The sequence below is a fragment of the Homalodisca vitripennis genome, chromosome 4 (assembly GCF_021130785.1).
Source record: "Homalodisca vitripennis isolate AUS2020 chromosome 4, UT_GWSS_2.1, whole genome shotgun sequence".
In the NCBI taxonomy this organism is placed as follows: domain Eukaryota; kingdom Metazoa; phylum Arthropoda; class Insecta; order Hemiptera; family Cicadellidae; genus Homalodisca; species Homalodisca vitripennis.
This window is the reverse complement of record NC_060210.1, coordinates 107,067,907-107,139,995: the sequence shown is the minus strand read 5'-3', so window position 1 is coordinate 107,139,995 and position 72,089 is coordinate 107,067,907. Positions and strand designations below refer to the sequence as shown.

At 33.4% G+C, this 72,089-nt stretch overlaps 1 long non-coding RNA gene across 2 annotated transcripts; it reads left to right on the top strand.

Annotated features, from left to right (window-relative positions):
* The first annotated feature begins 29,331 nt into the window (after window positions 1–29,331).
* LOC124359918 lies at window positions 29,332–71,573 on the top strand. Of its 2 annotated transcripts, none has more exons than XR_006922195.1 (4): window positions 29,332–29,506; window positions 29,686–29,752; window positions 55,025–55,203; window positions 71,501–71,573. It is a non-coding gene; the product is annotated as an uncharacterized LOC124359918 (long non-coding RNA). The 2 variants fall into 2 exon arrangements; XR_006922196.1 differs by lacking the exon at window positions 71,501–71,573 and adding an exon at window positions 55,395–55,445.
* Window positions 71,574–72,089: the final 516 nt, after the last annotated feature.

Below are 72,089 nucleotides of genomic sequence, written 5' to 3'. Positions count from 1 at the left end.
GATTTTTCCTGAGAGGAATATGACTATGATGACTTGTAAAGTAGCAATAAAACTTTCAGTGTTTCCAGTTGCAAAGAAATGCTATGATGTACACTAAGAGGTGTAGATCTCTATAACAAGAATCTAAATCACGATCTTGTTTGGATTATTCGTCGTATCTAAGTATTTATACAGAGTCGATCATCCATGACTGCATGTAGGGAATATATATTTTATAATTCTGGCGCTTTCTTGTTGCTTCTGATGTGTACCGTAAAAAATGCTCTTTACCATGTCTGTTTTCCCCATGTTCATAATTTGTTATCAAGGTAAGTAATGTTTACGGAGTTACTTTCTAGAGCTCCGACCAAATATATGTTGTAGCTAAAAATACTAACTATACAGAGATACTTGTAATGTTTATGGAGATACCCTCTAGAGCTCCGTAATGTTTATGGAGGTACCTTCTAGAGTTCCGACCAAATATACGTTGTAGCTAAATATACTAACTATACAGAGATAATTGTAATGTTTATGGAGATACCTTCTAGAGCTCCTTAATGTTTATGGAGATACCTTCTAGAGTTCCGACCAAATAAATGTAGCTAAATGTACTAACTATACAGAGATAATTGTAATGTTTATGGAGATACCTTCTAGAGCTCCGTAATGTTTATGGAGGTACCTTCTAGAGTTCCGACCAAATATACGTTGTAGCTAAATATACTAACTATACAGAGATAATTGTAATGTTTATGGAGATACTTTCTAGAGCTCCTTAATGTTTATGGAGATACCTTCTAGAGTTCCGACCAAATAAATGTAGCTAAATGTACTAACTATACAGAGATAATTGTAATGTTTATGGAGATACCTTCTAGAGCTCCGTAATGTTTATGGAGGTACCTTCTAGAGTTCCGACCAAATATACGTTGTAGCTAAATATACTAACTATACAGAGATAATTGTAATGTTTATGGACATACCTTCTAGAGCTCCGTAATGTTTATGGAGATACCTTCTAGAGTTCCGACCAAATATACGTTGTAGCTAAATATACTAACTATACAGAGATAATTGTAATGTTTATGGAGATACCTTCTAGAGCTCCTTAATGTTTATGGAAATACCTTCTAGAGTTCCGACCAAATAAATGTAGCTAAATGTACTAACTATACAGAGATACTTATTGAAACTCTGGTCGAATATGTAGTGTAGCTTTGTATATTTTTTCATGATTAGTTCTTAAATTTACAGTTTTTAAATGTTCCAATCCATGGTGCAGACGGAGATTTTCTCTCGAAATGATGGTGCATGCAACCCATTGGGATTTGGCTGAACGTTATCGAAACTGTTAAGTTGGTCTTATGGGTAACGTAAAACGTATCCTACCGGTAACGAGAAATTGAATTGTAAATAAACGTCCCTTACTTTGGCCGAATAAGTGAAACGTTTATTAAAGCAGCGTTATTCCTAACCAAGTTAAACTTAGCAATGAAGTGATTGTTCTCAACAAACTAATTGTTACATCACATCGTTGTTTCTCCCCACATTGAGTTTTCATGTATGTTTTGGAAATGCTTATTTGTTTTTAAAAATGAATATTTGAAATAAAACCACATCTTCATAATTTAAATGTTTATTATCAGCAAATCATACATTCCTAAAATGAGGTTTAATCAGATAATGTATCTTAAATTTAATATACATGTATTATATAATTCTCTATCCCGGGTTCACCATTAAAAGAGATAAAAGTCAAAGTAACTTAGATATTAGTAATGGAACTGAAAACAATTAATTATCGGGAACCAATCCAGGCTTAAGTAGCGACGCGGCTCGGTCAATCTCGTTTATCATTGTCACTCTAACATGTTCTGACAAGTTGGCAATCCTGCCACTACTGACGATCACCTTCGATATAATATTAAGGTCAGTTAATAATCGATCAACTTATCTGATTTACTGCTTATATGTTTAAGAGCTCTTTTTCCATTTAATCTACAAGCGAAAAAATAACTAAACAAAGGAATTATTTTTGCCGTACAATATTTTTTTTATAAACTTATGTATGTGACTAATATGAATTCCAAAACTACACAAATACTAGAGTATTTTTTAAAGAGTAACCGATATTCTAAGCCTTATTTTGACCCTCCTCATGGGCCATTTAATGTACAACAATCTTATCAACAGAATAAGGTGGAGCGTAGGTACAGTAGAAGGGCGATTTTACCGATGAAAAGTGCTACAGTCACAGACAGGACTTGGACCTGTGCTATATTTGACACATATCCAAATTGCGAGGTGTTAGATCGGCTCTCCCTGTCGACGAATAGACTTACTGCTTGTAAGATCGGACGCCCAGTAATGATTCAACCAGAAATTAGTTACACATTTTAGTTGATTTATATCTGAGATAACCTTTAGTTACACTGGAGCTTATTTTTTACACTGGAGGTAAGCACGTAGGGAACTTCTCTACATATGAAAATCAATTGCTATATTTGTTTTTTTTTTGTATTTTGTATCCATTCGCAGTCCACATGACAACTGGACATTAATTATACTCGATATTTATATTATCGATATTTACAAATTATTAAAAAAATGAAAATGGTTTCGAACATAAGTGGTAACTTCGAGGACTTGTAAACATGCACTACATTAATTGCTCTTGGTTTTGTAACATTTTTTTTTTTTGTGAACCTTAAATTTTATATAACAGAGAGTAAGAGTTAGATTTTATTAACTTTGGCAGACAGGCCTGATCAACCTGGAAAATCCATATCAGCTGGCTATTAAACAGCTGCTGCAGCTCCAGCTGGCCAAACAACAATTGACTCCTACTTCCTGTTGGACTTTGTTACTGACTGTCAGGCTTCACGAGGCTTAACCTCTCTCTCTCATGGCGATAGTTTGAAGATTGTTCAGTTGGAAATTGAGTCTCCACGAGGTTATCTATATTGTCTTTACCTACATTGCTCCCTTCCTGGCCCATTACTGGATTGTTGCCAAGGTGAGGTATTTTTAATATTCTTTTAAGTCAAATAATGTGTGCTACCAAGAAATTATAAAATACTTTTGATTACAGATACTTGGAATTAATTTTTCTTTTCTCAACCAACCAGAGTAAATATATTAGTGAAATTAAGAAGCAGAAATTACTTGAGCCTTTATTAATTTGTAAGTTTGTACTCATAAATATAAATCCTTTCAGATTGTAAATATTATCATAGTGTTTTAATGGTTCATATTTTCTTAGATCCAAACATATGTTGTTGCAATGGTTAGAACTTTTATTTTAAATAATGCATTTGAAATAACAACAAAATGTACTTTAGGTAATAAAAATAGTGTTGTGTGGCCTATAAAGTTAAAAATTATCTGTTACTCTGTTTTATTATTTTTGCTGTTGTTTGTAAATTCAGGATAATAAATGTTGGTAATTTATGCTACGTGCTTTGTCAAAATGTAAGTAAGAAAAGGCATTTGTAGAATAGGAAACAAATAAGAAAAGATGTTTTCAAGTGAATTCTATTTAAAAGCTTATTTTAGTTAATAATTTATTTTTGGAATTTAATTAACTATATCTCATTATATTGACTACTGTAGATTGAGTAATTGACTAATAGTTAATTTTTGGGGTTATTTACCATTTACAAACCGATTATATATCTCTCAAAATACTTCATGTTAAGATTATTTCACGGAATATTTAGGTTTCATTGTTATTATTGTTAACATAAAATTTTACGTGCTATTCTGAAGCAACTATTATACATCTTTTAGTGTCAAATATTTTTTGTAAGATTCTATTGTCTGAATTGTGCTCAGGGATTTGTTCGGGAGCGGTTTGTGTGCCCTCACATAGGTCTGCGTACCACTACCTACCCAGTGCCCGTGCCATACCTGCTACTGTGCCTTCCTCCCTGACCGTGAGCCCTTACGGAGGCGTATGGTTGTGATCTACGTAGTTGAATAATTACTTATAAATATCTTTCTTTATTGGATACATATTGATGTTTAATGTGCTTTGTGTAAATATGTGTCTAGTTTATCTAAGTATTGTTTGATTGATATATCTATGGGTAAAATACCAGAAGTACTAGTGGCCGGCCAAGGTAATGTTGTTTAGTGTATAATTACTGGTGTTTAGGGTATATTGTATTGATAAAATCTAAGGGTTACCTGTACCCTCAGACTGTTGAGATCCAAATACAGAATGAAATGGTAATCAAACCTTTTTCCATGATATGAAATGTAAAATTACATAATTTTAATAAATATTTTCATTTGATAAATGTTTCTTGTGCAATAAAAAAAAACAGGCTCTTAGAATTTTTCTAAACTTAATGATTACATTGAATGAGTTTTAGCTTTCTTACATGTATTTCCTTTTCTTAAATTTTACCTTGTATTTAACTCACTCTTACTTTGGTTGGTTATAAGGTCATTAATTTTACAACATCATTCAGTAACGGGTCTTTTCCTTGTTCTGACTCCGTTCTCCTACACACTACTACTGGAAACAAGGTGGCGCCCTCGGATAGTACCGTTAACAGTTAACTCTACTACGCCGTTAACTTGTGAAAACCTCACCTACCCTTCCCACCCCCCTAGACTGAGCAAACTGGGACGCTACATTTGGCGCTGTCAACGTGGGACCTGGCTTGTGTGGGGACTATATATATTTGTATATTTATTTTTTTTGTTCTGATGGTGATTTATATTGAAATTATGGTTGGTTAACCTGTTGTATATTGCAACACTTTTGTTGGAACTCGTAATTATTAGTGGTTTTGTTTACTGACTGTTATCACCTCTATTATCTTTTCTTAAATTGTGTGATTGTTCGTTTTTTCACTTTGGAATTTGGTTTCTGCTGTCACCATGAATGCATATTATTTACGTCGTCATGAAAATGAATATGAGTTGAAACTTAGAGGTTTTAGCTACTACAGGAAATGCAAATGAATTGAGATCCAGGCTCTCTCAAGCTTTCCTTGATAATGTTGAGATTAAGGAAGACGTTATCAGTAATCTAAATGCTGAAACCGAACTTGAAGAATGTGAGGGAAAAATTCAATGACCTGTCAAAGCTAGTTGAAGATTATGAAGGAAATACAAAAGACAATGAATATCGAAGACTTTCTGCCCGCCTTTGGCATCTTTACTTGCGAGTGGAGCGTATACCTGTGGATCTGGACTGGGATAAAGACACAGCGGAGGAAAAAGACGACTTATTACAGAGATCAAAAACACATGCTAGATACCTTCCTTTCCCTCTCATCTAAGGTAACGGAAGAAGCTGGACGGTGCTGAAGAAAAGAAGGCGAGTGAAGATACGTCAGTGAATACTGCGAAAGAAGGTGGCACTTCCCAAAGTACCAATACAGAAACTCCACCCTCTCAAGGAAATGTAAAATCGGAAGAATATCGCACAAGAAAAAGCACCTTCCCCCTCTTGGACATGCTGGACAAGGAAAATCTACTATGGTTGGAAATAGGAAACTGAAACCTGATGAGTCATGTATAAAGGCAGAAACTGCAAAAGCCTATACCAGTCTTTCAAATGGGGTTTTACAGTTTAGTAATGGTCCTGGCCAGAGCATTGGTGCATTTTTGCAGCGGGTTGAGGAACTTCGTCATGCTCGCGGAGTTTCTGAAGCTCAACTTTTTTAGGTCAGCAGTTGATTTATTTACCGGCAATGCTTTAATTTGGTATCGGTCGACCGTGGGCAGAGTCAATTCCTGGGAGCAATTGTGTACGGAGATGAAACTTGTTTTTCAGACGCCGGATTATAACGATATGTTGCTGCAGGAGATTATGAAACAGAACTCAAGGCGATCAAGAGCATATTGATCTTTTCATTGCTTCTATGGAGGGTCTTTATGGTCGTTTGTCAAATCCAATTCCGGAACCCATCAGGCTTCGTCAGATTCTTAAGAATCTAAATCATTATTTGCAGGACAAACTCTGTATGTTTGTGATCTCTTCTATCGATGAACTCCGACAAATGGGACGTAAGGCTGAGCTGGGAAGATTGAGAACTACAAATAGTAGGCCTCCTCCTAGGGGCCAGGCACCGTCTTATAACCTGATCTAGCTTACTCTCGCACTGATAATCGCAAGAATTCCTCAAATCATCAGTTCATGCACTTAATAAACCTACGAGTTTTGCCCCAAGGAAGTCCAAATGTTGGAATTGTGGTGAGGAAGGCCACATGTACAGTAATTGTCCCTAAAGAGAGGCAACTTTTCTGCTATGGCTGTGGGCATGCTGGTTATCGCAAAACAACCTGTCCTAAGTGTAGTTTAAAAAAACGGGGGTACGAAGGGAGCCTCCTCGGGCATCTTAGGAGTACCTCCCTTATCTTATTTACCGTCAAACAATAATTTGTCCAATTGTGATTTGGCTTCATTGCCTAAAGGTATAAATTTTCTGATTGAAACTTCCGCTAATGATCCGCGACCTTATCTACCAATTCGAATTTTTGGATTTAGTTGCAAAGCATTGTTAGATTCTGGAGCTTCAAATATACAGTGATCGGAAGAGACCTGATGTGGATTTTTGATAAGTTCCCGGCAAAAATTCGGCCAATTGTCCAACCAATTTGTAGAAAACTGCTGACACCAGAAACATAAGATTATTGGAAGAGCCAACATTCTATTACTCTCGCTCATAAAACAAAAACATTTATCTGTCATTGTTGTACCTTCTCTATCTCAAACAATTATTTTGGGGATAGATTTTTGGAATGCTATGCATATTGTTATGGAGCCTATGAGAAGTCCTGGGAATTTTTCTGAGAACCCACCAACACGAGGCCAGATATGTGCAATTGGTCTACAAGACTCTACCGTATTGACTACGTCACAAAGGGAAGAACTTAAACTAATCTTTTGGAGAAGTACTTTTGCAATCAAGAAGAGAAATTAGGAAGAACCATTTAGTGCAGCATAAAATTGACACTGGAGATGCTTTCTCCCATCAAGCAACGCTACTATCCCCATGTCTCCCGCTAGATTGCAGCTTGTGTATGCCGAACTTGATAAAAATGATTTGAACAGGGCGTTGTAGAACCTTCAAGAAGTGATTTGGTCCTCCCCAATCATACTTGTGGACAAACCTGATGGTGGCCAAAGGTTTTTGCGTCGATTTCCGGAAAGTCAACTCTGTCACTTGCAGAGATGCTTACCCCTTACCTCATGTCACTTCGATTTGGATCGCTTAAGGGATGCCCAATACTTGTCTGCGTTGGATATCAAAAGCGCTTACTGGCAGATTCCCCTTGAAGCTTCAAGTGTAAAGAGAAAACTGCCTTTACAATCCAAGGAAGAGGTCTTTTCCACTTTAATGTTCTCCCATTTGGACTCCACAAAGCACCAGCCACCTGGCAACGATTGGTTGATAATATATTAGGGATGGACTTGGAACCTTTTTGTCTTTATCTACCTTGATGACGTAATAATAGTCACACAGACCTTTGAGAAACATCTTGAAATTCTGGAAGAAGTCTTCAAGCGGCTAGCAGCAGCTAATCTAACCTTAAATCAAGACAAGTGCGGATTTTGCCAACCTGAACTTCGATATTTGGGCTATATTTGTCGATGCTAATGGCCTGAGAGTTGACCCTGAAAAGGTGAAAGCCATTTTGGAAATTCCTACCCCTCGCTCAGTGAAGGAAGTCCGTGCATTCTGCGGTACTGCAAGTTGGTATCGGAGGTTTATCCCAAATTTTGCCTCTCGTCTTTATCCTCTTACTTCAATGCTGAGGAAACATAACAACTTTAAGGTGGACCATTGAAGCTCAGAATGCTTTTGAAGATATAAAGGGTAACCTTGTAAAATCTGCAATCCTTTCTTGCCCAGACTTTGGGAAGGAATTTACCATTTCTTGTGACGCTTCGGCTGTTGGTGTTGGAGCGGTACTCTCCCAGATGTCAGAGGAAGGAGAAAAATGTGATTGCCTATGCAAGTCGGACATTGAGCAAAAACTGAGCAAAAGTTTTCTGCTACAGAGCGGGAGTGTTTGGCCGTCATTTGGTCAATTGAAAAGTTCCGCCCTTATATAGAAGGAGTTCACTTTGTTGTTGTAACTGACCATCACAGTTTGTTATGGCTTCATAATTTAAAAGATCCTCAAGGAAGATTGGCACGGTGGGCATTACGTCTTCAACCTTTTAACTTCACTTTGCTGGCATCGCAAAGGTTAAAGAACACGTCGTTCCGGATCTTTTATCTAGGAACCCATTTAGAATCTGTACCTGCAGAATTTATCGTTTGATTCCCTCACTAACTGTTTTCCGATTGGGGACAAGTGGTATCTGAAGATGATCGACTCAGTAAAAGAAAAGCCTGACCTTTACTCTTCATGGAAAGTTGTCGATAATCAGCTCTGGAAGTGTGTCCCTTCATCTACTTCGGTTGGTGATGAGCAAGAAGATTGGAAGCTAGTTGTACCCAAGGATCAGCGTGGGAAACTCTTCAAACAATTTCATGACGCTCCTACATCTGGACACTTGGGCACGTATAAAACCTACCACAGACTCTTACAGCAGAAGTACTATTGGCCCTAAGATTGAGAAAGGACACCGCAACATATGTCTCTCGCTGTAGGGTGTTGTCAGCAAGCTAAGTCGGCTACCTAGCCAGCAGGACTTATGGGGTCTCAGAGAGTAGTGGACCGACGTGGCAGACAATATGTCTGGATCTGATGGGACCTTTTGTAAGATCATCAAGAGGTTACAAGTACCTGATGGTAGTGGTGGATTACTTCAGCAGCCTGTTTCCATTAAGAGCAGCAACTGCAAGACTTGTTGCTAAACATTTGGAGGAAGATGTATTCTTGGTATATGGGGTTCCTAACATTGTCATTTGCGACAATGGATCTGAATTCATTGGTTCAACCATTTCGAGATTTGCTCAAGGAATATAAAGTGAAGACTATCTACACTCCTAGTCATCATCCTCAAGCAAACCCAACGGAGCGGTGAACCGAACTATAGGGAACATGTTGAGATCTTATGTTGGGGATAATCACCGCAATTGGGATATTAAGTTACCTCAGATTGGGTGTGCCCTACGAACGGCAGTACATGAGACCACTGGTCATTCTCCAGCCTTTCTTGTATTCGGACATGAGATAAACTTATCGGGTGAGGGATCTGGGAATCTTGGTGAAGAAGATTTGCTCAAGCTTTCCGATGCAGGTGATCACCTCCAGAAACTGACGTGCTTGAATGAAGTTTTTAAGGAGATCAAAGAAAGGATGAAGAGGGCACATGAGATTAATGCTCAACGATACAACCTGCGGAGGAGAGAGCAGCAGTTTAAAGAAGGTCAACTTGTATGGAAGAGGAACTTCACCCAAGCGGATGCAGTCAACTACAAGTCAATCCAAAACTCTTTCCAAAATTTTGTTGGGCCTTACCGAATTAAGAAGAAAATATCTCCAGTGACCTATCAGTTCCAATCAGGAAGATGGGCAATTCATGGGCACCTGGCATACCTCGGACTTAAAACCTTATCTTCAGTAACGGATGAAAATTTGGGAAATTGTCTCATGAGAGAGGGGGTGGTGGTGTAACATTTTTTTTTTTTTTGTGAACCTTAAATTTTATAACAGAGAGTAAGAGTTAGATTTTATTAACTTTGGCAGACAGGCCTGATCACCTGGAAAATCCATATCAGCTGGCTATTAAACAGCTGCAGCTCCAGCTGGCCAAACAACAATTGACTCCTACTTCCTGTTGGACTTTGTTACTGACTGTCAGGCTTCACGAGGCTTAACCTCTCTCTCTCATGGCGATAGTTTGAAGATTGTTCAGTTGGAAATTGAGTCTCCACGAGGTTATCTATATTGTCTTTACCTACATTGCTCCCTTCCTGGCCCATTACTGGATTGTTGCCAAGGTGAGGTATTTTAATATTCTTTTAAGTCAAATAATGTGTGCTACCAAGAAATTATAAATACTTTTGATTACAGATACTTGGAATTAATTTTTCTTTTTCTCAACCAACCAGAGTAAATATATTAGTGAAATTAAGAAGCAGAAATTACTTGAGCCTTTATTAATTTGTAAGTTGTACTCATAAATATAAAATCCTTTCAGATTGTAAATATTATCATAGTGTTTTAATGGTTCATATTTTCTTAGATCCAAACATATGTTGTTGCAATGGTTTAGAACTTTTATTTTAAATAATGCATTTGATATAACAACAAAATGTACTTTAGGTAATAAATAGTGTTGTGTGGCCTATAAGTTAAAAATTATCTGTTACTCTGTTTTATTTTTGCTGTTGTTTGTAAATTCAGGATAATAAATGTTGGTAATTTATGCTTACGTGCTTTGTCAAAATGTAAGTAAGAAAAGGCATTTGTAGAATAGGAAACAAATAAGAAAAGATGTTTTCAAGTGAATTCTATTTAAAGCTTATATTTTAGTTAATAATTTATTTTTGGAATTTAATTAACTATATCTCATTATATTGACTACTGTAGATTGAGTAATTGACTAATAGTTAATTTTTGGGGTTATTTACATTACAAACCGATTATATATCTCTCAAAATACTTCATGTTAAGATTATTTCACGGAATATTTAGGTTTCATTGTTATTATTGTTAACATAAAATTTTACGTGCTATTCTGAAGCAACTATTATACATTCTTTTAGTGTCAAATATTTTTGTAGATTCTATTGTCTGAATTGTGCTCAGGGATTTGTTCGGGAGCGGTTTGTGTGCCTCCACATAGGTCTGCGTACCACTACCTACCCAGTGCCGTGCCATACCTGCTACTGTGCCTTCCTCCCTGACCGTGAGCCCTTACGGAGGCGTATGGTTGTGATCTACGTAGTGAATAATTACTTATAAATATCTTTCTTTATTGGATACATATTGATGTTTAATGTGCTTTGTGTAAATATGTGTCTAGTTTATCTAAGTATTGTTTGATTGATATCTATGGGTAAAATACCAGAAGTACTAGTGGCACGGCCAAGGTAATGTTGTTTAGTGTATAATTACTGGTGTTTAGGGTATATTGTTATTGATAAATCTAAGGGTTACCTGTACCCTCAGACTGTTGAGATCCAAATACAGAAATGGTTAATCAAACCTTTTTCCATGATATGAAATGTAAAATTACATAATTTTAATAAATATTTCATTTGATAAATGTTTCTTGTGCAATAAAAAAAACAGGCTCTTAGAATTTTTCTAAAACTTAATGATTACATTGAATGAGTTTAGCTTTCTTACATGTATTTCCCTTTTCTTAAATTTACCTTGTATTTAACTCACTCTTACTTTGGTTGGTTATAAGGTTCATTAATTTTACAACATCATTCAGTAACGGGTCTTTTCCTTGTTCTGACTCCGTTCTCCTACCACACTACTACTGGAAACAAGGTGGCGCCCTCGGATTAGTACCGTTAACAGTTAACTCTACTACGCCGTTAACTTGTGAAAACCTCACCTACCCTTCCCACCCTAGACTGAGCAAACTGGGACCGCTACAGTTTCCAAAAAGCTATTAATTTATTCATTTATAAACAGTGGCATAGTTTATTTAGCATGAAAAGTTATTCCATTTGTCTTAAATTTTTAAATGATTATACTGCCGAAGAGATAAGTAAGTACCTGATAAGAGTACAGACTGATCTAGTGAAAGAGGGCCGACCTTGTACAGTCATAGCACCAAATACAACAACCTTTAACACACCCAACTCATTTTTCCTGATACCTACTACTATTTTCGAGGTAATTGGAATTGTAAAAAACTTAAAAATAAAAAGTCCGCTGGTATTGATGGCTTTAATGTAGAATTGATTAGAAATGTCATCGATTTGATTGCTCCTGCATTGGTATACATAATCAATTTGAGCTTCCAAAATGGAGTTTTTCCTGAAAACCTCAAACAGAGCATTGTAGTACCAATTCTTAAAAAAACAAATTCAATAAAATTAGACAATTTAAGACCGATAAGCCTTCTTTCAGTTTTCTCTAAAATTATTGAAAAGATTGTAATAATTCGTCTAGTCTCTTTTCTCAATAATAGAAGATTTTTCAGTACATACCAGTTTGGGTTTACAAAGGGGAAATCAACAGAGGACGCTCTCATTGACGTAACTAACTTGATATACGGTAGCTTAAACAATAGTAAATTAACAACTGGTATTTTTGTTGACTTTAAAAAGGCTTTTGACCTGGTAAATCACAAAATACTCCTAAATAAACTTGAGTCAGCCGGTATCAGGGGTTCCGCCTTAAGCTGGTTCAACAGCTACTTAATTGGGAGAAAGCAACAAGTGAGAATAGGTAACCACCTTAGTACTCCCTCAATAATTGGGACAGGAGTGCCCCAGGGTTCCGTTATCTCTGCGACTTTATTCTTAATTTATATAAATGATTTATTACAAACTAATTTTAAAGGAAAAGTATTTGCATTTGCTGATGATTTGGCGTTATTTTACTCTCATTCTGATATAGATTGCTTGGGAGATATTATGGCTCATGATATCGCAAAATTGGTGTGAAGCTAACAGAATGATAGTTAATGTTGACAAAACAAAGTATATTAATTTTAAGCCTTTCAGATTACAACATTCCGTTCACTTTAAAATTTCATGATTATAATTATTGTAGTTATATTGATTGCAACTGTCAACATATAGAAAAGGTCAATAACATTAAATATTTGGGTATAGTCTTTGATAGTAGGTTAACATGGGAAAACCATATAAGCGACCTTCATAAGAAATTACGCATGTCAATAAGAAAGTTCTTTTTTTTTTGAAAAACTGTTGTGATAAAGAACTATTAAGAACATTATATTATGCACTAATCCATTCACGGATGCAGTACGGAATAAATTGTTGGGGTGGGACGTTTAAATATCTAATTGAAAAATTAAGAGTTACTCAAAACTACTTCCTCAGAATAATTTTAAGTAAACAAAAAACTGACAGTTCATTTCCACGTTACGTTGATTTAAAAATATTACCGATTCAACATCTGTTTGTATATAAGGTGTTAAGAACCTTCTTTATTAGAAGCGGGAATAATGGAAACCAAAATTTGTTTTACTCTACCCGTAATGTACAACATGGTACAATAAGAATTCCTAAAGTGAAAAAAGAAATGTTTAGGCATTCCTTCCAATACCTTGCACCTAAATATTTTAATCAAATACCAATTTCTTTTAGGACTTGTAATTCATTTAAAGCAAATTGTGCTAAACTGTTTAACTGGCTTTTATTGCAGGAAGATGTTAATTTTTTAAATTATGTCCTCAGATAGAATGTAGTTCAGTTAGTTTAGCATGAAATTGAATTAGTATATTTACATATTATTATATTTATATATTTCTTATTTAATTATTTATTGTTACATGTGTTAAATGATATATTGTTGATTTGGTACGGTTATTGTTAAAATGTAATTGTTATTGTTAAGCTTTTATTATTGTTATTGATGTGTTATTATTAGTTTAATTGTTGTTATTCTGTGTTGAGTTATTGATATAATGAATACCGACATGTATGTGTGTATGTATATGTATATGTGTGTATATATATATATATGTATATATATATATATATATATATGTGTATATATGTGCATGTGTGTATATATATGTATATATTGTATATTATCTACAGTAAGATGAGTTAGTGCACTCAGTTACAAGAAGGAAGGAAAAGTTATATATTTGTTATTTCATTATTTATTTGTTACATGTGTTGAGTGATATATTGTTGTTTTGGTACGGTTATTGTTAAAATGTTATTGTTATTGCTAATATGTTATTGTTATTGTTAAGATTTTATTATTATTATTGATGTGTTACTAGTAGTTTAATTACTGTTATTATGTATTGAGTTATTAACGCCATGAATAACGACATATATATTGTATATGTTCTACAGTAAAATAAGTTAGTGCACTCAGTAACAAGAAGGAAGGAAAAGTTAGAATTGGATTAGCTTACCCAGATAACGTTTAGTTACACACAACACAATACTTGTATCACTTGTATTAATTACCACACAATCACAACTATTAATTTTCACAACACAGCCACTTGTGACAGTTTAAACAAAATATAGGAAAACACAATATGGATAGGATAGTAAATTGTAAATGGATAGTTTAGTATTTATTTTTGATGAATTATGTCACTGAGTATCCAGAGTGACGCCGGCTAATGCATGACTGAATCAGGCACAATTTGGACAAACCTCTGTCTGAGAGCGAAACTGAACTTTGCTCTCTGAGCAGGTTAGACAACCAATGAAAATAAAATCACTGTTGGCCGGCGTTATTCAACAATATTTGGATATTCATAGAAACCTGTCAGCTCTGGTTCACGTCAGTAGTATTAAAAAAATAAATAAAATAAAAAGAAAACACTACAATTGGAGGCTTGATTTTAAATAACTACATAAGTTGCTGGACTCTAGATTAAATGTATTAATATTATTATTAGATTATGTCACTGGCCACACTACTGGTAATAGTGGTCAGTAAATTCCGAAAAAGTTATTGTGAATTATACTTTGTAAATTATTGATGGAATAAATTATTATTATTATTATATTATTATTACTTACCTTGTCCTTATTCTATTTTATTAAGTTTAAAGAAGTATAATAAAACTATGAGTATATATTAAATTAACATAAACAAATGTCATTCTAGGATCCTAGAATCTATTCTAAGTATATATGTGGTTGATTAAAAATTACCTGAGTATAACTACAACAAATACTTTCAAGATATAATTTCACTTTATCTAAACGTAGGCTAAAATGTTTTTCTGCAAGGAAAAATGAAAACCGTTGAAAATTATTCAATCTAAAAGATATTAAATAAAATTATTAAACATGTGGTATAAAAAGATGAGACTGGAAAAATATAATGTAAATAAAGTATTGAAATATCATAAAAAATACTAAATTTGAAGAGACAGAACTGATCTGCAAGATTAAATATAACATTAAAACTAATTTTTACATGTTTTAGATTGTAACTAGAAGTTAGCTGTGGCTTCAGATGAAATTTTGTAGGCTTTGCACCTGTATACAATCACCTTTTTACTGTCTAAATATACTCGGCTACAATTAAAATTAAAAAATAAGATAATCTGAAAACCCAAAACGCTCTTGTAAAGCGTTTATACTGTAAAGTTCAATACGTCACCGTGAATATTTACGAATCTACATTATTCTCTTGCCATGTAGATGCAACATGTCTGTGATAGATTACAGCACCCCTAACATAAACCAAGATATGCCAAACATTCAACCTAAATAAGGGAAGGAAGTATTACATGGTACAAGGGCAACGACCTGCGCAAGGACGCCCTAGTACTATGTAATGCCCTAACCTAGGTGCGCATAAGTGTCATTGCAGCCATTGCTGTTACTAGAGCCGTAGTGAATGCATGGCAGATGTTTTAAGCAGAAGCAGTCTCAATCCCTCTCATGGTTGTACAAATTGTTTAAGTAATATTTAATAGACCCCATAAACATTTCCTTAGAATATACTTTCCGGAAGATTTTTTGGAATTTTTACTTATAAAGTGTTACGAGAGTTAAATGCTAACGATAAAGAAAGAATAAGCTTCTTTTATAAAAAGCCACATAGCCGACTTATAACACCCTTAGACTTTTTTTATGTGTTCACTTGATATCAGTAGTTTGCAAACCACATCCCACTGGTATCCAAAACTTGAAAAACAGGATCACTGCTGAGTGCAGACGCTTAACCAGAAAAACCTTTTAGAAAGTTTAGGTAAGAATTTAAAAATAGGTTATTTTTTGTTCGAACAACAATGGCTACCAATTTGAACATTTTATGTGAAGTTTACAAAGGATTTACAACAGTATTCAGTGAGTAATTTTGTTGTTACTAGCATTAGTATAGTAGTTTGTAGACTAATAATGGTTGTATAAGAAATTACATTATTGGCTGCTGATACCAAACGGCTTGGCCGATTTCAGTTTTTACCAAAATACAGCATTTTTGTGAGCTTCAATTTGAGGTGTCACAAGGTATTAAATGCCATTTAAAAATCTTTGGATTTGTGTACGGGGGGCATGGGGATGAGCACCCCTATTTTGAAAATTTCTTTGTTCCCCCAATTAGTTTTATACACTCCCGTTACAGAATTTATACTTTTATACGAGTTTGAAGTTTTCAAACGAAACCCTGTATACAAATTAGCTTTTGAATCAGTACCAAAGAATCTCGTACTTTGTAAAGCAATCCCAACTTGGCAGGCTGACACGTCGCTTGGCTTGGCAACTACATTTTACTAATATCCATATACTGTATTGGATACAAATTCTAATCATATACAATACAAATATATGTATATAATAATAATAACACTTTTTTATTTTCGTACAATGTAAATTTTGAATTCTGGTAATTCATCTTCAGGTACTCGAATTGTACATTGTACGAAAATAAAACAGTTTAAAAAGTGTTAAAAAGGTTTCTAGTTGTTAAAAGTGCTTCTAGGTGTCAAACGAGGCAACTCAAATAGGGATTCCCTCCCCTTAATAAGGGGGTTCTTTGATAAGGTTCAAGCAATTAATTGGTAAATATCGATGTTTATTATTATGTACATATTTATCAAACCCTTTTCAAGGCTACATTTCTAATACAAATATGTACTATTTCGTGATATGATTTCATTAATGAAATTCCGGCACCTACAGCTGGCTTGTCACTGGCCCACAACATTTATTTGTTGAAATCAACTTTCTTTAATGGAAATATACTCTCATATTGCTGTAAAAATTATGCAAAGTGAGTGCCAAAAGGTACCTATATATTTACTTAAATATAATTCTCAAACGATCAGGTCAGTGATATGGACATGATGCAGTATCATACAAAATACGTTACCTTTGTGACCAGAAAGGATATTTTGTTTAAAACATTAAAGACTATTACTATCTTAATGCTTAAATTATTAAAATCGTTACAATCTTAATGCTTAAATCATTAAAATATAAATAGAAAATAAATAGCATTCTTGACTATATGCTATTTTGCGTTACTGTTCTTCTTCTAGAGGTATTTACATTTCCCCCCATTTTTTAAAATAACTGTAATCGAAAAATACTAAAAATAAAAGAATCAAGTAAAAACTAATATTTTTACTAATTTCAAATATACAAATATTCAAATATTTTTATTTGATACTTCAAATAAATATTTAAATTTGTTAAAATAATTTGCAATAATTATTAAAATGTTAACTGACTAGTTTTACAGTAGAAGAATTCACAAATTAAAAAAGAGTACCTTAGGGGCTTTTATACTGGATAAAGAGGATATATTCCAATCCTCGAAACGTTATTTTTTAGTGTTGTAGTGTTATGTCGATTTTCCGAAAACCTGAATGAGACAACAGTGTATGGGATGGACGCTTTGTAAGCACAGTTAATGTGTTTGTTGATAACTTATGCAAATCTTATTTCCCAAAACGCTGGTGCCAACTGACATGACAATGCAAAATGGATATTTTATCATAAAATAATAGCATTATGGGAATTATAATACAATTAGTTTGAATGGAATATAAATTATATAAATAAATTGGATTTAATTTACATTATTATCAATCCTTGAGATTATTAATCCATATGTTCCTAAGTTTACCCTTTCTTTTGCAGTAAGGTGATCCTTTACTCTTTCTTCCAGGGAAAATTAATTATTTCACATTACTGAAGCGTTTTACGTTATCAAGAACTGCGATGCACATGTGTTCCAACAGTATGATAAACGTACACATAGTTAAGATTACGTTTGGTAAATTTGAACAATTTATCAGTCAAACATACATCCTTGGAATATACGAAACACTTATCCACCTAAACTATTTGTTTACATATAAACGAGCTGTATGGGTAGCACGTTATTGAGGTGGTGAACCTAATCCCAAATCTCATTGCATTAACATAGAGTGATTAAAAATGTACGAAGCACATTATTACGAATGACAGGTATTCAACAAGAAAATAGTGTGAAGCTAAGACTACTTTGCCTATTTTTTATTTTAATAGGTTATTAATCTATTTTTATTTTATTATGTGCATGTTTTAGAGTTAGTGAAGTTGACACAGAACATGGTGGTTCTGATTCATGACTTACGCGTGTCACATGATTTAGTCAGGATCACACTCTGTTACGATTTGTCAATTTTAACCTAGTTTGTATTTATATGTTAGGTTAGTTATTTGCCTGAAAAAGTGATCAGATTGCAGATCTCGAAACTTAGTATTACTGATGTTTTGTATCACTGGACGATGGCAAATGTCCGAAAAAACCCGGTTTCCTTCACAATCCTTCCATTGTCAAAAACAAAGTTCAAATAAAGGAAAGAAATAATACTTGTTTCTAAACCAAATATTTCTTGATTCACTCACTCAAAATATATTGTTTGACACAAATAATATTTACATTGCGGCCAGAGAATTGGTTAACGAGAATGAAAGTCGCTACTTTCAGAGTCTGTATATGATTAGCTAACATTGATAAACCTTTTAATTTATAGTGAGACAAATGTGTCACTTTAAATTTTGCTGTCTACGCCTTTAGTTTCTCTCCAGTCTTGATCAAGAAACTCCTAAAAGGCAGTACGTTGCGTAATAGTACTTCACACTCTTAAACATAAGCGTAAAATGGTCGGAGTGGTAAAAAAATAATCGTATTATATTAGAGTGTCTACTTTTTAGATATTAGTACGACCCTCTTTGTCGCAGTGTATTTTATTGGCATTTAAATTAAATCTGGTACATTTTAGATTGTAAAATTTAAGCAACAAAAATGACATACATTGCAGTTGGTGTACTAGTAACATTAGTATTGGTTAGAGTTTTAAGTTATTAAAATATCTTGCAGATTGTGGAAACCAAGTCAAAGGAGCCAAATGATTAAATCTTTTCAAGGGAGCGTCCCTGTAAACTTTTTTTCTTCTGCTAAACCGACAGCAAATATTCACTGATTACAGAATTAATTTAAACGTGTGGGAAACATTTGAACTGAGTGTCGCTCTTTCTCTTCATCGCTATTCTACGCCCCAGCTATGAAAAAGTTGTCAGATGTACTGATGGCCACTTTTGTTTTTATTCCATGAAACAATTAGACTGCCCCCTCACCTATCTATAGGTGTCTCTGATGTCGAAACGATGTAAAGGTACGTGTGAGCTTCTTCGTTGCCGACTTTGGATCTCTTCAGGTGAACATGACTAACATATTCCAATAGTCAAATCTGAGACAGCGACATATATCAGACGTTGCAATAAAGGTGTGTGATCTGATACTAAACTCAACTTTCAAATTGTTTCTAAAGTATATTATTATATGGATTTAATCCCTCCATGGAAATTATATATATATATATATATATATATATATATATATATATATATATATATATATATAGTGCCAATGTTTTAAAAACACTTTGTTTTAATTGTAAAGTAATTTACTACAAATAATATATATATATATATATATATATATATATATATATATGGCTGCTGGATATTTTTAAACATTGATAGGAAAAACCACTGTGTAAATGGTAGTGAAAAAATGCAAATGTGTCATCTGGAAAGGTATCTCAAGAATGATATCTTTAGTCTTGAAATGTGCCATGAAACTTCATTTCTATGACTATAACGAGTTTGTTTTATGATTTAATAATAATTAATAGAAAAACATCAATTGATTTTTTATCGTTGGTTTACACTCAAGTTTATGGATATCTTAGGCAAGTTTGAGTGTACACTATTAGTTAGCGTTACCAAGATGTTTCTCATATGAAAAGTGTTTGTAAATCTTTAAAATATCCACTTCAAAATGATGCATTTGAAGTAAATGTACCACAAAATATGAGAAAACATTTTAATTTTATTGAGGACAGAATATGATGTTTTGTCGAAGATCAGGGAAGAACAGAGCATGACGCTGGTCTGGTTTCGGGACGAAAATTAGAGGCTAAATTGAGAGTAGATTCGGATCCTTTGCTGTTGGATAAGAACCTTGTTCTTGTTTAATCCAGACTGAAATAAATCTGTTGCTATGGCTAAAATAGTAGAAAATGTAAATGACATAGGTAAACAACAATCAGCTATATAGAATAAGTTACCATGAATACGAAGTGACACACAAAGAAAGCTTTCATAATAAAGCACTAATTTATAGTTCATATTCGAATTATACACGAGAAAAAAATACTATTTGTAAAGTTACGGACGAAAACATAGTTGCTGAACAGACATCTAATGTAAATATCGGTGTTTGTCTCCGGCAAGAATCACGAAAAGTCTGCTTCTCATTGGTTCTCTAAATGCTATCTACTCGACGTTCGTTGTCGAATTTGATGGCACTTTGACGGACATTTCATAGAATTGGCCCGAAACGGGTGAGTATAAGCCATATCCTAAGATAACATTTTCTAGATAAAACTTAATTTTGTGACATTTTCTGTCCCTGCCCTTGTTATGTTAGAGGAGTCATAAAACGAAATTTTATGGATCTTTAAAATTATTATTATCTAAAAAACTATAAAATACATAAAAAACTGTCAAACACAGAGTATAATAATGAGAAAATTAGTCATCTTATTATAAATGCATTAGCTAATGATAATTATACACGTTAACACATAGCATTTTAAAACAGATTTGTAGATACGTCTTTCAGAGTAAGATAATATAAAATTAAATATTAATATAAATTAATGGTTTAGTATGATGGATCCGTTAAATAGTAATTGTATTCTATTGAACAACACGTTAGATCAGAGAAGATTTCCATAAGGAGCTATCACTGAAAAGGGAAATAAATCATTATTGCTTATTATTTGCTCTGCAGTTCTACTTCAATCACGTTTCTTCATACTGCCTAGACGCTTTTCGATATTTTTCTTATTAATCTTGACATTGATTAAAATGGTTGCTTTGCATTTATTACAGGTACATAAACGTACATTTTTGTACATTTGTACGTACATTCTGTACATTTTTATTGTTTAAAATGTACAGAACTAAACAAGAACCGTTCAACCGACAGCACCAACTTAAAACGTGTATAAATCTTGTAAAATTCTTAAAAAACTTCGTAACACTTATGATATAAATTTGAATTTGCACTCTATACTCATAAGCAATTGACTATCGTTCTTTTAGTGGTTTTATAATTCTTAGGATACGTTGTTCGTATAATTCGCACCCACGTAGAGAGATCATCGCATGTGAATAAGTCGGTCCCTTGGTAGGGGGTCGCCCTTCTACCGCATAAAGTGGAACCTGTATGTCTGTTGTGTGCTGACATCTATTGTAGACAGTATGCATCTATACGGCAGTATAATAATATTTGATACTAGATTATCATTGTGATTTACGGAACTGCACGTTTGTAACAGCGTTCTGATCACTATTTGGTTATCTACAAAAGTTATCAGTGTGCATTTACATGGTAATAAGTATTTGCGTTATTCGAGCGGACTTAAAGATAAACGACAACTTTTGAGAATCTCTGCGGCTATTTAAGAATTAAAATAAAGATGCTAAGCTATATTTTACCAAGAAGGTGTCTTATTTGGGAGGTCCTTTTGCACTGATACAAACTCTTTCATGCTTTGCCTTGAGAGGTTTTATACACGTCGATTTTGTGTATTTAAATATGAATTTAATTTTAAATAAAAAGCAATATGTTTTTTATTGTTTAAAATGTACAGAACTAAACAAGAACCGTTCAACCGACAGCTCCAACTTAAAACGTGTATAAATCTTGTAAAATTCTTAAAAAACTTCGTAACACTTATGATATAAATTTGAATTTGCACTCTATACTCATAAGCAATTGACTATCGTTCTTTTAGTGGTTTTATAATTCTTAGGATACGTTGTTCTCGTTGCCCAAATACAGGCTCATTCCCTTCCTGGAATTACTCAGAAAATGGATTTATAATACTGCACTTTACAACTGTCTCTTGTAGCACAACTACCCCTCAAATAATCCACTAGCTTTATACAATATGTAAGTTTTATAAAAAGTAAGTTTTTATTGTAATTGTAGATAGATATTAGTTTAATGTACGCTTTTTCATTTACATAGCTATTAACAAAACAATATTTAATTATTTCATTAAATGTGACGCTATTACAGACCCGACAGGACTTATTGAAATCGTGTCCATACCATGTTAGAGCATGTTGTGTAACATTCGTAAGAAACACATAGGAAATACAAAAACTGAAATACAGAAAACAACTCTATTTTCTTGTTTCGCTTCAGATTCAGGCGGTATACATTTGATATTAGTCGTCACTATGATTTAACTTCCAGCTCAGACCCCTCTTAACTGCTATTTGAATAACAGTTTTTTCTTATGGCGATAAGTTATTCAAAGTAAAAATGTATTGTGCCTTCACGCCATCTCCAAGCTGCCGTTTGGTCACTGACATCTTTGATCGTCACCTGCCTGTAAAGATCGAATAAGATCGAAAAACGGAATACTAGTGAAAGAGTAGTCTTATCTTTTTCATTATGAGTGGGGCCAGAGACTTATGGAATGGAAAATATAGTTCCAAACCATTAATATCCTGTTAAATTCCTAGTCAGCGACATAACAGTACAGCCTTTTGGCGCTCAACCCTCAACGTGCTCCCGTAACACAACGATAACACTTCAGTGTTTGCCTATGTGCATGGTAATACATGGCGCGCTAGAAAAAATATGTTTGTGGATCTTTATTCTCCTAAAGCGACTTTTTCAAGGTATTTCATTCGTATTTGATCTCAAGCGATGTGGCTGCTACCAAAAGCAGAGCCTTCAGTCAAGGAAATTGACTTTGATACAGGTTCAAGAGCGAACTGTCTTAAACAATGTTTTGCATCGTTTCAATAACAGATTTGCCTAGCTTACAATATAGCTCTTCTGGTATCTAGTTCATATCCAGAAGCTATCCAATGTAGAACTAGATGATAAGGCTCGCCATGTGCAAAATTACTATTGTGCTACTAACTTCTAATCTTCGTGCACAATATTGTGGCAACTGTGCTGAGCAGTGATGTTTCATATTTGGATCTTTATCCCTCGGTATAAATTTTCAGGTGCACATTATCGGCAATGTGTTTTTAAGCTTAACGCAATTTTATACATTTTACCATGCATGTTCGTGCCTTGCATGTTCACGAATAGAGAAATATGAAACGGCTCTAAGCTGGAATTATCCCAAAATATTTATTGTGTTTCTAGTAATATTCTAACACTTTCGATAGAGGATTTTTAGGTGCCGTTGTTGCCATAGGTGCCAATTAGATGCCATTATGCCATTGTGATCTTTAATAGTTTTATTACAAATATGACCACGACGCCGACGCGATGGTCCATTTATTACGATACGATTTCCAAATTATTATAAAGTACTTTAAAACGAGATAATATTAGAAACACTCACCATAGCATAGGGTTACTTTGGGATTTTTGTAAACGAAATTTCTAACTTCTTACTAAATCCTAAAGAGTTGTAATAGTCTACATGGACATTCTTTATATTTTAACGATTATTTTCAGGTTATGGCTAAGATACACAACCCACACACACAGGAGCAACAATCACCTATATCTATATGGAATAAGTTACTTTGAATACGAAGTGACATTAACAAAAGTTGCTCTCAATGCAGTAATTTATAGTACATACTGTATTTGAATTATACACGAGGAAAAAGTAGGATTTTCCACGTTACAGCTGAAATAATGTAACGTTATAGTTGATATAATGTAAATATCGGTGTTTAGCGTCAGGTAAGTATCACGAGAAGTCCAATAATATGGTCGTCGTGTGTCCATCTACTTCTCATTGGTGCTCTAAATCCTGTCTCTCGACGATTATCATAGAATATTATGAGACATTTGACAGACATTTCATACAAGTGACCTGAAACGGGTAAGTATAAGTGAAATATTCAGTTAAACTGTTATAGATCCTACATCTTTATTTTGCTATCCGTTACTTTATTCTTTCCGTGTCCCTGGTAATTAATGTTAATTAAAAAAACGAATTATTGTTTATTTAATTCATATGTTTATTGAACATATGAATCATCTCATTCTTTCTTTTTCTAATTATATTCATAACATTACATAACAGTTATATAAACGATTTTACGTTTGCTAATCATTCCTTTGCTATAGTACAATTGATAATAACCCTGTGTGTTATTTATTATCATGATAGCAACACTACTTGATATGTATCTTTCCTTTTGTACTCAGGTTAGCAGTCGTTTGTCTATCATTTGACATTGTTTTCATCTTGGATTTGTATTCTGTTTGTCACTGTTTTGCTGTGAGAGATTTGTGAGTGTAGTCTATGAGAATTTAGAATGATTATTTATTGAATATTGTAAGAGATAGTATTTTATAACAGGTATCAGTGGGAAAGTAGGTACTAGGTAGATTAAAAGAAACTTTGGTGGACGCGTTTTGACAGGTAGGTATTGAAAATCAATATGAATACCTTTCCTTGATCGGGGCAACTAGGCAAGCCTAACAGGCTTCGTAAGTACGTTAGACCGGAAGTAAATTTAAACAGTCGGAATGGACACTTTCGTTGATAGAAAGCCTTAGAGACGTAAGGCTTCTCAGTCCTTCCATATACATTTTATTTATTTAGACAACAAGGCAAATTAAATTTATTGATATAATGTAAGGATAACTAGATATATCTTAAAAGTAGACGATCTTTGTTCGAGGTTGGTATATACTTAACTTGCTCGTGGCTAACCCAAATATGGCACTGAAAATATTTTAGATTGGAGTTAATATAACGGCCGGAAGTTGATACTTCCTGACTGAAGTCAGTCTCTGAGACCTTTTTATTTATAAGTGTATATTTTCGTGAACAGCAACTCAACTATGGTGTGAAAAATGTAATAGATTTGAAGCAATGACGCATAGTTTTATATTTAAATACATACGAACATCTGAAATAAGAACCAGTAAAAATCTCGTATTCTCATATTCTCTAAATTATAAGATTAAAACTTTAAATCGATATTTTGAAGAACATATTCGGGCATTAACTAAGCGGACTAGCGTGAAATCAAATTTTGCTGAACATTTAATTACATTAAATCATTCTTACAAAAGACTTAAAAATAACTTTAATAAAAACTAAAGGAATGTTGCAATGCCTAATGAACTATAAAGAAAATCTTAAAAAATGTAATGAACATTATGAAAGCTAGCAATACAAATCCTAGTTTAGAAGAATATTCAAGTTAAAAGAAGAGTCTACATAAAAGTGTGTTGTTATACTGTATTGCCAACTAAATGACATGTCCTAAGATGTATTCCTATTTTTTAATTTCTTAATTTTAAGTTTTTACTTGAAGTAAACTTAATATTGCTAAACTACTATTTAAAATTATAACTTATCAAGCCTAATTTGTTTTATTATATATATTTATAGAATGCTTATTGAGTGTCTTACATTAAATTCCTATATATGTTATTGATGAATAACGAAAGAACATGTCAAACCGCTAACCATTTAGTAATTTACAATTAATTGCTAGTCGTATTACTCGATTCTTGTGCCTGAATATTTTCTTTAAATCTTTGTTTAAAATTATGACCATAAGTTAAGGACATAGGTTTTACATTTACCACTAAGATTAAAACCAATTATTGACAACATTGTATTGAAAATAATGAAGAGAATAATTTAAGGGATCTCCATAGAAAGGAAACAACTAAATACCAACATGTTCTGAAGGAAACTACGATAAATTATAATTTTGTTACATGGCTCAGGCTTATCATATTATGTTGAAGACAAAAATGCTTTTGAATTATATTCAAGATCATTTTGAATATATTTTTCAAGTTTTGTTTTATTTTCCAGTTTTATCTCTATAGATAATTAAGTGTTGACTTATTTAAAGTTAGATTTTATGAAGAATTTAACGGCAGCTGTAATTTGTTATAGAAGATGTGATGTGTTAAAATTTAAAGATTTCTTACGTATATGTCCAAATATATTAGTTGATTTCATATTTCCAGTTTAACAAGTAGCAGAGTATTTAAACTCTTGTCCGATAGCGTAGCTTGGAGATATAAATCAGTTTTAGTGATCTAAAGTGATTTTATCTAACAATGGATCGTTTCTATGAAAACAGATTTCACAATTTAAAATTGTCGACATGACATAGTAAATTGGTATAACATGGACGTATTTGAACTGTTGACTACTGACTACTGGTGAAAAGTCACAATATTTGGTGCAAATTAACTTAATTATTGACCTGGAGTTTTCACTAATTCATCGATAAGGAACTCAGAAAAAGGTTCAGCCTGATACCTCTCCGGACTGGTAATCAAAATATTGTATTCGTAGCTTTGGTCATAACTCTTACAATATAAATTATTAAGTGCTAAATATGATCAATGTGTGTTGTAAGGTTTATTCAAACTTTCTTTGTCTGAATAAATCAAATTCGCGTTAGTCTACAATATCTACATATAATAAACAATTAATTTAACAAAAATATTACCAGTCGATATTAAATATTATTTCACCACAATAAAGGGAACCACAATGCATAGTTAGTTACTAAATATTCTCCAGCAGCAACTTAAAGCGTATTTTAATGAAGCGTGATTGAAGAGCATTAACGTGAATTAGTTTATAAGACTTATAAATAACCTGTTTCCATATTACCAATCGTTGTTTAGTGAGATAAAATTTTGCAAGTGAAACGGTCAAATGAAATAAATATTTTCCCAAAGACATCTATAATTAAATTAAGGAACGTCACAATAATTATAGACATCAATTTCTTGCTCCCACGTCAACATCTAAACCATCTCTGGCACAACTACCACTACGGTAATACCATAAATATCCCTACTCTTATCTTCTCAATGCGTATTCTCATAGTCTTAGGTATAAAGTCATGTGATCCATTGGTGCAATCATCCAGTTAGTGTAATTGGTCTAGTTGATTACTACATTTTTAGATATTTTGATATATGAGTATAGTTGAACATTTCTCAGTCTCTGCGCTAGCTAGTATTTTTTACACGCTAATTATTCCCTTTTTGTATTTTAAATTCGTATTTTAATTATTATTTATTACTCTTTTGGAGCAGGAAGTGCTATAAGATACATGCAACTGATACAGATTCAAATTAAGGTAACACGACTAAAAATTCTAAAATTGAGACAAATAAATGCAATAAATACCTCTCATCCGTCGTGTAATCAAATCTTTATCGTCCTCTTATTTTAAGTGACTTAATTCCCTTAATATCCATGGGTCTTACTCCCAACTCCCAAAGAAGGAAGTAGCCCGTGTCATACAGAGAATTTAAGCAAAGACAACTTGTAATATTAATGGAATATCAGTGTAGTTGCACAAATATTACTGCAGGGAAATATTGACACCACTTAAAAAATACATTTTTTACTGAAAATAGGAATTTCCCCGGCTCTATTGAAATTGTTTAAAAAGACAATTAACGGCACTAATTAAATATGGTTAACCGGAAATTATCTTTCTATTTTATTTCTACTGGTTTTTCAGTAAAATGCTATAAAGGTTATATCTACGGAAGACTTTGAGGGCTACTTAAAAAACCTTACATGCTTTAAGCCATATTACAGTAGATTTAAGGGAAATCCTATTGATGTGGTTAATAACCATGTGGAATTTATCATTGATGGATTGTAAAGGTGTAAACCTTAATCATAATAGAAACATATTTCTATTACTTTAGAAGGCATTTGACTGCGTTGAACAATAAACATTGTTGCACAAGTAGGAACGTGTGGCGTTCAGTGTCCAATTGTGGCTTGCTTATTACCTCGAGGATAAAGAATAATGTAGGTCACAAACGTTCTTTAAAGCAAAAATTAAAATTACATTTGGGGTCTTTCAAGGATCAATTCTTGGGTTTTTACGATTCGTGGTATACGTGAACTGTTACTTCGTTTCAAAAGTACTACAGGCATTGGAAAACAAATATTTTAATTGTATAAGTTCTTGATTTCAGTATTTACCGATACTTTTGAATCTAACCGTTCAAAATCCAATATTACCACTGATTGATTCAGGAGGAATTTGAAGTTAAACAGCTGTTTTAGTTTATGCTGTTTCTTTTGGACACTCTAGGCATGTACCTTGATCGAGGGTTGAGCAGAAACAGTCATGTTGACGGTATTTCCTAGAGTTGCAGCAGACATGTATAACTTACATACAATTTTTTCTGCGAAGTTGCCTTGAAAATATAATATTACGGCTCTATCTATCCCCGATTAGGATACGGAATAAGATTCTGGAGAACCTTCATACAAAGATGCTTTCAGGGATTCTAAAATGCTGATATTGCGCTTCCATTTTAGTTTAAACGTCACTAAAATTATGGCAAAACTGGTACATGCTATCATAGGCATACTTGGCCTCTTTATTTACATCTGTTCACTTAATAACACAACATCCGTGTCACACTTCTCTACCTTTATTCACGTGCTCCTTCTTTCTGTATGGCTTAAATGTGTTCTGTAACCCCTCCCTCTAGTCTCTTCTTCTTTTGTGTTAATAGGCCTTCCAATAAGCTTATTCTCATATTGTGACAATTATGCTCTCCGTCACGTGACTGATTTTCTGCTACTCTTGATACTACACTTCTGCTACTCTTGATACTACACTAAAAGTTCTTGTACGATATAGTTTATTTGTATACATTTTATGCATTCGTTATCAGACAAAAATAACAGTTTGAAATGTTGAACAAGATAACGTGTGCGCGTTGCAATATAGTTAAAATCTACATTGACAAAGATTAGAAGCTTAAAAATGGTCCCCCGCAATTTGACTAGAGCCTTTGAAGGTTTTATCAAACTAATATCTTATTTCTTAAGACAAGATTTGAACCTGTGCTATCTCAAATTCAAATCCAAAGTCCGACGTCTTAGACCACTCGAATATTAACACTCCTACTTTGATATAAATAGCATATTAACTTAATTACTCAATATTATCTGTATGAGTAAATAATTTATTTATTATGTTCTGATTAATAACTTTGTATTATGTTTCAGCCTGTAATATTACTTATACTCAATGGAAGGAGACCAGTACCGTAAGTATTTGGGACGGTCAGGTGTAAATTTAATGCCATTCTGAAACTACATTTATGGTCAAATTTCTAAACTGTAATAACACTCTGTTTTAATTAATTACAGGATTCGTGTCATTTTTGTGATTCGAGAGTTTTGTTCTGATTATTTTCAGGTGGCCTCGGTCCTGCGTTGACTCGACGTCCTCTCTGTGACACAATCACGTAACACGTCTCCACGTGTGTTGCAAAACACGCAAAGTATGAATGTTGGTTGAATGAGAGTGTGAAAGGGCGCGTGCGTGTAGAACTACACATAACTCCAACATATATTTCTGCACTACACAACATTAAGGTATACTAGATTTATCTGCTTATTATTAGACTTAAAGTTTACGTATTTGTTTCCTGAATCTACTTAATTTTTATAATATCTATTTTTATTAAGGTATATTTCTGTAATTATATTAGTTTTGGAACTGTTCGGTTTAACATGATATATTATTATATGCTTGTATTTTCTGATTTTTACAGGGTGATGCGGGCTATGCGGCAGGAGGTCGCCCCACCTACACTAATACACACACTACACATACACTAGGTAATGTATTGTTCTATTTAAAAATACTATAATCAGTTTGGCTACAATTGTTGTTTCAGAATGGCACACTAATATTAATCAGTTTAGTGTACGTTTATACGAGAATAGTTCATAACGTTATTATAATTAAAATTACTCATAACTGTAGAAATGAATTAGTTAAGTATAGTGTAATATAAGTGTGATTCTTAACCACAAATGGATAGCTTAATACTTCTTACTTCACTTATAATAAAACCCGTTTGGTTTATTGTCATTCCGTATTAACTTAGTACATAAGAAAGTAATGTAAAACTGCAGTGATTCAGTTTGAATATTTTTCAATTCATATGTTAAAATCGTTGTTTGAGTATAATTATTTGTATTTGTACAGTTTCAAACATGTTGTTATCTACAGTTTAACATGTGCACCACCTGAGTCTTCAGTAGCACATTTTATCTCATTTTAAATTTATATTGCAATTATTTGTATTTGTACAGTTTCAAACATGTTGTTATCTACAGGTTTAACATGTGCACCACCTGAGTCTTCAGTAGCACATTTTATCTCATTTTAAATTTATATTGCAATTATTTGTATTTGTACAGTTTCAAACATGTTGTTATCTACATTTAACATGTGCACCACCTGAGTCTTCAGTAGCACATTTTATCTCATTTTAAATTTATATTGCAATTATTTGTATTTGTACAGTTTCAAACATGTTGTTATCTACAGGTTTAACATGTGCACCACCTGAGTCTTCAGTAGCACATTTTTATCTCATTTTAAATTTATATTGCAATTATTTGTATTTGTACAGTTTCAAACATGTTGTTATCTACAGGTTTAACATGTGCACCACCTGAGTCTTCAGTAGCACATTTTATCTCATTTTAAATTTATATTGCAATTATTTGTATTTGTACAGTTTCAAACATGTTGTTATCTACAGGTTTAACATGTGCACCACCTGAGTCTTCAGTAGCACATTTTATCTCATTTTAAATTTATATTGCAATTATTTGATTCAAGGGCTTTATAAATATTATTAGCACTAATTAACATCGCTGAAATTTACAAACATAAAATTACTTTCTAGGACCACTTTGCTTTTGTTACTTGATATATTTAAAAAATTCTAATATACACTTATGTAATAAAAACAAATTAAACCCATATATTGTAATTTTTGCCAAATTTCAACCCAGTCGTAATGTCTAAACTTGTATTTACACAATGTCACTCACGAGCTTAGGTTTTAGACCATGTATATAGTTTATTCTTCCAAAATTTGAACGGTCACTGAGTCGAAACCTGACGAGATCACAAAACATAAAAGGGTATGTATAGAAAAAAAAAGATTCAATTACAATATATGCATACATGAGATTTCTCGCTATTTGAAAACACTTACGTAACAATGTTTTAAAACGGTTTAATCAGGATCTAATTACAAATACGATAGTGATTTAGCTCACGTTATATTGCTTATGCCCATTTATATTCAATCAGGAAGGCGATTTTAATAAATAATGCTTCTATGAAATATATATTTAACTGGAAATTGTAATAAAAAAGAATAATATTTAAACTAATGGACATGTTTTCCCTTTGTATAACAGTACTTTCTGAATACTGAGCTTATGATTGCGAGATTTTTAACGAAATAAGAGGACAAGATAAATAAGTAATGTTTAGTCACGATATCATATTTCTTAAGTATCCTTTACAATGGTTGTAAAGTCCCAAAACATCCTTCACTGGTAAGTATGTCCATATGGAATACTCTCTCAGGCTACATTAAAGAAATAGAATTCCAACCTCGGTACATATCAGCTTTATAAATGGCCTATCCATGCTAGGTGTTAGGGTTGGAGAAACGGTTTAAGGTCAATGACGACTGTGTTTAATAATATGGTGTGGGGTTGGTAAAGTCTCAAAACATCCTTCACTGGTAAGTATGTCCATATGGATTACTCCTCTCAGGCTACATTAAAGAAATAGAATTCCAACCTCGGTACATATCAGCTTTATAAAGGCTTGCTAGGTTGGAGAAACGGTTTAAGGTCAAATGACACTGTGGTTGAATATATGGGTGTGCTATAGGGTTGTAAAGTCTCAAAACATCCTTCACTGGTAAGTATGTCCATATGGAATACTCTCTCAGGATACATTAAAGAAATAGAATTCCAACTCGGTACATATCAGCTTTATAAAGCTTGCTAGGGTTGGAGAAACTGTTAAGGTCAATGACACTGTGTTGAATATATGGTGTGGGGTTGTAAAGTCTCAAAACATCCTTCACTGGTAAGTATGTCCATATGGAATACTCTCTCAGGCTACATTAAAGAAATAGAATTCCAACCTCGGTACAATATCAGCTTTATAAAGGCTTCTTGCTAGGGTTGGAGAAGCGGTTAAGGTCAATGATACTGTGTTGAATATAATGGTGTGGGGTTGTAAAGTCTCAAACATCCTTCACTGGTAAGTATAGTCCATATGGGAATACTCTCTCAGGCTACACATTAAAGAAATAGAATTCCAACCGACGGACATATCAGCTTTTATAAAGGCTTGCTTGGGTTGGAGAGAAGCGGTTTAAGGTCAATGATACTGTGTTTGAATATATGGTGTGGGGTTGTAAAGTCAGATAAAACAATCCTTATACTGGTAAGTATGTCCATATGGAATACTCTCTCAGGCAACATTAAAGAAATAGAATTTCCAACCTCGGTACATATCAGCTTTATAAAGGCTTGCTAGGGTTGGAGAAACGGTTAAGGTCAATGACACTTTTTCTGTGTTGAATATATGGTGTGGGTTTTGTAAGGAGTCTCTAAAACATCCTTCACTGGTAAGTATGTCCATATGGAATACTCTCTCAGGCTACATTAAAGAAATAGATTCCAACTCGGGTACATATCAGCTTTATAAAGGCTTGCTAGGGTTGGAGAAACGGTTAAGGTCAATGACACTGTGTTGAATATATGGTGTGGGGTTGTAAAGTCTCAAACATCCTTCACTGGTAAGTATGTCCATATGGAATACTCTCTCAGGCTACATTAATGAAATAGAATTCCAACCTCGTACATATCAGCTTTATAAAGGCTTGCTAGGGTTGGAGAAGCGGTTCAAGGTCAATGATACTGTGTTGAATATATGGTGTGGGGTTGTAAAGTCTCAAAACATCACTTCACTGGTAAGTGTATGTCCATATGGAATACACTCTCAGGTCTACATTAAAGAAATAGAATTCCAACCTCGGTACATATCAGCTTTATAAAGGCTTGCTAGGGTTGGAGAAACGGATAAGGTCAAATGACGCTGGTGTTGAATATATGGTGTGGGGTTGTAAAGTCTCAAGACATCCTTCACTGGTAAGTATGTCCATATGGAATACTCTCTCCAGGCTACATTAAAGATATAGTAATTTCAACCTCGGTACATATCAGCTTTATATAAAGGCTTGCTAGGTTTGAGAAGCGGTTAAGGTCAATGATACTAGTGTTGAATATAAGTATGGTGTGGGGTTGTAAAGTCTCAAAACATCCCTTCACTGGTAAGTATGTCCCATATGGAATACTCTCCTCTCAGGCAACATTATAAATAAATAGAATTCCAACCTCGGTAAATAATCAAGCTTTATAAAGGCTTGCTAGGGTTGGAGAAACGAGTTAAGGTCAATGACACTGTGTTTTTTTTTAATTTTTTTCGAATATATGGTGTGGGGTTGTTAAAGTCTCAAAACATCCTTCACTGGTAAGTTATGTCCATATGGAATACTTCTCCGTCAGTCTACATTTAAAGAAATAGAATTCCAACACTCGGTACATAACAGCTTTAAGCTTTTAAAGGCCCCCTTTTTTTATTTTTCTTAGGGTTGGAGAAACGTTAAGGTTCAATGATATCTGTGTTGAATATATGGTGTGGGGGGTTGTAAATTCTCAAAACATCCTTCACTGGTAAGTATGTTCATATGGAATACTCTCTCAGCTACATTAAAGAAATAGAATTTCAACCTCAGGTACATATCAGCTTTAATAAAGGCTTGCTAGGGGTTGGAGAAACGGTTAAGGTCAATGACGCTGTGTTGAATATATGGTGTGGGGTTGTAAAGTGTCTCAAAACATCCTTCACTGGTAAGTATTCCATATGGAATACTCTCTCAGGCTACATTAAAGAAATTGAATTTCAACCTCGGGTACATATCAGCTTTATAAAGGCTGCTAGGGTTGTAGAAGCGGTTAAGGTCAATGACGCTGTGTTGAATATATGGTGTGGGGTTGTAAAGTCTCAAAACATCCTTCACTGGTAAAGTATGTCCATGTGGATATACTCTCTCAGGCTACATTAAAGAAATAGAATTCCAACCTCGGTACATATCAGCTTTATAAAGGCTTGCTAGGGTTGGAGAAGCGGTTTAAGTTCAATGATACTGTGTTGAATATATGGTGTGGGGTTGTAAAGTCTCAAAACATCCTTCACTTGTAAGTATGTCCATATGGAATACTCTTCTCAGAGGCTACATTAAAGAAATACGCATTATCAACCTCGGTACATATCAGCTTTATAAAGGCTTGCTAGGGTTGGAGAAGCGTTAAGGTCCAATGATACTGTGTTGAATATAAGTATGGTGTGGGGTTTGTGTTTGTTGTAAAGTCCTCAAAACATCCTTCACTGGTTAAGTATGTCCATATGGAATACTCTCTCAGCAACATTAAATAAATAGAATTCCAACCTCGGTACATATCACTTTATAAAGGCTTGCTAGGGTTGGAGAAACGGTTAAGGGTCAAATGACACTGTGGTTGAAGATATATGGTGTGGGGTTGTAAAGTCTCAAAACATCCATCACTGGTAAGTATGTCCATATGGAATACTCTCTCAGGCTACATTAAAGAATAGAATTCCAACCTCGGGTACATATCAGCTTTATAAAGGCTTCTTAGGGTTGGAGAAAACGGTTAAGGTCAATGATACTGTGTTGAATATATGGTGTGGGGTTGTAAAGTCACAAACATCCTTCACTGGTAAGTATGTCCCATATGGAATACTCTCTCAGGCTACATTAAAGAATGTATAGAATTTTTCAATACTCGGTACATATCAGCTTTATAAAGGCTTGCTAGGGTTGGAGAAAAGAAACGGTTTTAAGGTCCAATGAAACGCTGTGTTTGAATATATGGTGTGGGGTTGTAAAAGTCTCACAAAACATCATTTCGCACTGGTAAGTATGTCCATATGGAATACTCTCTCAGGCTACATTAAAGAAATAGAATTTCAACCTCGGTACATATCAGCTTTATAAAGGCTTGCTAGGGTTGGAGAAGCGGTTAAGGTCAATGACGCTGTGTTGAATATAATTATGGTGTGGGGTTGTCTGTATTTATATATAACATAGTAAAATAAGTTTTTTAAGCACTATTATTATGCAGCGCCAGATAGAAAGTAGCCTAAACTACATAAACATTTTCTTTTAATATAAAAACTATTTCAAATGTTTGACTTTTCGCGTTGTTAAAAATTTACTAATGTTTCATGATTTTTCAAATTAGAAAATGAAGTAAAGAAAATTACGTTACTCCATATTTCATGATATGGTATGTTATAAACATCATAGAAGAAATAATTAGTGTGCTAGGCCTTAAGGAGACTGACAGCAGAATGTACTGTCAAAGCACAGACATTTTGTAACACCCTGTACATACAAAAACATATTATTGAGTTTTTGGCGCCAAAACGCTCACGGTGAGGTATTACCAAAACGTTAACGCTAAAATTTAAAATGAGGTATATGACCTTTGTTCCCGCTTGAACACTTTATAAAAATGACCCTTATCCTCCAAAAGTGCCATTTTGGGCAGTGTTACCGATTTGAAAATAGTTCTGAATTCTTTAGGTTCAGAAATGGGGATACCCGTTTAAACGATCTATGCAGCTGATTTTTTGGCTGCTATAAATACTCCACAGGTGGTCCGAAACACCGTGTGTATAAAAAAAAAAATAAATTCATGGAGTGAAATTAAATATATATATATCATCAATTCACTAACTAGTGGTTGTGAGCAACACAATTTAATACATTAATTTTTAAAACCAAACTAATATATTTGTTTCGGAATAAGATTATTTAGACCTTATATTTAAAATGTATGTAAATTATGTTGTCTAATACCGTGAATCTGTTAATTTGCAATCTTATTCTATTGTACAGTAGAATAATTATCATGTTTAACCTGGAGAGTTAGTTGTTGGTAAAGCCAAGGTATTCCTAAACCGTGAAGCTAGCAATCACTAAAAAAAGAAAATGTGTTATATTTGGTTGCGAGCCTCTACACTCTGGGCAGAGTGATTCTCCCTGGCCCCAGACAAACTTAATTGTTTAGTTCAAATTCAGCGTTACTGTAACAGTTTCAGGTCTACCACATTTCCTCTGATTGTCTGGACGACCTTAACTACCGAAACTCCAAAATCCTTAAAATTAAGTATAAGACGCTTGTACACATCTTAATCCGTACTTTCCCCTACCGGCTACTTAAATTGAAATAATCTGATCGTGATAAAAACGGTTGCCGTGTACTCATCGCAATTACTAGTTGAAAGACAATCTACTCAGTAGTTGCATACGTTTTCATGAATACAAAGTGACATTTACAAAAAAAAAAAAACACTTTCATAATAATTCGTAATTTATATCATTTGTTTGAAATTATAAGCGAGAGAATAGTACGATTTGCAAAGTTACGATTGAACACTCGGATGATAAACAGACAGTAATTTGGTGTTTACACTCCCGTAATGGCAACGAGTAGGTCTTTATAAGGTTTAGTCTTGCGTTTATTTGCTTCTTCTTGGTTGCTGACCTCTCAACGTTCTTCGTCTCATTTGATGAGAACTTTCGAGGAAATTTCATGAAAGTGACATGAAACGGGTAAGTATAAGTCATCCTAACGTAAATCATTATAGGTAAAGCTCAATTTCATTACAGAATGATCGCTTTTTTATCTCCAGTAAGTACAAGTAGCGAGTAATTGTGTCATATTCGTAAAAATATTAAATCAATATAAAGCTGGGGGTTATTCATGTCTTTACTTTTCCTGACCAATAGAAACAACGTTAATATGAATACTGATCAAAACTGCATGAACACTAGCTAAAAGACTCCACCGATCCTCGAATATTTCGTTGATCAAGTTCCACTCAATTATGTGGTTCGCCGGCACGACAGCTAACTCTGAAAGCTCTGCTCTTTTTAAAAGTGTAATATTTATACAATTTAAGTTAAACCCATAGTTCTTTAATTTATCTTTGAATTATAGTTTCTAAAATTCAATCAAATTTAAAACATTGCAATTTGAACATTGCATTGGAATTGCAATTTTTAAACTTTATCCGCATAAATTCGAGTTTAGTACAATAGTTCTGTTATTTATTTACAAAATCTAAACAATCCTTTATTAACTCATTAATTAACATTTTAGCATTAAGTAAATATAGTTAAGTATGTTATGAAGTTTTCAGTTCCTTAAATAATTTTTCACTGGAATGGAATTAATATAAGTTTACACAAAGTTTAACCATAGGATTCGTTGAACTATTACGAACTCTATTAATTTAAAAAAATTTAATAATTAATAATTTGTGAAACTGGACAAAATAATAAGTTAAATAAGTATATAATTTTTTCCAATATCGATTCATGTCCAGGCTCGGGTGTGTCCTTGGGCTTGAGTTATTGTATTAGTAATATCCAGCTATTGTAGTATCGATATGTTATCAAATATAGTATATTATATTAAGTATTTTAGTAAGTATTTTAAGTGATGCAGAAACAACAGTGTTATTTGGGATGATATGTAAAAAATAAAATCGATTGAAGCACTTAATTTATTTACAAAAATTAGGGCTTCACAAAGCGTTTGTGTAGGAGTATCATGATATTGCTGGTCTGGAGGGGCGGCTGTGTACGTGGAAGACAGAACCAGAACATGTTCAGATCGCCCCACAGCTGTGTAAGAGCCTCGGTCGTTCAATAAAAGCCGAGATATGATTTCACATGAACGTATGCGAAAAGAAACACAGTAATACGGAAATCTTAATCATACATTTTATATTGGTTGTGGCAAATACAAAAGGAATTGTCTTTTGTTATGAATTTGTTGACAAAGTTTAGTCATGTTAACTGTAATTGTTTGTCTTATTATTTTGTGTATATATTTTTTTCTTCCTCTTATTAGTTTTTTGTTTCAATGAATATAATTTATATATTTATTCATATATATTAAAATAACGTGAATTTATTTCCAAACTGATTAATTGAATCTTTTTCCTCTTTTAAACATACCACAGAAAGTTTATATTAATATTATACGAAGAATAATTGGCAAATTTCTTTTTATTCAACTAACGTTAATCAGAATAAATAAAAATACTGTCTATAAAATATCTACAGGTTTTATTTCACCATATCAGTTTTGAATAATATTACCTTTAGTTAAAAATCACAATTCCATCACAAACTTATTTGTGCAATTCATTGAACATTGTATGAACATTAAACTTATGTACATATACAATACTGTAAGTTAAAAAAATACAAAACATATAATATACCCTAAGTACATTCTTTAGATCTGACATGTTTTCAGCAGATAGTTATGGTAATTAACAATACACCAGTGGCAATAAAATATGTAATTTAGCAAGAATTGTAAACTTCAAGTCTTGTTTGGACCATCTGCTCAGTGTGGCTCCGCTGGGGCTGATTTCGTGGCTGGGTGATTAAAATATTTTAGACATCATTCGGTGAAACGTTGTGTTACCTCTTTCTTATAAATTTCCCAATGTTATTTTCCTACAAAGTTTGTATTTTCCAATTTACTAAACTCATTAAAATATGAGTGTTTAATTATTCAGTTAAATTCCATATATTCCATCAAAATATAAAACAAATTAAAGTGCTGTGAAATAATTTTTAAAAACAAGTTAATTCCACAAACTGTTTTTATGCAATAAACCTTTGTTAGTTCACATAAAGTGAGTTATACAATTTGGTATTTCAAAGACATCTTTTACACGGTAAGTCTGACGAGAAGCTTTCACCGGAGGCTTTATATTGGGCTTTAATTATATAAGTATAATTGTAGGGTCCATTTTGTATTATATAGGAATTTTATAAAAAGGTTTACTTAATGCAAAACCACTTTAACATAACTATAATTGACGTACAGGATTACTTGAATATCGTTTTTCTAAATTACAATAATAAGTTGGTTACCATTTGTATAGGCATCAATAGGGAAGAATTTTTATAGGAGATCGGCTCACGTTCAAGAAAAAATGGCTCGCTGAAAAATGGAACTACGTTTATTTAGATAGATTTAGTTTAAAAATGGTTAGCTACCTCAGAATTTTCTCTTACAGAAAAATTGTTACTTTTAGTAAACGTACCTGTAGTACTTAATAAACTTCATTTATCTTCTTACATGCACTACTTGTATTTTCCGAAGTAACTTTTCTTGTTGATTAAACCAACAAAACCACAACACAAAAATTGTACAAAACAGATGACGGATAACAAAAAAGAAAACAACATTCAAGCAAGATGGTGTAATTTTTCATCTGTTAACTATAACAAAAGGTCTATTGCCTGTGCCATTGAAATCATTCCATTATTTATAAACTTTATGCAAAAGATAAATTTAAACTTAATAATTGGAATTCTTATATGACGGCTGTACTTTAATGAGTTATGTAGTTAATCATATTAATAAAATCGGTAATAGTAAATAGTTTTTCGTTTTTTTTTCAACACGTAATTTCTGTACATGGCAGATATGTACAAGGTGTCCAAAAAGTCCCGGATCGGTTAAATATTTTTCAAAATATTTAAAATAGAGCTACAAAACCTTACACAAAGTTACTGGACATAAAAATCTATTTTATCACATATTCAGTGATCCGCTACTTCCTCAGGGGGGCGAGTTAAAATCAACTTAAAAAGTTAAAATCAAAAAGCTCATCAGTGTATTTTTAACATAAACCTAAGTTGCAAACTCAAGCCATCTTTGAACGGCTGTCATTTTTGACTCGGTTATCCGTTTGAGGTCGGGTTTGCGGCTCTGTACTCTACTAATAAAGACCTTTTATTTGATATGCATATCAATCTATGCTTACATTTAAGATTTTCTTCTGACTCCTAGCGGGCCGCCCCCCTGAGGAAGTAGCGGATCACTGAATATGTGATAAAATAGATTTTTATGTTCAGTAATTTTGTGTAAGGTTTTGTAGCTCTATTTTAAATATTTTGAAAAATATTTAACCGACCCGGGACTTTTTGGACACCTTGTATATGACAATCGAATGGATATTCAATTTTACCATGTGTGGTAAAATGTTTAGGATTAATCCAAAGTCTTCATATATTTTATGAAGGTGAGAAAATTACAAAGTGTAAAGCTTAGTTTTTATATTGTGTAATATTCCGCAATATATTCATGATAGATTGTTACGTATAGTTAGTATATGATACTTAACATGTTTTAATTATGAGGCAATTGCAGTAAAACACTAATCTTATACAATGGACACGATTACGTCAACTTGAAACGTGATCTGGAAAAAATAAGGTACAGCAGTGACAAAGTATAGAGTCCAGTTTATATTAAAATGGAAATGAGGTTTCCTTAGAAATTGGAATGCAAAGTCAGACATTTAGCACAGGGTGTCTGAGACTTAATGTCTCAACTACCATTGTTATTCTAACGCCTAAGATACTGGAGTCAGGAATTATACTATGTAACTCAGGACAAGTTCGAAATATATTATTAATATTAGTTTGATTGGAATGCAAGTATAAATCATCACGAAAAGATATTTAAGACTATCGATGTAAACACAAAATGTTACAAAATGTCTTTGGATAGTCAGTTTTTAAAATTATAGTAAAGGTTTTTTTTACATTTTAGAATACGTACTTAGAGGGGTAATGGTGCATTAGTTCAAAAGAACAGTCCATCGAAATATCATGTAGCATAGTTCTTGTCGGTTACTTCAAAGGGTTTCTTTGGAGTCAAATTCTGACTTTCTTATGTTTTAGGACATTTTATAAGGTAGATTAGTACTTACCTAATCGCTGAAATCTAAAAACTATGGTTTTTATTTAGACATTTTACTTACTATAAATTAATGTAACCCAAGACGCCCCAGGGCAATTGCTGGACGACCTTCCCTATGCCTTCACTCATCTAGACTTGCCGTCCATCCTCAAATTCTACTGCCCATGTACATTTTCTTTATTGTTCATCTACTTGTTATTGACTTAAACCCATTAACTGCACTTCAGCAAAGGTACCATTGTCCCCCAGCACTAACGTGTATGCTAAAATACACTAATGCTTATGCTCTCCAGTAGTCATTGAGACATATTGTTTCAGAAGCTGCTCTGAGGGGACCACCGCGTCTTACTCGTGTCAGTTCAGTAGATTCACTATACATGTAAACAAATTGTAAATAATAAAAGAACAGTTGATTACATTTGATCAGGGCATTTGGTTGGTTAATTTTACACAACGTTAGAGACCAAGATGGCATTTTTCGCTACTTTAAAGACCAGTAGGGCATAGCCCGGAGGGATTTTCGAAATAAGAATAGACCTATATTCATCCCAGAGACCATAAGAATGTGCATGTAAAATTTTAGTACAGTCATTGGAGTAGTTTACGCGTGAAAGAAAAACAAACAAACAAAGGCATTTTCGTATTTATAACATTATTAGGGTTTACAAAAGTCATAGATTAATACACCCCAGTATATACAATTCTTATTTACTGGATTAAAATCTAAAGTTTATATTGTTTCAATAAACATTGAATCGCAAAAAGTTTATATTGATTACATTATGATATGTATAATCAGAATGAATGTGCCATGACTGATGATTGTTCAAATTGATTGGAATCAACAATTCAAGACATGACTCTGTAGTTGGAACATCCTACTACATAAGAAAGACATTTTCAGCTCCGCTCTTCTGCAAAGAGTCTAAACAACTTCAGATTATTAAAGCTAAGATCATCGTACTTTCAAGTCCAGATCAATACAATGGCTCTGTGTTTAGAAAATGGCGGAAGAGTTTCAGGCCGGACACTTAAGGATAGTTCATTATTTCAGCACGATAGATAAATTTAAAACGTCTCTATTCTAGGTATAAGATAGACTTTTACAGAAGTTCGGTCATTATTAATGCTATAATCGGTTTAACTGAATATTAACCTTCAATTGGACTCAATGTGATGATTTATCTCTTTATGTCTTTCTGATTATATGTCTGTATGTCTGAATTTGTATGTTTCATAGGCAAAACTGAGTTCAATGATGATGCATATCCATACCTTGGAATTTTCTTAGGTGTCGTTGAAGCCTGGCACTCAGTAGGCTGACAGTATCTCTGGGTGTGACGGGGTATGAAATATTTCTGCATGTCCGCAGAACAACTGGGGAAAATCGAGCTATAGATTTGAAATATTGCATGCAACTTCAGCGACGCCTTTTACGCGACACGTGGAGGTGGTCTCCTAAAACATCCTTTTAAAGATAATGGAAGCCCAATTCCCAATCCATCCGATAAGGGAACTTAGACAGGTTCCTCTGTTCATAAAGAAAATCTTTCACAATCTATTGAACTGCTGCTGGCGCCAATCATCGATAGTACTCTAATGGAAACAAGCGTATCAAGCCCTGTGAACACGATCAACTAGGTGCGTACAATTTATTTCGAGCCGTAATGGAACGTCAAACATTTAACCCTCAACAGCAAGGGCATGAGAGGTCTCAGAATCCCATAAGATACGACGTTACTGTCTCGCTAGGTATAGCAGGGAAATTCCATGGGTGACTGGTGACTATAAGGCACGCAGCAATACTCCGAACCGGTGGTGGGTGGACTTTTAAGACTAAATACAGTTTTTGTTTCTTTTTTTTTTAGTCTCATTTAAGCTTCAGCGTCAGCTATGCCGGCTTCGAAGTGCACTGGTTTTTTTTATTAAAGTATAAAGTACATGATTGGACCTCCCCGGGATTTAAACCCGTGATCTCTCGATTAGAGAGCCGAGACTATAATCCATTAGTCTACGGAGGAAGACTGTAAATACCGTTATCAAATCTTTGTTGAGTGTGGCAGCGATGAATAACAACAGCTTGTATATAAACGTTTTCTGCCTTAAAAGTGTTTTCATTCAATACTATTACTACAGTATTATTGATACTTAGTAAAACTGTATCTGTTTAGAAGAACGAAACAGAATGAAACCCGAGCTAAGCAAAAAAAAACCAAATGTATTCAGAACTAACTGCCTTTTCGCCAAAATTAATTGGGTTTTATTTTGGGCCAAGGGGAATTTGTGTCTTTATTTCCAAATCTCTAGGAACTTTCTGTGATGTTCTACATACGAATAAACGGACGTACTATTTGACTGTTATTTGATCTTTTGAAAAAATTTTAAAAATGAATAAACTTCTTACTAGGATCACGAAGAATCTACGTACAAATCTTAAGGACTTGTCTGTCAAAAGTTGTAAATACGGACATACGGACGGACAGGGAGACCGACGGACGCACTTTGACCGTATTAGCCCAAAATCAATTGAGTTCTTTCTTGGGAAAAGGTCAAAATATGTACCAAGTTTAAAGTTGCTAGAACCTTCTTATAAAGAGGTATCGCATAGACGAGCAGACTGACAGACGTACAACACGATTGCAATAAGGACCTTCTTAATAACGTGTATATGTTTGGAGAAAACTACTCCATGGTTATAAATATTTGCAGTTACATCAAGAATATAAATATTGCAGCATAAAATTCTATGTTCACGCAGTGCCTTCTGAATTATAACATTACAATAAAATTTATTACCTTAGGTTTCCAATTTGTGTTATACGGCGTTGATATACTCTGGGAAAAAGCAAAATATTGTGGGCGAGAGAAACTTAATTAAACGCAAATTTAATAAATTTAAGAAATACTTTTTTAAGACATAATGCGCCAAATTAGAAACAATGTTGTTTGTTGCCGGAACCTGCTCCCGACTTTCCCACACGAGGCCAATTATATTCGTAATTACTTCTATACATTTTGTTACTGCTTTTACGTGATGCGTATGTTGTTATTTTTTCACTTCAGTACAACTATTAACAAGTTTTTATTGATGCTATTTTGAAATCTTCACCAAATGTAGTTACCAAAATGAGTAAACTCAGAATAGACATTGGCGATAGCAAAATAAACCAAGTACTAGTGTTTTCAGAACTCAAAGAAACACCTAACATTTTGGCCAGTTTAATATTAGACGGTATGTTACATAACAATACTTTTCGTCGTCTCCACGATAACCGATTACGTACGAGATTTTAACATTGTCAACATTTTATTGCAGTGGCTCAGCGTAACAAATTTTTGATTGATTGCTATTAAAGAGGGGATACATTTTGGCCAGTTTAATATTAGACGGTATGTTACATAACAATACTTTTCGTCGTCTCCACGATAACCGATTACGTACGAGATTTTAACATTGTCAACATTTTATTGCAGTGGCTCAGCGTAACAAATTTTTGATTGATTGCTATTAAAGAGGGGATACATTTTGGCCAGTTTAATATTAGACGGTATGTTACATAACAATACTTTTCGTCGTCTCCACGATAACCGATTACGTACGAGATTTTAACATTGTCAACATTTTATTGCAGTGGCTCAGCGTAACAAATTTTTGATTGATTGCTATTAAAGAGGGGATACATTTTGGCCAGTTTAATATTAGACGGTATGTTACATAACAATACTTTTCGTCGTCTCCACGATAACCGATTTCGTACGAGATTTTAACATTGTCAACATGTTATTGCAGTGGCTCAGGGTAACAAATTTTTGATTGATTGCTATTAAAGAGGGGATACATTTTGGCCAGTTTAATATTAGACGGTATGTTACATAACAATACTTTTCGTCGTCTCCACGATAACCGATTACGTACGAGATTTTAACATTGTCAACATTTTATTGCAGTGGCTCAGCGTAACAAATTTTTGATTGATTGCTATTAAAGAGGGGATACATTTTGGCCAGTTTAATATTAGACGGTATGTTACATAACAATACTTTTCGTCGTCTCCATGATAACCGATTACGTACGAGATTTTAACATTGTCAACATTTATTGCAGTGGCTCAGCGTAACAAATTTTTGATTGATTGCTATTAAAGAGGGGATACATTTTGGGCAAGTTTAATATTAGACGGTATGTTACATAACAATACTTTTCGTCGTCTCCACGATAACCGATTACGTACGAGATTTTAACATTGTCAACATTTTATTGCAGTGGCTCAGCGTAACAAATTTTTGATTGATTGCTATTAAAGAGGGGATACATTTTGGGCAAGTTTAATCCCACGTTGACTGCAATCTGGATTTCTGAACGCTTCAAATCCGGGACTCACAACAAGGGAACTACAGATTCAGATTAAACTCTTTACAATGGTAAGTCAAAATCTTATACATATTGTCTCGGTCTCAGCTTTTGTCATGTTCAGTAGAAATGCTGTATAATAGAAGGCTGTAAAGTAGTGAGTGTATTGTTCTGTGTATTACAAATGACTCTGTACATCCATATAAAACAAACACTGTAGATATTAAACAAAACGAAAACAATTTAAATATTTTATGTATTGGAGTATTACAAATCTGGTATTATAAAACAGGTAAAATAAAAGCTATTTACAATATTAAGGATCCAAAATTGATTAGTTTTTATTGTTTTAGTCAATACATCAAATGAAACTAAATATTTACCAGCAGTAATTTGCACACTAGTTTGATGATGCATTCAGTAGGAATGTTCGTAGGCCAGTTTCCCGAAAGAAGTGCTGACATACTAATACTTTATTGAATCTCTAACAAGCAAACAAAACCATGATTGCAGCCCTGGCCCTGACATGTGACTCGGAATGGTGACTCACAACTGTTAATGGCCAGGTAAAATAATAAAATTAATATTAATTGTGATTTTATCTACAGAAATAAGAGAGTTTTCAGTTATATTTGTTTAATTTTTCAGCATTCCAACACACCTCTATATGGTCTTTTCATATCAATGTTAATTCTTGACCTACATACTATTTTTATATGTACCTTGTTTGTACAAATGTGTCATTCGAATTACCTGCATTACTATCTAACCTCCTCATCCCTTCCTATTTCCAAAGTATAACTAGAATGCACGTGTTATTTTCAGGTAATACTGTTATCAGCCTAGCATTAGGACATTTCCAATTTTCGTTAACGTCTGTTTGTTTAATAACTCTACATCACCAACCTCTGCTCATTCTTCCTTTTGGTGTATCCTTCAAATAAACTCTAGTAAAACTTATTCCTACATTCCTATTTTAGTTGCTACCATCCGTAAATTTCCAAATGATGTATTAAAACTTTGTCATTTACTTTCCTTTAACTTACGTTCTTCATAATAGAAACATATATATTAAAGAATAGTCATCCTTTGTAGTTATGTGACGTAGAGATATCATAGTTATTATCCTTAATACCATTATCGTCATTAGCACTTTCTACAATCATATCATTAATCTATTAATCTTTTGTAACTAACCTTAATTATTTTGGTTATCATGACATGGTTATATTTTGACATACGTAATTGTACTTTAAAAATCTGAGTTTTACAAGTACAAGAGTGTCAATTAGAATTGTGCTTTTCTGTCAAGTTTACGATATGAGTGTTCGCGGTTGTTTTGGTGTTAAAATTAAACCCATTCTGCGGCAAGCTCAGCAATGACAGTGTTTGTGATCTCGATTTTGTACTTATTGATCAACTTATTGTAAGCATATAATGCGCGCGCGCGCACCTACACACACACACACACACACACACACACACACACACACACACACACACACACACACACACACACACACACACACACACACACACACACACATTTGGTATTACAGAAGATATACATTACAACGATAGCAATACCCAGAAAACATGTTTCCTTCACATTAAAATAAAAACATCATACTTTGATTACGCATTACACATATTATAGAAATGTAGCTAAAACACCATTCCTTGTAATATGCTTAATGTAGTGTGCTATTCTCAGAATAATCAATTATCTCAGAAGACATCATGTTAGCCTCTTCTTTTGTATAAAAAAACATAAGTATACGAAATAAGACAGAAGAATATATTGTAGTATAAGTATACAGGTGCGAGATATGGGCGGAAGCTCTATGTCAAGGGTGCTACAGACAGAATAAGGCGATAGCAGAGAAAAAAAGGAATTGTGAGTGCTTACCGAGCTGTCAACAAACCGGCTGTCCTAATGGTGGCCAGAGCCATTTCAACTGACCTGCTCGCTTTCGAAAAGATGCAGGTATATAAGAGGAACGGTGTGATAACAGGCACCTAGGCTCGTTTACACACCACGAGGGACTGGCAGGAACTATAGCTGCCAGAGAGCAGAGGATGTTGGACTGCCAGGCTGATCAGAGGCCTGAGAGAATGGGTGGAACGACAACATTGGGAGGTAAATTTTAACTGAACCAGTTCCTCAAAGGCTATGCCAACATTCAAGCGTTTTGAAAGGTCGGCGTATCCTTATACGTAGCACAATGGCAGCAACCACCATTCTTATGTGAGCGATGTGATTCTCAGGTGACCGCTGAGCGATCCTGTCCTTGCAAGCGGCCCGCCTGCCCGGCCATTGGTGGTGGTTCGGAAGTCAGCCGTTGGTCCCCAGGTTAAGTGTTAGAGAGGGCTTCTTAGCCCTAACTTCGCCTGGTAAAATAAGACATTCTTTACTTTACTTTTACTTTTTTAACGATAGGAAAACGAAAGAACGGGACATTGGAGCAATCCTAGGCCAACTCTTACCGGACATCACTGTTCGGAAAATGTCCTCTGGCAGACAGACTTGGAATACTGTCTATGCTTATATACAATACGTGTTGAAGCAAATAAACAAAATCTAATACCTTTAAACGAGCAATTCTTGTGCATACATATCTTAATCTCGGCAACTGCTCCAGCGATTTTCAGGGGGTTTCGGGGGTGATAAATCGAACTAGTTAGGTTCTATTTTTAGAAAACGTGTTTTATCCGTGTTTTCAAGCAATGAAAAACTGCTACAACGTCAAATACTTATTTATGATTTATTTCTTTGTTTATATTCTCTAAAGCCGCGTTTACACTGGAAACAAAACATGTTTATAAACAGTGTTTCGGAACAATGTTCCTCAAATTGAAGAATAACTACTTGGAACAATGTTTATAAACAATGTTTCGGAACAGAAATTCGGTGTTTCTCCACATGTTTCTTGTTTCCCGTAGAAAACGGTAAGATCAAAGGGTGTTTATAAACATTGTGGAATGTTTCGGAAACACAAGACGTTTAGATATAGGAACATTGTTGAGAAACATAAATCATCAGGTCTACCAATAATTTTTTATGCGTTCTGTTGGTAGAACAAGTTGTCAGTATGTTTTGTTTCGATGGAATGAAAAAAATGGTGTCATACAAAGTCAAGAATTCCAAAAATGTGTTGCTTCTATCGACTTGTCATGAAAAGCCATCAATTGATAAGGACTCAAAAAACCTCTAATTATTGAGACATACAACGCAACCAAAGGTGCAGTTGATACTTTGGATCAAATGTGCCATCAAATAACGTGCAGCCGAAAGACGAGGCGGTGGCCATCATGTGTATTTTTTGGCATGATAAATATCATGCTAGTAAATTCATATGTTATTTACACTAGTAAAATGGTGAAAATGGGCCCGAAACCGCTTTCAAGCAGAAACTTTGCAATGCAAATCCAATATGACCTCATCACACCATGGCTTCAGCACCGTATGAACTACCCAAACTTGCCAAGAAAACTCCGCTAATCAATTGCTGAAATAATTAAGGCACCTCTTCAAAGAAACAAAGTTAATGTCCCTCAACACCCCCGTCGAACAATTTGTGGAATATGTCTATCAGCAAAACGGAGGATGACGTCAATCTTTTGCTGCCGATGTGCCAAGCCAGTCTGTGCCGAGCATCGCGGAAGATGCTGTGTCCATTGTATAGATGAGATTTAACCATAGACTTAGTTTTAAAAAGGTTTACTAAGCTGTATTATAAGTGTTAATACGCAATTAAATGACATTTTTGTAAAATAAAATGTATTTGTACATTTTTTGAATCCTGTCGTAATTTTTACGATTCGTTAGCTTTAACGTAACTTTTTGAACACGTTAGCTCTTTAGGGTTAAGGTCTTTGAATAGGTCACTTCCACTATAAACACCTCGGTGACGCAAGTGAAGGCCTTACCCAGAACCTCCTGGGTTCTCTGTCACATAACAAAACACAGGTAGCGGCAGCTAGAAGAAGAACATCCTCCTCGTCAGACGACATCAAGAGTGGCTGTCCTAAAATGTTTAGGAACATTTTATGCAAAATATTTCATGATAGTCGCAAAATATAAACAAAGTTTATAAACAAAGTTCCAGGAACATTGTTTCTGAAACAAAAGTTCCAGAAACAATGTTTATAAACATGTTTTGTTTCCAGTGTAAACGCGGCTTAATAAATGACATCTGGTAAGTGACACATCTGACGTATCATAACAAGAGTAGTAAGCCAATAATCACAGCTGATGTTTCATCAGAAATGACAAAGAGTAAAAATAAAAACTTACTCAACCGAAAATGACGAACGAGAATACCGATTAGGTCGAAACGGAAGACGTCATAGGGCTTTAGAAATTAATAATTATTTACCAACAAATAAATTTGCCGTTATTGCAGCTGTACAATATCACGCCTTACGACCATTTTAACTTTTGTGTAACCGTTGCGGTGCATTGCATTTCTCTGAGGAACGGGTTTCTAATCGCATAAATAGGAATTCTTTTCGTGACTGTTGTTTGTATGGACGAATTTTAATGGAGCAACAAAACTTTTCAAATATATATCGAATAAGTACGTCTTTTATAAATCGTCACCCATATTCGGAAGAGTTTTATAAAAAGTAAGAAACATAAACGTATATATAGCTGTCATTCTTTAATGCAGAACAATAAATAGCATTGGCATTTATATTTTTTATCGTTGGCGGACAAGTGTATCATAAAATTAATCCCAAAACACGATTTATCAAAAAACAATACTGATCAAAGCTCGGTTTCCTGATATTGAAAGATAATACTACCCAGGTGTTGCCCAACCGATAGCGTGATACTGTAGGAGCCCTCTGGCGGCTTAAGTGGACATCGTCTTTAAGTAAGGCGGAAATCAATTATTAATTTTCTTCAATAAACCTCTCAATTATTAGCACGTAATTTAGCACATTTTTGTCTGACTTATCGATTTAAAGGATTCCAATACTAAACACATTATAATACTACAATTTACACACCATTGCATTTTTCTGATTAAATCATTTGTATTTTTTAATTTACTATATGCTAAATAAAATATTTTCTTTCAAAATATGTTTCAATTCGCCGCTATGTTCAAACTGCAGTTTATGTAATGTACCTCATATACAGCAATAATGTGCTATACAGCACTAATAAACTGTCAAAAAACATGTATTTATAATGTGTTTGAATGCAAACCATCTTATTTCTTCAACATGGAAAACAGCTTGCCTCCATAGCTCTAGTGTAAGACGTCTTATTTCCATAACATAAATATACTTTTACTGTATTTTTTGATGGCCCATGCATAGGTACGTGAGATGTTTACATATGTACACTCCATCAAATAATTTAAATGCGCCGAAAACATTCTGATGTAAAAAATATGCATTATTATTCTTTATTAATAATTATATAACTGTGACAAGCCTTACGATTCATTTATTTCTTAACAGACAATAATTAGCTCGTTACCATGAAAACACCATTTTAAAACCCAATACTGTTTTAAAATTTTCAAGTGGTGTTCTGATTAATGTTGCTTCATGGTGATTCGGATGAAGTTAAAGCAGAGTTCACGTTCGTTCTTTTTTCGACCTCTGACCCTGACACCACGGCTGAGCCTGTGTCGTTTTGCTTAGAATATTCTTCAAATGGGTAAGTCAAAACATCACATTATTCATTGTTGTCTCACTCAGATGTTGTCTTGCATGCAAGGAAGTAAATGTTGTCTGAATATTAAAAACGATTAAGATTTGAAGTTAAATTGTAGCAACTCATCAATTTGTCTTAGTACCTATAAGTCAGCAGAACTACTATAACCTACTAATTTTACTGTATATTTAAATTTATGAGTGTACTGCATGGGTTTCGGCCACTACGCTAAATACTTGCCTGTCTATTGTCACTACTGCTGAGGCAGTACAGTTGATAATTCACTCTTGACAGCTTTCAAAAACGTTATACCCGCGATTATTTTTAATTTTTCACAAATTCAAATTGTAATGTATTTCCTGAGAATTAATTAATTTTGGTTGTCAGAACCAAAGTGTGTACAGTAACGTAAACAAACACAAAAGAAAAGAAAAACGTTGCGAGTTTTCAAATCTAACAATACATACACGTATTTAAGTGTCAAGTTGGTGCCACCAAAGTTTGTTGCCAAAATCTATCCTAAAATGTCTTTGTTACGATATTTACTTCAAAAAGTATTTATTTACTTGCTTATTGTTTTAATCGGTGTACGTTCTGTAGCCTAGAGCTAATTTTTAAGGTTAAAGTACACAACCTGTTTCTTGAAATGTATAGTGAAGTTATCTTGAAAAAAATTGATTGTCAGTTTTGCGAGTTGTCGTGAAGGTCAAAATGGGAGAGCATCAAAAGGTTTAAAAATATGAAATAAAAATGTTTTCTCAAATCATATTTGTTTAGCTTTGCACTAAAAAAACTACCAGATAAGTAATTGTATTCTAAAACATATACAGACCTTTAAAGTGACGACTTTGTCCTATTAGTCCGGTAAAATAAGGATGCAACCTCGGAATGAAAGATAATAAGCTAAAAATTTGCATACGTCTTTATTTTGATGGTATAAAACTTACCTCAAAAGTCTCATATAATCACGTGTACGCGTCTTTAGATATTTAAGGTCAAAGTTCATGAAAATCAGTTTTTTGCAAATATCTCGTTTCCCTTACGCTAAATGACTTTGAAGGTGGTTAGAGAAATTGTAGAACGGAAATCCTCTTCAACTTTTGTCTGAAGTAATTTTATGTACGTTCAACCCTTTTTGAGATACAGCGCAAAGAGTAGGGGACCGCTCTTACCTGTATATACGATAATGCGAGGTCAGCCAGTAGAATACAATAAATAAATTAGTTATATTGTTAATTATTCATTTAATATTATTATTATTATTACTTAATACTATTATTATTGTTATTATTATTATCATTATTATTAAATATTTAATACACCGAGACGAAACCACTGTGCATATATCATCGATGGTGGATTTCTCTTGCATCGCGTTGTATGGAATAAAGATGATACTATCTCTGATATTTTGAATAAATACGTCAAATATTTACAAACACATTATGGGTCAAGTATCGTTGTTGTATTTGATGGTTACTCAGACAACACTAAGAACATTAAAGCAATGGAACAATTAAGAAGAACTGCTGGTGTGTCAAAATCTTACGAACTCGCTCTGATGAAACAATGGTGGTGCCAATCAGCCAAGAAAAATTTTTTTTTTTCGAATTCATCTAATAAAAAAAATAAATTTATAGACATGCTTATCATCAAATTAAAAACTGTTAATATCACTACAAAACAAGCCAGAGATGATGCTGATGTTCTCATTGTAGAAACAGCTATTGCAGAGTCTGAACTTAAAAAAAAAACTTCTGTCATTGTAGGCGAAGATATTGATTTGCTAGTTATCTTGATAGGAAGTGCTCAATCACATCAACAAGAAATTTGTTTTCAAAAAAATGGGTAAGGATAATGTGGAGACAAAACTGTATTCATCGAAAAGTTTTGATAAATACCCTCATTCTAAGAAACACATATTATTTTTACACGCATTTAGTGGATGTGATGCGACTTCTGGGCTTTATAAGAAAGGTAAAAATATCGTTTATTAAAATGTTCGAAAAACATCACGATTTAAATCAATCAGCTGAACTATTTAAACAAAAAAAAACTGCTCTGAACAAGAAGTATTTGAAAATGGAGTAACGTATTTTCTTAGCAACGTATAATGCTCCGAAATCAGAAGACGATATAGACTCTTTTCGATACACCCAGTTCATCAAATCAACAAGACTCAGCAAAACTAGTGCAGTTATCAAGGTCTTCCTCCTTCAAGTACAAGCAGCTCGTCAGCATATCCTTCGTGTCTATTATTAGACCCAAATTAGGTTGGGAAATGATTTAGAACCCCAGGAATTCGGCAGGGTACTGCAAAATCAACTCCTGGGACCAATAACAAACATTATTACCACCAGCACCAGAAGAACTGCTGAATACAATATTTTGCAATTGCAAAAAAGGTTTGTGCTTCTAATTGCGGATGCAGGAAATCAGGATTGCGATGCACTTTAATTTGTGGGCAGTGTAATGGACAATCATGCCTCAAACGCTTCATCAACTTCAGATGGTTTCAATGAAGAAAGTGAATATGCACATGATATTCTTGAATCTTTCTATTCTGATAATTTTAGTAAACGAGAATGATGAAAATGAATCCGATATTGAACAGCCAGAGGAACAAGAAGAAGAAGAAGGAGAGGAGGAGGAGGAGGAGAAGAAGACAATGAAAAAGAAGAGAAAATTAAAACAAAAATATTAATCACTAATAATGAAAACAAATATTTTATACTTGTAATTTTAATAAATTGATTATTGGATCAATAAATAAAATATATAATTAAACTTCATTTGAAAATATTTCTTTTAATATTGTATGTTTTGTAAAAATAAAATAAGTATTATTTAGAGAATATATAATTTATAATTAATATCTATAAATATGGTATATTAAATAATAAATGATAATAATGCTAACAATAATAATATTATTAAGTAATAATAATAATAGTAAGTGAATAATTAACAATATAACTAATTTATTTATTGTATTCTACTGGCTGACCTCGCATTATCGTATATACAGGTAAGCGGTCCCCTACTCTTTGCGCTGTATATCAAAAAGGGTTGAACGTACATAAAATTACTTCAGACAAAAGTTGAAGAGAATTTTTCGTTCTACAATTTCTCTAATCACCTTCAAAGTCATTTAGCGTAAGGGAAAAAAAGATATTTGCAAAAAACTGATTTTCATGAACTTTGACCTTAAATATCTAAAGACGCGTACACGTGATTATATGAGACTTTTGAGGTAAGTTTTATACCATCAAAATAAAGACGTATGCAAATTTTTAGCTTATTATCTTTCATTCCGAGGTTGCATCCTTATTTTGCCTTATTTTACTGAGTTATATATAAATTGCCTAACAGTGATATAACTATTATCTAATTTACAAAATTGGTACGGTATTATTAGGCCAGGAAAAAATGTAAGGAAAGATTATGTTTTGATAGTTTAACTCTTTCGATAATGTCCCATTTTAACTTCCGCCAAAAGTAGCGTGCTTGACGATCGGTTTCTTCCAGGTTAACCAGGAAACTCAGATGGGTTAAGTGTCATTTATAAGCTTTATATAAACAGGCGTAACTCAATTTGCATTGTAACTGTATTATATGATGCAACTAGAGAGTGTTTTAAGTGCGGTACTTAATGTTTATATTTACAAGCATTAATTATAATGCGTCCCTATATGGATTAAATGTACAATAATTACAAAGCATTACAAGCGATAACAGTATGCCATGCGAAATACGGCAAGACCCAAACTATAACAGTTTATTTTGCAACATCACATTTCCATCTGGTTATTTTCAAGAATATATAACCCCATTAGGCTTTGTTTTAATTACCACATTTATTTATTTTTCATTATTGCAACATGATAATTCTACTAGCAAATACTTCAAATAATAACAAATAATTCCATTATGTTTCAGGCTGCAATATTACTTATCCTAATTATGAGAAGGTCCAGTACCGTAAGTATTTGGGACGTATGAAGTGTTAAATGCCATTCTGAAACTGCTGTTTTAGCCAAACCTTCTAGCTTGTCACAACATTCTCTTTTAAGCTATTAACAATTAGAAAAGCCAATTGATTGATTTCATATTTGTGATTCGAGAGTTTTGTTCTGATTATTTTCAGGTGGCCTCGGTCCTGCGTTGACCCGACGTCCTCTCTGTGACACTATCACGTAACACGTCTCCACGTGTGTTGAAAAACACGCAAAGTATGAATGTTGGTTGAATGAGAGTGTGAAAGGGCGCGTGCGTGTAGAACTACACATAACTCCAACATATATTTCTGCACTACACAACATTAAGGTATACTAGATTTATCTGCTTATTATTAGACTTAATATATATCATTGTTGTATAAATTAATATTTACCGAAACTGTTTTAAATTTATACTTTATAAAAGGATATTTCTGTAAATATAGTGGTTTTGCAAACATAATGATTGACCTCATAAAAATTCAAAATTATATATGTTGTATTTTTTTATTGTTACAGGGTGATGCGGGCTATGCGGCAGGAGGTCGCCCCACCTACACTAATACACACATTACACATACACTAGGTAATGTATTGTTCTATTTAAAAATATTATAATAAGTTTGGCTACAATAGTAGGCCTACTCTCAGAATGGCATACTAATATTAATTGGTTAATTAAGTATATGTTTATATAGAATATTTTTTAATCTTAATGTAATTATAACTACTCATGTCAATTGTTAGTTAATGAGCTAAATTAATCTTATCATTTTATCTTAATAGTTCATCGTCTTAGATGGACCTTTAATATCGTTCAGTATTGCAATTCTTAAAAAAGAATCCGGAGGATTTGTCTCGAGTGGAATATGACTATGATGACATGTAAAGTTGTAATCAAAATTGCAGTGTTCTCAGTGGCAAAGAAATGGTATGATATATTCTAAGAAGTGTAGATCTATTGAAGAAGCATGTAAACCATGATCTTGTTTGGGCTATCCATTATAAATGGTCGATAAATCTCATATAAGCGTGTGAAGCGTGTGAATTATCTTTCATAATTCTGAAGGTTCTTTTTGCTTCTGATCTTCACTGCCAAATATTCTCGCTTTCAAGTTTGTTATCCCCTTGTTTATAATAATTGTTATCAAGGCCATCAATGTTTACGGAGATCTCTACTAAAAGTCTCACCAAATATATGTTGTAGCTAAAAATACTAACTATACGGAGATATTTACCGAATACCAGAAATCCTCTAATCAAATATGAAGTGCAGCTTAGTAGGCACATATTGTTTCATTGTTAGTTCTTAAATTTGCAGTGTTTAAAGCATTGTCTATGGTAATAATGTGAACCTTCTCGTGACATAGATCAAACAGATGCATTTCAAATAATGGTAAATGTCACTCAGTGGGAATTGGTTAAGCGTTATCGAAACTTTATATTGATCTTATGGGTAACTTAAACCGCATCCCAATAGCTAACATAAAACGACAAATAAATTGTAGATAAACACCCATTACTTTGACCAACCTCTTGAAATGGTCATAAAAGCCGCACCATGCCATCCACAAATAATAGCAATGAAGTGATTTTTCTTAAGTGGAAGTAGTAGTTGTTACATCTTATATTTGTTGTTTCCTCGTTGAGTTTTCATGGATGTTTTGGAGGTTCTTGTGTTTTTAAGGAGTATTAGAATAAAATTGTCACTATAATTCAAACGATTATTATCTCTAAATCATAAATTTCTAAAGTGATGGTTAATCAGATAAGCTTTTGTGACATAAATTTAATATACATACATTACATTATGTAATTCACCATCCCGGGTTCACCATTAAAAGAGATAAAAGCCAAATTGACTGTTAAGAATTAGTAATTACACTAAGAACATTATCCATTAGCACTCCAAATATACATTATCGGGAACCAATCCAAATGTAGTTATCTAATCCAGGTTTAAGTTAGCGGCGAGGGTAGGTCTCTCGTTCATCGTGGTCATTCTAACAGGTTCTGACAAGTTGGCTTTTGCCAACTTACATAAAAAAGTTGCCATTACTGACGTAGATAACTTTTTATGTTATTTAACGTTCAGTTAATAATGAGACAAAGTACATGATTTCAACTTCAATGTTTGGGATTCATTTTGCTTTTCAACCTCTTTTTGCCATGCAAGAAACAAAATGTTGTACAAGTATTTAACTATTTTTGCTGTAAAATTTAGGCTAAGCTTCTTTCTACACTATTATGTATGTAAATAAAATGAACTCAAAAACTGCACAGTATTTTTAACGAGCATCCAATCTTCTTCTAAGCCTTATTTTGCCAATTCTTAAGGGCCATTTCCTTCATAATCATCTCATCAAGCAGATTAAGGAAGAGGGCAAGTACAGCACAAGGTCGATGGTACTGATAAAAAGTGCTGCGGTCACAGAAAGTATTCGAAATTGTGCTATATTTTCCTCATATCCATCGTATTGGTTCTTCCTGTGGACAAATAGACTAACTGCTTGTATGACTAGATCCCCAGAGATCATTCATCCAAAGAGTATTACCACATGTTTGCTGCTTTCCATTTGCTATTACACTGAAGCCTATGTTTTACACTGGATCCAAGCCCGAAGGAAACGTCTCTAAATTAAAAAATTATTTGCTATTTTTTTCCGAAATACAAGAACTTTGTAGACTCTATAGATTGAGATTCTTTCATAGTCCATTTTCATTTTATGAGTAACCGCTAAATTCATATTTATATAATTGCTATATACCTGTACTAATTAATCTGAAATCTGCAATTTGTTTCAAACATAAGTTGCGTGTTTGAGGAGTTGTAAACATATACCACGTTTGTTTATGTTCAAATAAGGTATGAATTTATTTATTTCAAATCATAAGAATATTTTATTTTGGAGGAAAAAACTATTCCTATTCTCCTTATAGTGTTTATTGAGATTTTAAGAAGCATAATAAATCTAAAAAAGTATATCATACCATAAAAGAAAACAAAATATATTATTTAATTAAATTGTCGAGGCGAAGTATTTTAAAGTAATCAAAACATTTATTAATTATTATATTTAATATATTTATAAATGTTATGTACAGTTTTGTTTCAATTCGAACGGAAACACCACAAAAACATTTGGTAATCTTGATGTCAAAATCAATAAATATGCGAAGTTTAAAAAAAGTACCATAAAAATGTCTTAGATCCAGTATGTATTAAAGATATTGACTCCAAACTTAAGCCAAAAAGCGAATACTAAGCCATCTTCAACCACGATATACATTGCAAATGTTTGAAACTGTAAACCAGCGTCATTTTAAAAAAAGGTGACATTCGGGTTTGCGGCATTGTGTTCTAAAAGATCCCATTAGTGATATATACTTCAACCTCAACTCACCTTTAAGATTTTCTTCTCTCTCCTTGAAAACCGTCCTCTTGATACCCCTGATACAAAAATCTTATGGTTATACTCCAAAAATTGTGCTTAGGAGAAGTAAGAAGGTACCTACCAATTTTATTGCTCTGTAACTATAAAAAAATATTAAGCCTGTCCTAGACTTTGAGAACACGGACTGTATAGTATGACTTCTAAACTCGAATAATGTAAACTGTATAATGACTGATCCTAAACTCAATATATGTGACATTCTGTTGCAATTCCGTAACTTTGTTTTCTCAACTGATAAGAAGCAAATGTCCAGAAACATTATCGTTACCCCGATGACCGGAACTTATGGTATGGACAGCTCGCCCTATCTGGCCATAAGGACTTTCCACCAACTTGCTATCGATGAAGGTCACGACTTCCCGCAGGCTGCTGAAGTTTTACGCTCTCATACCTACGTGAAAGATGTCATAGCATGTGCAGAAACTAAAAAGGAAGCCATAGAGCTGCAAACTCAACTTCTTTCTCTTCTAGACCGTGGTGGCTTCACCCTCCGAAAATGGTCGTCTAACTCAAGTCGGCTGCTCCAAAATCTACTCAAGGGTTATTTGGAGACTCCGGGATTTTCGCAATCGTCCTCTCTGCCCCACGTCAACATCCTAGAACTCCGCTAGTCGCCGGTCTCGGACTGATTTGTCTACGAGCTCAATCTACCTCAACACTTCTCAACAAAACGGGACATTCTCAGTGTTATCGCTCAGATTTATGATCCTTCGGGTTTTCTTGCTCCCATCACTATGTGGACTAAATGTTTTATGTAAGTCCACAGGGTTGGACTGGAATGATCCCCTACCTCAAGAACTTGACGATCAATGGCAAACCTTAAGGAACCTCAAGGTCTATTAAGGAAATTGAGATTCCTAGATTCCTGGAACTCTGCAAGACCGCCAGCGTCCAAGTGCATGGCTTTGCGGATTCCTCTGAAAATGGTTACGCTGCTGTAGTGTATTTTCGGGTTCAGCATTCCCATGGCGTCAACATTTGTCAAATCATCTCTAAAACACGTGTATCACCGCTGAAACGTGTCACTTTACCGCGCTTAGAGCTCTGTACTGCGCATTTGTTAGCGCAACTAGTGTCTTACTGTGTCTCTTTGTTTGAAAACAAGTTCTCATTTTCAGCCATACACTTATGGAGTGATACAACGGTAACTTTTACGTGGCGTCAGATGTTCCCTCACCGTCCAAAGACTTATGTTGCAAACAGAGTAGCTCAAGCTCAAGTATTGGTACCCTCTCACTGCTGGCGCCATGTCAGTGGCACTCAAAACCAAGCGTCCCAAGGTATTCTACCATCTCCCCTCCCCGTCCATGAACTTTGGTCGCAAGGACTCCTCTGTTTACGGCAGTCACAAGATTTTGGCCTCTGAATCGCTGGACTGCGACTGAGTCAACGGAGAAGGAAGAATTGAAATCAACATATCCATGGTTTCTTGTCTCCACCTCTGATAAGGACTGTGAATTACTCTAAGATACTCCTCGTGGTCCAAACTACAAGGTGTTATGGCGTACGTTTACGGTTCATAAACAATACTCGTGATACAATTAGTAGATTCTCTGGACCTCTCTCTGTTTCAGAATTGAAGAGTGCCAAAATTATGATCTTCAAGCTGGTTCTAACCTCTGCCCTCTATAAAGATCAACATCTTCTGCAGAAAGAGCATATGTGCTCTATCAAACTTCAGCGACTCAATCTCTACCTCGCCAAGATAGCCTAATTCGAGTAGGTGAACTTTTATGCTCCGCTAATATTTCACAGGAAGCAAGGCATTGGTTTAGGGATATGTAATTGTATGAAAAGAAATTTAGAGTAAAAAAGCTATTTATGTAAAATGTTATAAAAATGTTGGTTTTCGTACCTATACTAAAATCTTGAGCAGAGAACTAAAAAATTCCATCTAAAAAAAGAAGAAATTCTAAAGCTTATGTGTTAATAGTTTTTGTGCTAAATGGCATAGACTTAGCATTACGGTCTTATAGCTAAGTGTTGCATTTGTAAATATCACACATAGCGACATAATCAATATTCATTATTCATAGACAATGAAGGATTATTTTAGTTATTTATCAAGTATTGTAGATTTCAACAAGTCTTGTTTGGAACATTCGCCCAGTGCGACAATGAACGGCTGGGGTCCCAGCAACAACATCGTGGCGCATGTCTAGAATATAATAGTAAATAATATATTAGCGAAACCTTTTGTTACTTTTATCTTATAAATTTCCCAGTTTTTGTTTTCCTTCTAAGTTTACTCTTCTCTATTTTTGTTATTTTGAATAAACTCAATACAATGTGAGTATTAGTTTTATTCAGTTCATTTAAATATATTTTACTTTAATTTAATACAAATTAAAGTGTATTGAAATATTGTTTAAGAATGCCAAGTGAGTTCTACACACAACTTTTATTCAATACCCTTGTATTGAGTTATACTCGTACATGGTGAGTCATATATATTTAAAGTGGTTTGTATTGTATATTTAAACTTTAGTGTTATGAAAGATTTCAGTGGGGGAATGTACTTACTTTTTAGTTGACATAATTAATAAATCTTGAATACTTTAGATAAACATTAAAGTATGCATAATCTGAAACGAGTAGATTATACAAGTAAAAGTTAAGATGTCTTATTTGACCACACGAAGTTAGAACTAAGAAGCTCTCTCTAACATCCATTGAGATTCTACTCTAGATCTTTAGATAGCCAAGATTATTTAAGAAACAAAGAACGAGAATATAATGCAGTTTAAATTTTTATTGTGTTTAAAGGAGTAAATAGTTATCAAAGATATAGTAAGTGAACTTTATTATATCATCGATTTAAATTAATATGTGAAATATTTTATGATTGTATTAATTTACTTATTCAATATTTTAAACGTCATTTCTAGAGTGATAATTAAACTTAAAAATTCAGTTAGCAATCCCGTAATACATCAACAAAGGTGGATTTGAAATGCTTGACTATAATTAAAGTTTACTCACTGGGTTTGTCTTTAATCAGTAACCACACATTAATTACTTTCCATAAAATACTAACCACCATTAGAAATACATATCTACATAATTTTAAACAGGGTTTCAGCCTTTTACTTTGCAGTAATTTCGTTCAATAAATAATCTGAGCTATATTAAGACCTACATTAGAATTCAATAATTTTAGATTATGCCTACTCTAGTTGGATGTACGAAAAATAGCCTCCTTACAGCGCTACGTTAGACGACTACAACGAAATGACTACAATCCCTAAACTAGTAAACAAATAATAAATACCCCAAAAAAGTCTTAAAATTGCATTTAAAATCTAATTTAATCATTACACAGGTCATTCATTTACAAACATTAAAGTTGGCAGCCATATTAAAATAAATTATATTCCAAAATTATGTAGTTGCAAAATTCCTTTTTTCAAAATTTGTTTTTCAAATAAACCAATTTTCCAAAGTTTTTTGCAAGTATAGGAATTGCAAGATTAGTGATACAGTCAATGTTTAAAAAAATCATGTACATCCATTGCATTTGTCTGATTAAAACGTTTGTATTTTGAAATTAACTTAATGCAAAATTGCCCTTTAAGACATGTTTAAATTTACCTTTTAAGTTCAAACTGGTTGTTTCCACTAAAAATATACTTATTTCTAACCACCCTATCCTGCTTGATTAACATTTTCAAATAAACGCCTATTATAAATGTGGTTTACAAATTGGTTATATGTAAACCAGCTTATTTTCCCACATAATTACATGCAAAACAGTTCATTTACACTGTGTAAAAATCTTGCTACCAAAACAAAATAAGAATTTTGTTTTGTTTGGATAGTTCAAGGTTAGGTAAATAATATTTTATGTTTAGACCACAAAGGAGTTGTTGTATAAAAGACGATGTAATATCGTTTTGTAAAAAATATAGGTTATGTTATGGCTTCCAAGAAAACAATTTTATTTTTAATAAAAAGCCCAGAATTATTATATTTCCAAACTAACAACAATCGTTCCTCGTTACCACGAAACACTATTTTAAAATCATTATACTTGACAAATGTTTTAACGCAGCAGCTTCCGGATCCATTGTGCTTTCGTTGATAAGGACGGAAATAACAGTGTTTCCTCTTTGGAAGTGTGACCCTGACACTACACCTGAGCCTCTGACGTTTTGGCGGCAATATTCTACAATGAGTAAGTCAAATAGTCAATTAAATATAACTCATCTAGATGCTGTCTGAATATTGCTGTTACGTAATTAAGGCATGGTCATAGACTGTAGCAATACAATAACACTTACGTATTTTTATGTATATTTGAACTTCATTTAATTACTGTATGGATTCCGGCCCCTACGCTACATACTTGCCGTTCTGTTGTCACTACGAGAACGCAGAAAAGTTGATAAAATAATTTCATGACAATAAAAAGTAACCATTCATTTTTGACAACTTTTAGTCAAGTTATATTACGTTCAATTTTGAGGATCACTTTTTATATTATTTGTGGTCTTTACGTGGAATTTGGTTTACCAATCTTTTAAATTAACAACATACGATACTTCGTGATATTAGATTTCACAAAAACTATTAACATAAAGCTAACAAACGTAACGTTAACAGAAAATTATATGTAAAAAATAAAGATAGCTCCACAATTATTAGTTTTTAATCTGTTAGCTTTTTTCACCATCATTATCACATTGTTCAAATATTAGTACTTGAAGTATAAAGCGTGTGGATTTTAAACCAAACAACTGTTATTACAACAAATATTTAAATATATGAACTCTGCATTCTTCAATAGAAGCAGCAATGCTGGCCGAACTTATCCTACAATTGGCGATTTGCATGACATGACATAGGTTAGACATTTTACACCAAGATAAAGGCAAGTTATTGGCAAGGCATTGTACAATTTAAGTGAACCCATTATAAACTAAAATGCATACTACAATAAAAAATTTGATACATTACAACTTTTACTTTATGGAACAGGCTCATTACATTGAATAGAAAAACGCTCTTGGACTATATTTAAATTTTTTTTTATTTTTCCAAAACGTTGATGCATTTTACGTTGTTTATTACTGTCCATGATTAATTGCTAGTTTAAAATCAACTGACCCACCAATATTTTGTTCAAATATTTAACGCCAGCTGTATTGTGTTATATGTTATTGGACATGTTTAAATTTAACGTTTTCTTATTTATTATTTTTAATAAATTAATTAATGCGTTATTTACAGCTAACCACGTAGTAATGTATTCAAAATGCCCCCTAGCCTAGCTTCGTAGGTATAATCAGCTTGATTTATCTAGTGTGAAAAACATAGGGTGTAACAATGGATCGTCTCCATGAAAACAGATTTCCAAACTTAAAAATTTCCAACATGACGCAACTTTGTATCAAGTGAATTGATGACTACTGGTTATAAGTTACAACAGTTCGTTCAAGGTCACTTAATCATGTAGAGTGTGTGACATCTGGAGTTCGGCGAGAAGGGACCTCCGAAAAGGTAAACAAAATGCTGTATTTGTAGCCTTGGTCGTAACTCTTGTTATATACAGTATTAGGGCTATACTATATATATATATATGATCCATGTGTATTCTAAGGTTTATTCAAATTATGTACCATACATAAAAAAATTTAATCTACAAAATAATAAAACAACTTGAATATTAATTTATCTAAAATATTACACCGCTGATATTATAAACCTTTTCAGCCATATAAAGAGATCCAACATGCGTAAGTAGTTAATAAATATTTTCCAGAAATAATTTCCAGCTTATATGTTAATGAGGTGTTACGGTTAGTGATGGAGAAAATTTAAGTGAATTATTTAATAAGAGTTAAAGAAAATTTGTCACATATTTCCCATCGTTATACAGTTAGATAGCATGTGACAAGTGAAATGGGCAAATGAAAAAATGAAGTAATTTTGTGCTCAAGCACACTAATAATGAACAAGGATAGTCACAATAATTTTTGACAGCAATTTACTGCTGACATTTACGATTAAACGATCTTTGGCGCAACTATCACTAAGGTAATATCTCAAATATCCTCATTCTTATCTCCTTAATACTGATTCCTATTGTCTTTAGGTATACAGTATGTGACTAACCTGTCCACCATTGGGCCGATCTTTTATTTACTGTATATCTAGCATTTGAATTGCATTTTATAGATTATCACGTCTTAAAATCTTTCACTTTCTGTTATCGCCCTCTTATATATATATATATATATATTGTGTGTTTGTCCTTTATGGAATCGTAAAATATTTGAACGATCATTATGAAAATTTGTATGTATATGAATTTTTCCACGGAGAAGGTTTATATGCTATGCCCATTGATGTAACGCGCCACCAAGTGACGCTGCAAAAGATAATAGTCTTTAAAACGCCTGCACATTATTAACTGCAATTACGTGACAGTTACGTATATTAAATAACCAAATACTATTTGAAGGCGCTAAGTTATGATGGGGATTTCTCTTTAAAGATACATTTCTGGTTGAACTTAAAGCTTGAGTGTTAGACTACTTTATAATAAAGTACAGATACGTGTACAATAGCACACACATACACAGACTTTCTTGATCGTGGCAACAAGGCAAACTCTACATCGGCGTTGGAAATCTAATTGACTCGTACCAGAAGTGCACATACACGGGCAAAGCTTACGAAAAGCGTGCGAAGCCGCGGGAATCAGCTAGTTTTAAAATAATAAAATTACCGTGACATCCATGCATCTGACTCGTGCATGGATGTCAGTATGCTGAGGAAGTAGCCCGCGTTATACAGATAATTACACCAAAGATTGTGTGATACTAATGGAATGTCACTTTTTGTGCTTAAATTTTGTTGCAGGAAAGTATTGACACCACTCAATCGAATAATTAATCTCTTATTAGAAACAAGGATTTTCCCGGCTCTTATCGAAATATTGAAAGTGTTTAAAAAGGGTAAGGGGATTAACCGGAAACTCATCTTATTTAAATTCTACTTGTATTGGCAAAAGTTTTAAAAATTATCTACGAAAGACCAGAGGGCTGCTATGTACCATAGTTCTAATTAGTTATGCTGAATCGCGGTAGGAAGTAGGTCTTGTTAAGCTGAGTTAGACCGGTCAATCAGCTGATCGAGCTACGTGTGAACGTTCCCACCGGCTCGCTGGAGAGAGGGAGGGAGTCAGTCGAGTCTTGGAGTTTTCCACGAGAAGGTGTACCGGTCCAGTTAAGAAGCTGAAGTTCTTTCTCTAACCCTATAGTTGGGATTTAGAGTAATAATTTTATCGCGTGTAAATTCAATTTCAAGCATTTAATTTCTTTAGTGCGTTTTAGTTCCCGATCTGCCTCCGTAATCTTCAAAGTAGTAAGTCCCGTACCAGCGTGTAGTTAATATCTTTTATTTTTATAATACTGTAATTAAAAATTTCTAAAGTTTCCCATATTTCAGAGTCTGAAAATTTAATTCAATTTTTTGAAGTATTGTGAATTAAATTTTGGTGATAAAGTAAATATCAAGTTTTGTGTTTATATTAATTTTGAGTATTTTGAGAAGAGAAATTTTTATTTAGTTTTTGTTAATTTAAACCATTTTTGGAGAAGTATACATTTTTAGTTTAATTTAAATTTTAATTCCTTTTTATCAAACTCTTTAATTAGATTTGTTCGATTGAGTGACATTTTGAAGAAAAATCGAATCATAAGTTTGTAAACTTTGTTAACCTTTTGGTGAACTTAAATTTCGGAATAAATCAAGTATTTCCGAAAAGTTGTTCTAATTTATAAAGTATTAGCTCCATACAAATTCAAAATATGTACTATAATAACGGTACATAATTTGCGTCCAATCTGCTATTTCTTTTTGAGCATAAACTTGTACAACAGGTTATTTACAGGAAAGAACTTGTAAACTGGTATAAACTTGTATAATTCATGAAAGTGTGTGTAACTTGTATAAGACTTGTGTAAGACTTGTATAAACTTGAAAAAGTGTGTATAAACCTGCATAATTTTGTGTAGTGAGTAAGACTTAGGACTTAGAACAGTATTGTGATTTTAGAATATTTGATTTATTTTAAGTAAATTATTTTAAAAATAAAATGGAGCTAGCGCATGTGGATTCTGTTGCTCAAAAAGGAATTATATTTGAAATAAAATTTTAGGGGCGGAAATGCTTTTGAAAACGACAGCGTCAGAAACTTTGAAAAAATGTTGAGGTCCCTTTTGAAATTAAATATTAGGGACAATGCTAGTAATCTGAAAGGGAATATAAAATAATTATAGTTATTGTAGAAAGGGTCAAGAACAATGAGGGCAGGAGATAGGAATATTGTGATAGCTTCCTGTGTAAATGTAAAAAAGGTCCGGATGTGCCCAACCCGCAATAATTCAGCCCGTTGTAAAAGTATTTGTTAGTAAGAGTCCGTACAATAAAGTTTTCATTACAAGTGAACCTGATAAGTGAAAGCGAAGTGAACCCTGATAAGTGAAAACAAAGTGAGCCTGATAAGTGAAAGCATTTATGACTCGATAGTAAAGATAGGATGGGCAATATGATTGAACATACAGATGTTTAAAGGCTTTATCGGAAAATAACAAGGAAATATCGATCCTGGTTTAAATGTGTTTTTGGTTTTAAAATAAAGATAGTTTTTTTTTATTAGAAGGTGAATATTTCTAAATTAAAATTTAAATTACGAAATGTGAAATTTGAGAACTCAATAAACATTAGCCCGGGGCAAAGGTCAGTATGTTTTATTTTCAGGACAATTATATTGTCGAAATGGAATTGAAGATGGGTCTAAAAACAATAAAATGACAATATAATTGATTTCCAAATTAACTTCAAGAATTGATTATATATTTATGTATTAATTTGGCCCAAAACATAAAAACAAGTTAAGTATGAGAGTCCAGTAGTTTATTATAATAATACGAATAAATATTGGAATATAAAAGGGTGATGTGACGACGTCTTTATTTCAGCAATTGTATGGCTAAACAATGAGAAGTCATGATATAAAATGCCAGTGTAAGTGTGTGATAGGAGGTGTTGTAGTAAACCATGTAATTTTCAGGGACAATGAATGGCATTAATGGTGTATGAAATATAATACACAGAGGTATTGTGATATATCATGAGATATACTTCTTCCCTGTTCCTTCAAATGTAGAAGGACAGGGTAATTTTGGTAATGTTGTGGTGTTGTTTGTCCCCTGTTCCTTCCAATAGAGAAGGATAGGGTAATATTTTTGGTATACAATGAGTTGTATTGATAGTGATATTTCTTCCCTCTGTTCCTTCAAATGTAGAAGGACAGGGTAATATTGTTTTTTATCACTATATGAGGTTTATTGTGTGTAAACAATTGATTATTGTGCCGTTGTAATCCCTGTAAAATTGAGTGTATTGTAATTAACAACATATGGTAATGGTTTACATTCGTGACACTGGCGCAGGCGTACGATTAAGAACACCGTGAAAGACTGACAACCATACAATTATACGGAGGGAATATTTTGTAAAAAAGGAATGTCCTCCAAGAGCTCAATGCCTCGCGGGCTGAAATTGTTGTTAGATTGGAGGAGAAGGTAGCAGTGCTATTAGTAAAAACAGCCAGCCAACCACAAGATCTGCGAGGCCGCCGCACTGCACCGACCGCCAGGTCATTGGGGGAGCTGTGTAATCGACTCCACATCAACCACATCCCTCGGCAATGGCGATGGCGATGGCTACCTCCGGACTGATACTGGGACGTCGGGGCTATCCTACCACACCACCACCTCGGACTACGCATCACGGCCTCCACGTAGTGATAAGTACCAAGATTGTTATTTAAAAGTGTGCATGTGGAGGGATATTATTGTACTTAATCCGGGATGAGTGTTTTAAAAAGGTTTAGGTTCCTAACCGTGATTTCAGCTTCGGGCTAGGGAAAGATATGTACCATAGTTCTAATTATTTATGCTGAATCGCGGTAGGAAGTAGGCTCTTGTTAACTAGACGCGGTGCGTGGACATTGTTTGTTCAGTTAGACCGGTCAATCAGCTGATCGAGCTACGGTGATACGTTCCGACCCGGCTCGCTGGAGAGAGGGAGGGAGTCAGTCGAGTCTTGGAGTTTCCACGAGAAGTTGTGTACCGGTCCAGTTAAGAAGCTGAAGTTCTTTCTCTAACCCTATAGTTGGGATTTAGAGTAATAATTTTATCGCGTGTAAATTCAATTTCAAGTATTTAATTTCTTTAGTGCGTTTTAGTTTCCGATCTGCCTCCGTAAATCTTCAAAGTAGTAAGTCCCGTACCAGCGTATAGTTAATATCTTTTATTTTTATAATACTGTAATTAAAAATTTCTAAAGTTTCCCATATTTCAGAGTCTGAAAATTTAATTCAATTTTTTTGAAGTATTGTGAATTAAATTTTGGTGATAAAGTAAATATCAAGTTTTTGTGTTATATTAATTTCGAGTATTTTGAGAAGAGAAATTTTTATTTTGTTTTGTTAATTTAAACCATTTTTGGAGAAGTATAAATTTTTAGTTTAATTTAAATTTTAATTCCTTTTTATCAAACTCTTAATTAGATTTGTTCGATTGAGTGACATTTTGAAGAAAATCGAATCACAAGTTTGTAAACTTTGTTAACCTTTTGGTGAACTTAAATTTCGGAAATAAATCAAGTATTTCCGAAAAGTTGTTCTAATTTATAAGTATTAGCTCCATACAAATTCAAAATATGTACTATAATAACGGTACAGCTAGAAAAACATTAAAATTCTTTAATGACACCAGTTTGGATTTAATGACAATCCAATTGATGTGTTGATTAACCTTGTGGAAGTTTTGTGGATGGCATGTAAATTTTTAAATCTTTTAATTATATTTCTATTATTTTCTAAGACATTTGACTGTGTGAAACAATAAACATTGTTGAACAAGTTGAAAAACTAGCTTTTGATGTCCAATCAAGTGGCTTGCTTTTACCTCAAGGATATAGAACACTGTAGGTCACAAACGTTCTTTAAAGCAAGATTCAAAATACATTTGGAGTCTCATGGATCAATTCTTGGGCCTTTATCATTCTTGGTATATGTCAAGTGATTGAATGATGATGTCAAAAAGGGACACTTTATTCAGTATGCTGATAATACTATACTTGTTTCAAAAGTAGCACAGGTATTTAATTGTATGAATTCTTGCTTTTAGTATTGACCTGATATTACTTTTGAACCTAACCATTCAAAATCCAATATTATCACTTACTGTTTCAAGAGGAATTTGAAGTTTCAAGTTTCAGCAGCTATTATAGTTTATGGTGTTCCCTCTGACATTTCTAAGGATGTGCCTTGATTGAGGGCTGAGAAGAGACAGACATGTTGATAATGTTTTTCATATAGTTGCAGCAGACATGTATAAATTACATAATCTCTCAGATGTTTTCTCCGAAATAAACTTAAAACTTGCATATTACGGCGTTATCCATCCGAAAACTGAATAAGATTCTGGGGAACCTTTGTAAAACACAAAATGAAAAGAGTAAATTGTACTTTAGAGGTTCATACAGAGATGCTTTCAGGGAGTTTAGAATACTCATATTGCGCTGCCATTTTATTCTACACGTATCCTTCCTACTGTGGAGAAACTGGTACATGACATCATAGTTTTATTTATATCTGTTCACCTCATAATATTACATCCGTGACTTTCCTACCTTAGCTCACTAGCTCCTTCTTTCTTAATGGCTTAAATGTGTCCCTGTGGCGCCTTCCTCGAACCATTTCTTCTTTTGTGTAAGTTAGGCCTTCCAATAATCTACTCACTCTCTTAACATATCAATTATGCTCTGCGTCACGTGACTATTGATACTACACTAAATATTCTTGTATATCTGGTATAGTTTATTTGTTTACATTTGAGGAAATACGACGTTGATTCTACATCTGCTTGCAAGTTTTACATAACTTTGTCAACCGGAAAAGCCAAATTGATTAGGTATCGTTGAAGAGTATCAACAGGCATCATTGCTATATCATATAACAAGATCAGTTGTTATTGTTGTTAAAGATGTGAATATTTGCAGACATTTATGATAATGCGTTGCATTACGTGTTGAATATACATCGACAAAGAGTAATAGCGTAAAAAATGTAACCCTCAGTCCGACGAAAGCCTCGACATGTTTATAAAACATAATAGTCGAGTTTGTCTATTAATAAACTTCCATCACACTATTTTTAAGCCAACTTTATCCCACTTAGTTTTAAGTATCATTTAATATATTAACTTTTCATATTTCAGCGCTAGGGTATTCCATATTTAAGGCATGATTTAAACCTGTGCCATATATCTAACTCGGATCTTAAGTCCGACGTCTTAGACCACTTTGCTATTGGCACACAACTTTGATATATATGTTCTTATTATTAACTTGAAATTGTTTCAGGCTCCAATATTGATTGCCCTCAATGCGGGATGACCCAGTACCGTAAGTACTTGGGACGATTCAGGTGTAAATTTAATGCCATTCTGAAATTACGGTTTTGGTCAAATCTCTAGACTATTATAACACTCTGTTATAAGGCGTTACAAATAAAGCAGCCTACTGATTGGTGTCATTTATGTGATTCGAGACCCAGTATCGTAAGTATTTGGGACATATAAAGTGTTAAATGCCATTCTGAAACTGCTGTTTTAGCCAAACCTTCTAGCTTGTCACAACATTCTCTTTTAAGTTATTAACAATTAGACAGCCAATTGATTGATTTCATATTCGAGAGTTTTGTTCTGATTATTTTCAGGTGGCCTCGGTCCTGCGTTGACCCGACGTCCTCTCTGTGACACAATCACGTAACACGTCTCCACGTGTGTTGCAAAACACGCAAAGTATGAATGTAGGTTGAATGAGAGTGTGAAAGGGCGTGTGCGTGTAGAACTACATAAAACTTAACAATTATATCTCCACTACACAACACATTAAGGTATATTAGTTTTACCTTCTTTTATTAGACTTAAGATACGAGTATATCATGTTGAATAAATTAATATTTACCGAAACTGTTTTAAATTTATACTTTACAAAAGGATATTTCTGTAAATATAGTCGTTTGCAAACCTAATGATTGGCTTCATAAAAAGTCAAAATTTTATATGTTGTATTTTTTTATTGTTACAGGGTGATGCGGGCTATGCGGCAGGAGGTCGCCTCACCTACACTAATACACACATTACACATACACAAGGTAATATATTGTTCTATTTAAAAATACTATAATCAATTTGGCTACAATTGTTGTTTCAGAATGGCAAACATTATTAATTAGTTTAGGGTATGTTTATACGAGAATAGTTTATAGCCTCAATATAATTAAAATTACTCATAACGGTAGTAACAAATAGCATAATCTGTTATACTTTACTTCTAAATAAAAAACCCGTTTGGTTTATTCTCATTCCCTATTAACTTGCTACAGAGGAAAGTATTATAAAAACTGCAGTGATTCAGTTTGACGGTTTTTGTAATTTCTTAGGATTTTGTTGAATTCCAAATTAGGGCTCGTAACAAGTGTGTTATTTACTGTATCACAGTTGTGTGTGTGTGTGTGTGTGTGTGTGTGTGTGGGCGCATGCGCACGTTTGTAAACTTGTTACTAGAAATCAGGGATCCGACAAGTAAAATCACAATTTTAATAGCATAAAATATAACAAAAGCTGAAACTTTATTTCTATTCAATAAATATACTGTACAATGTATAAAATTCTAA